The sequence below is a fragment of the Grammomys surdaster genome, unplaced genomic scaffold (assembly GCF_004785775.1).
Source record: "Grammomys surdaster isolate TR1022 unplaced genomic scaffold, NIH_TR_1.0 62, whole genome shotgun sequence".
NCBI classification, from domain to species: Eukaryota; Metazoa; Chordata; class Mammalia; order Rodentia; family Muridae; genus Grammomys; species Grammomys surdaster.
This window is the reverse complement of record NW_021604564.1, coordinates 28,873,396-28,945,484: the sequence shown is the minus strand read 5'-3', so window position 1 is coordinate 28,945,484 and position 72,089 is coordinate 28,873,396. Positions and strand designations below refer to the sequence as shown.

Sequence of the window (72,089 nt, the reverse complement as noted above, 5' to 3'; positions counted from 1 at the left end):
AGTCAAGGGTTTGTGTAATATTTAATACCTGTTATGCTGTTGATTTCTGAGCACAAATCACAAACAGATTGAGATGTCAATTTTTGTTTGTTTCTTCCATTTGCATTTAGCAGCATGTCAAATGCCTTATTAGTTTCAGTTTCCCCATAGTTCATATTCAAATAATGTCACGTGACACGGTTTTGCTGATACACACCATCTGTAATTGATTAGTCTTTTACTCTCTACTAGCTTGTTTGTCTACACCAGTTCTCATATTGTTGGTTTAAACTAAACATTCGCAACCTTACTATCCTGTCACTCTTGCTTACACACCTTCGTTCCCTTTATCCTAACTTTCCAAATAATTTTCTTTCCAACCAAATGTAATCTTCCCATTATTTTGATTCGTATGCTTCTTTACCCCCATGATTGATAAGATTTTCCGATTTCAATTACAGTGTTCTTATTTTACATAAAATTTCTACCTACATCCAGCTTTGCTTTTCTCATTTACTTGTGCTTAAGTATACTCTGGTCCAGAAATAAGGTAAGATAACTGCAGGTCTTCACATATTTTATCCCTCCTCCAAATCCATGCCTAGCAAGGTAACAGAATGCCTACTGCAGTCTCCCCTTCTTCTTGACTCTTGTCTCCATGAATAACTTAGACCTCTACCCATGCCTCTCCACAAACATCTCTCTATCCCAGCCCCTAAATACAGCAGGAATTTCCTGGAAATCCACAGGCCAACCTGGCCAGAAAAGCAAATAGGCTAACTGCATATAACCACCTATCCTTCTCTCTTCCAAATTTAATCTCCCAGTCTTACCTCCATGTCTATAGCAGAATACTTACTGTGATTTCCAACTTCACTCAGGCCCTCAACTCCAGGGTCACAAATATCTTCTGCTCCAACATTCTAGCATTCATCTTCTTACTGATGCTTCCAATCCAGCAGGCTTTCTCTGAAAACCCACCAATATCCAAGCCAGACAGAGACTCAAATAAGACAGCAAAGCAAGTATGCAAGTTTATATCGTTAGTGTCTCTCCTCTCATCCTTATCCAACCTGCTCGACTTTCCCTCAGCTCTTTAGTAGACAATCTCTTGGATCATCTCCTCATGTTTCCATTGCCAAGGGGGCTAAACAGAGCCTGGTGAAATGCCCTGCTCTCCCCAACCCTACAAACTCCATCAGACTCCCCTTCAAGTCTTCAAGAAATAAGTCCATGCTTATTTCTAACTGTCATCTAAAGAAGACTTTGAAAGAATGGTATAGAATGATATTTTATAGGCTCTAAGAAAGCTATATGTCAGTTCAGACTACCAACCAAGCAAAACTGTTAATCACATTAGAAGGGGAAAAAAAGACATTCCACAATAAAAATCAAATTGAAACAACATCTATCTACAAATTCAGCCCACACAAACTGTTAGAATAAAAACTCCCAACCAAAAGGCTAACCACACTCCAGAAAATACAAGAAATAAGTAATCTCAGTCATCAAATAAAAAGAGGGAAAACACACACACCACATCACAATATAACAAAATAAATATAAATCAATAAACATTGTGCATTGATATCTCTCACACTAAAAATCTTAATTTTTCAATTTAAAGACATAGAGTAACACAATGGAAAAAAAACAGTATCTGTCCTTCTGCTGCATTCACAAAATATACTTAATATCAAGGATAGATATCACTTAAATGGAACTATGAAGAAAAGTATACCAACCAAATGAATCTAAGAAAAAAGTTGGCATACCCATTTTAGTATCTGACAAATAGAATTCAGATCAAACCTAGTCAGAAGAGATAAAGACAGAAAATAAACTTTGAAAGAGCTGAAGGGATTTGCAACCCCATAGGAAGAACAATAGTACCAATCAACCAGACACCCCCCAGATCCCCCTAGGACTAAACCACCAACCAAAGGGTACACATGAAGGGACCCATGGCTCCAGCTAAATATGTAGCAGAAGATTGTGTAGCAGGATATTTTTCCCACAAGATGGGAGGAGCTAAAGTGGCTGGGGTAGGGAGAGGAAGAGGAGGAGTAAGGAGAGGGAGGGGAGAAGGAAGAGGAGGAGCTAGGAGAAGGAGAGACCAGAGAGAAGGGAACATAGAAGTGGATGTGCGCATTATCTCTAGCAATCAAAAGTAGTTGGTATATCTCGGTTGGGTACTGGGATACACCTCTAACTGTATGGACATATTGTTATTGAGCATTACCAAACATATAAAGCCTTTGATATAAAGCCTCTAAGCATTAGAGTCTCATTCCTACTGGGTCCACGTGAATGGCAGGATGGTCTGTACTCAGCCATGCATTGTGGAGACAGTGTGGTAGATTGGCAGAGCCATCTCTCACACTGATGCCTTGAGGGAGGTAGGGCTGGTGTTTCTGGTCACCTGAGCAGATGGCCTGAGCTGATCAGAGGCAGTATGCCACCTCTGCTCCTAGCCACAGTACTAGGCTTGTCAGAGACATGGCTGATGATTAAGAAAAGCCAGATTGAATGGTCCCATTTTAAATATCTTCCATTATGAAGTGGAGACCAACATCTGGCACGAATTCACTAGAAATTTAAGTCTATTTCACCTGAGAGTAAAAGTTGTATTTAAAAAAAAAAGAAAAGAAAGAAAGAAAGTGAGTGAGTGAGTAAGCACTGAGGTAAGTCATGTGACTCCTAGCTCAGGAACCCTGAACAAAAAACTACAGCTGAGCTCCCCTGCTGTGGGGAAACACAGGTTGCTTAATGTTAGGAAAAGAAGAAAGTAGTTGACTCTAGAGTAGAGAGTACAGTGTCTGTGAATTAAAATTGAGATTATTTGTTTTTAAGATAGACTTAGAAACAGTCTTTTCTGATTCATGTGGGGATTATCACCTGTGGTTTGGAACTTAGGTAAGAAAAATTGTCACTGGCTCTAGAATAAAGAGAATAGTGTATAAGTGGAAGTTGATCTGGAATAGAGAGCCAAACAGATAGATGGTATAAATAAAAAACTGTTCTAGGCAGAGGGCTGAACAGAAAGATAGTGTAAATCAGGTGTATTCAGATGGTATAAAGTTATATTGCCTCACAGAAGACTCAGGTACTGTCTAACGTGTCCCCCATGGGAATTCTGGATTCATTCCCTGCTTGACAAAATAGGGAAGGCATAAAGAATAGGCACATACAATATTTTAGTTATTAAATTGATTTTATTTTCAAGATGGGTGTGATTTTCAGTTTTGTGGTTATATTTTTCCTCTGGGAAAGAGGTCAAGATAAAGGTTTTTCAGGTTACTGGCTCAAGGAAATGCTGTTTTGGGAAAAAGGTTATGTCTGTATGTTTTCAGGAGAGATGACTGAGGTATTTTCTGGTTATTGGCTCAAAGATATTCTATTTTGGGAAAAGGGTTTTGCCTGTGTGTTTTCAGAAGAAAAGATTAAGATAGTTCTACCTCTTAGAACTATATGGATTAGACATGACACAGGCAGGCCTCCAGAAGACCAGATTCCAGAATTCAAACAAAAATTATCTTGATACTAAAATTTGTTTTGAGAATTATATATTGCAGAAATACACAGCCTTGCTGTATCTACTCATCAAGCAAGCTGAGCAGACCTGCTCAAACCTCTGATATCCTGAAATTTCAGCTGGATGCAGTGAAGACACAGATCTCAGAGGCATATCAGTTTACCCTTCCCCCGCCCCTCTTCTAATATCTCAACACCCATAATCAGCTTGAAGAAGTTAATGAAGAATTGGCGCACCTATTCCTTGGGCTTGGGAACTGAAGTGGTTAATATTGGGCTCTCTTTCTAGAGAAACGTAGTGGTTTTATTGGAACAGGGAGGAATAGCTAGAATTGATTACATAGCCATAACCTATTGGTAGAAATCTATATAATTGTTATTAAGATGAAGTTATGATTTTTTAAATGGTACAAAATTTACTTTGATTTCAAATTCTAGTGTTTTATTGGTATTTTTTTTCTATTAAGTCAAAATTGGTGGGTACAAGGCTTAGACCCAGTCCTTCTATAATATTTTTTATCTGATCTGAAATGGTTAGCCTGGAGGTTAAAAGCCTATAGCAAATTCATGACTTTGAGTTTACTGTTAGGATGTTTTCTAGGTTTTAATTAGATATAGCTGAGAGGAGTTAATGGACAACAGTCCAGATTGGTTTACATAGACAGTCAGTTTTTAAAAACATCAGAAGTCCATAGAATTGACTTTACAAACCTTCCTATATAAATGTTCATTTTGATTAGAGACCTGTTTGCCCTTGACATCTTCCCTGTCTGTCTTGGATTCTAAGAAGAAATTGAACATCTTTGGAGTTACTCCAGTTGTGGTGAGACAACCACTAGGCAAGAATTGCCTCGTTTCATTTACAGATGATATTCTGTCCAGAAGAAGGACACACTTGTGGAATAGTCAGCTGATTATATCTGCCAAGACAGAGTGATCAGCCCTTAAAAATTCTATGTTAATAGGTCTGTCAGATGATCGTGGACCAGAAGGCTAAAGACCAAATGTTCCAATGTTTTGTAGTATAGGGACTGTCCAGGTAATCAGTGGTCTCTATAAATTGGCTAAGTTTTAGAAGTCACGCTTTGTGCTCCCCGTAATTTCAGTTAATTCAGACATTCTGGATTTCTGATGGAGTTGAAGACTTCTACTCTCATAGCCAATCCAGGATATTTACTTTGAGAGAGCACATTTGAGAAAATGGTTTTCAGATGACATTCATTCTAAAGCCAGAACCTAAGCCAGGTTCAGAACTAAGTCTTTTAGTTAGGAGAGATGACAGAGGTTCTGTTTAGTTAACAAAAATGATGAACTGGGTATTAGGTCTATGTTGTTCCTTACTGATACAGATTGGTGTAGTTGTACTCTAATTGTATTTTGAAGGAAAGGATTTTTGTTTTGTTTTGTTTTGTTTTTTGTTTTGTTTTTTAACAGGAATGGTGCTATGTAATGGGATATGTTTCCCACAAGTTGGGAGGAGCTAAGGTAGGAGGAATAAGGAGAGGAAGAGGAGGAGTAAGGAGAGGAATGGGGAAGTAAGAGGATGAGCTAGGAGATCGAGACAAGAGAGAGGAACATGGAAGCAGATATGTGCATATCTCTAGCAGTCAAAAGTATTTGGTATATCTAGGCTGGGCACTGGGTTACACATCTAATTGTATGAGCATATTGTTGTTGAGCATTACAAAACATATAAAGCCTTTGATTAATCTTTAAGCCTTAGAGTCTCATTTTCTTGCTGGGCCAATGTGGATGGCATGATGGTCTGGGCACTGTCCAGCCTTGTGGAGACAGTATAGAAGATTGGCAGAGCCATCTCCCACACTGATGTCTTGTGGGTGGCAGGCTGGTGTCTCTCACCACCTGAGTGGACAGCCTGAACTGAGCAGCAGCAGTATGGCCTCCACCACTCCTGGCAGCATGCTTAGACTAGTCAGGAACATGGCAGCTGATTAGGAAAAGCCAGATTGAATTCAGCCATTTTTAAATATCTCCTGCAACAGGATTGCCTTATCTGTCATCAATGGGATGGGAGGCTGTTGGTCCTGTGATGGCTCCATGTCTCAGTGTAGAGGAATGCCAAGGTGGTGAGGTGCTAGTATGTGGGTGAGTGGGAGAGCACACTCATAGAAGCAGGGAGAGGGAATATTGGGTGGGAGTTTGCAGAGGGAAAACCAGGAAAGGGGATAACATTTGAAATGTAAATGAATGAAATATCAAATTTTAAAAAAGAGAGAAAAAAGGAAGAAAAATAAACAGATCTCATATTAGTAACTCACCAGAACACCTGAAAGTTCTAGAACAAAACGAAGAAAACACAACCAAAAGGAGTAGATAGTAAGTAATAATCAGTCTCATGTCTGAAATCAATAAAATAGAAATAATAAAAAATAAATATATTGAATTCTTAGCTAAAGAAATAACAAAATGTAAGAAAATCAAATGGGTTCAAATTTTATTTCATTATTAGTCCTTAAAAGCTTATTTGTAGCCAGGCAGTTGTGGTGCACACCTTTAATCCCAGCATTTGGGAGGCAGAGGTAGGCATATTTCTAAGTTCAAGGCCAACCTGGTCTACAGAGTGAGTTCCAGGACAGCCAGGGCTACACAGAGAAATCCTGTCTCAAAAAACAAAACAAAAAAAAAAGAAAAGAAAGAGAGAGAGAGAGAGAGAGAGAGAGAGAGAGAGAGAGAGCTTGTTTGTTTTCTAATAAGAGATAAAAAGGGGGTGGATATGGAGGAAAAGGGAGGAAGGAAGGAACTAGGAATAGTAGAGGGAGGGTAAACGTTATTATTTATGTCTTATATGAAAAAAATATTTTCAATAAAACCAAAAAAGGTTAGGTAAACGCTTGACAAAAATGATAGTCATTAACAAGAATTACATATTTTGCAACTTTATTAATAACTCTTACCAGATATAATAAAGCAGGATTATTTAAACAATGGTTTTTGTGGTCCAGCCTCTGAAATCTCGTTTTTATGTTTGTTAAATAACTCAGCTCCTATGTAGTCTTCTATATTTTATAATAGGAATGATAACATCTGCATTGGAGTCTCACTCACCACATTATACCCATTGCACACAGTGTTTGGTTTTAACTGACTTATTTCAGAAGGATTCCTACAGTTGCTGGGTTACTGTCCTTCCTCCTCTTCACTTTTCATATAGAATTAGTATTTTAAATGATAAGGCTGAAACTTAAGGGTCTAGGAGGGCTGTAAGCAGAATCAAGCAATAACAGCAAGACTGTGGCACACAGAATGATTCCCTCAGTGCATCCTATTCTTCAGATAGCACAACATACTCAAAGATGGATGGGAAAGAATGGCCTGTGCTTTCCTTACTACCATCTATTTAGCCAATATTAAAATTAAGTACCTTTTCTACTGCTTCTCTTTAGGCTGCACCTTTCCTTGTTGTCAGATCTTGCCCCCTGCTGAAGCAAGACAAACAATTATAGCATAGATATAATTGACATGTTTGACATTTTATGATATTTATATTCTTCTTGAAAATATCTGTAATCATATACTTGTGCGTATTTTTTATTTTTCTTTGAGATCAAACTATACACAGAATCTTGTAGTTTTCTGTTTAAAATAGTAATATTTAACAAAGCAAGTCTCATTAATTTAAAACTAAAACGTCAGACCAGTTTGATGCTGTTGCAATTTAGCATGCTCAATGTGAGAAAGGCAGTGCCTAAAGTAAGTAGACATAACAAACAGAGACAAATACAGAAATGAGTCCCTTAAATTAGAAACACTGAATGGATTAGCTGGTACATCACTTCTTACTAAAACTGTGTCTTTCTCATATAGTCATTTTTAGGAAATCAATATTACTATGTCTGATATAAATGTGATCATATGTATGCTAGGCAGAAAAACTAGATTACCCAGCACTATGTAGACTTTATTACAGGAAAGATATGGATCCTCTATTACAGTATGTTTTTGGTATAATCACAATAAATACTTGAGTGATACAGAATAATCTAGAAACTCTTTATTTAAAAAATTCAAACAACTAAGCAATATATGTTTTGCCTGTGAAGTATAAAATCGTTCAGCACAAGCAACAATTTAAAAAGTCACTGATGGGGAAAGTGCTAAGGATAAGTAAGTGTGAGTGCTTTGTCCCAAATAGACAACTTTAATGCCACCTCAAGCCAAGACTCAGAATCTAAATTCAATAAGATGGATGAGGAATGTAAGAACCAGAGTATAGGGCTAAGTGCTTTGAAATGCTGTGTTCCTGGCATGATACAGTTACTGCACTCATGAACTCATAGAAAATATGATTATTTTGCAAAAGACTTGTACAAGGTCATGAAGCCAAAGTTCTGCTGTGGAGGGACTGGATGCTTTTGCAGCCCCAGTTTATACTGAGAAATTACCAACAATTGATATCTTCTGGAAGAATGACCATCATTCTTCTTTTGAAATTCAGTCTCTACATAGGTTAGTCATGCTCCAGTGGAGTGCTCCATGTTCATAGACTTATGAGCAGCACTAATTGAACATAGTATGTTATCTAAAGGGATAACATGGATACATGAAATTGGGAGCATAACATTTTGAGGGGGTGTACAGAGATTGCAGGAGTAGAGAGATCTGCCAGTAGATATGAAAATATTTCCCTGTACACATCTAAAAATTTCTCAGGAAATTTAAACAAAATGATATAATAATGGTAAAGATTTTGAATCAGTAAGAAAAATAACTGTACATGATGCTGATAAAGACTATCTCTTCCTATATTTTCTAATCCTAAAATGCTGCTGACTTCTTAGTCTCATTACTACTTACTTAATATAGAAGGCAACTATGGATATCTTGTACAAACTTGTAGAATATTAAATGGGCAAATATTTTAAATACTGGGATCTAGCCATCTAGTTATAGATCCCAGTATTTTAGGATCTATAACTCTCTAGCATAAAGAGAGTCATAAAGTGTCTGTAAAATAATATAGTTGTTTAAGAAAAATAAATTTGTATGTCATAATCTGGCAGGAGAAATCATTAGACTTAAGACAGAAAGTGTGGTCATGTATGTCAATATGTTTGCTCTAAATATGAAATTGTCTATGGACACTGAAGAGATGTGAGTCAGCTTTGGTTTTAGCTGAAATTTATGCTTCTTGTTTTGCCTATGCATTCTGAGAACTCATGATAAAAATCCTTGGAAGTACAACTGGCCAAGCTATGGCTATTCTAGACTGTGTTTTAAAGATACCATACTCAGAGTACTTTCACCTCATTCAGTGCTATTATGATAGCACAGAAATATTTTAATTCTAATAATATGTGTACTCTTTCCTGTATTTTTTTAGGAATTTCACATATGCATATAACATATTTTGATCAAACTTACCCCAACTTTCTGCCCTATCACTTCACACCTTTTCCTTTCCAACTTCATATGCTTTTTATTGAAGACCACTGAGTTCACTTAGAGGTCCCTGTATGTACTCAGATGTAGTGCCATATTTTGAAGCATGGGTAATTGCTCAGGGACCACCTCCATAAACAACTGACTCTTCATCTCTCCAGAGCAATTCAATATCAATATCAGTTCAGCTAAGGGTGAAACTTCATATCCCCTTCCCCCAAGATTACTAGGTTTTGAATGGCTTGATCTTGTGCATGTATTGCTCATACAGTCACATTTGTGCAATGACTCTATCAGGAAAATAATGTTTGCCTTCAGTGTCATCTACCAGCTCAGACTCTAGTAGGCATTTCAACCACACTTTTGCAATGACTTCTGGGACTTGGAAGAAAGGATGTGATATAGATTTCTTATTTAGGGCAGAGCAATTCACAGTCTACTGTTTGTTGAACATCAATTTTGTGGTTCTCCGCGTTATTCACTATTTACCAAACAAATGAATAAATAAATAAATAAATAAATGCTACTCGGATTAGTGTTAAGACATACAGTTATATTTATAAAATAAAAAACTTAGGGAGGAGTTTTATACTATGTCCATTTATCAACATAACAATAACAGTATTTCCAATAAGGCCTGTGATTTAGCATGGTATATGTTCTTGGTCAAATTAGTGGTACCAAGCATAAGTTCTGGCTGGTTGAGGAAGTTCCTGGCAGAAAGTTGCTGTTTACTTTCATAATGTTTATGGCACTACTTTACCAGTGGACATATCTTGCAAGGCCATTTGTTATTTTAGCTTGGAGGTTTAACAGCTAGATAAGATTATCCTTTAGCAGCATAAATAGTACCTTCCAGCTCCACCTTCCAGCATGAAAGCTAGCTAGTATGTACAGGGCTTACAGGACAGTACCCACTTGGTTTCCCTATGTCCTATGAGTCAAGGATAGTGAGGCTTCAGTTATAGGGTCTTATTATCAAGTTCTGGATGGTATTCAAAATCATTGATAGTAACCTATAGTGTTTGGGTACCCAAAAGATCCTATTGACATAAAACAAAATAAAACAAACTCTGGGCTTCTTGTTTGATAATCTGTCTATATGTATCTTATACATATATATATGTACATGTACATAAATACATATATAGGTGTGTGTGTGTGCTTTGCTTCCACAAAACTGCATTTGAACATTTGGACATTGCCTTTTAAAAGGTTCTTATTGTTGGTTAAATTTCTCTTTACTCCAACCTCTACCTGGCTCCTTTCATTTTTCACCCCATGTAACCCTTCCGATGACATTAATGTCTATTCTTTCTATATGCCTTTGGTGTTATCTTCCACACTCCCTTGATATACTACCATGGCTCCTACCTGGTTTTCTGACTTACATGGATGCACCAATTATAACACCCACATTTAAAGATTCAAAGCTAGATCTCACATATGAAAGAGAATATCTGGTAATTCCAGGTCCAAGTTCTTCATTCAGAGGCAGTTTTTCTAGTTCGAGTCATTAACATGCACGTTTCTTGATCATTTTATCTTTTCATCTGTATAAAATGCCATTTTACATATGAACTACATTTTTCTTATCCATTGATCAGTTGATGGACATCTGGATTGCTTCCATTTCCTGTCCATTCTAAAGAAGATCAAAATTAGCACGAGCATGAATGTGCAAGCATCTCTGTGCTACAAATAGAGGCCTTTGGTTACATACCTAAGAGTGATATGGCTGGATCATGTGTTAAATCTATCTGTATATATATATGTGTGTGTGTGTGTGTGTATATATACACACACACACACATATATATATACAGATAGATTCTGCAGTAGCTGCATCCATTCAATGTCTCACCAGCAGTTAATAAGTGTCTGCCTTTGTCCTCATTCTCACCATCATTCATTATTATTAAATTTTTTTATATTAGCAACCTTGGCTATAAAGTGAAAGCTCAACATTGTTTTAGTTTTCATTTCCTTGAGGGCTAAGGATACTGAAGATGTTCTTGAATATTTATACATATCTTACTATTACTTTAATCATTGTATTGATACTTTGCTTGCTATATTGACTGTCATATATAATTTTGCAAAAAAAAAAAAAAAAAGGCGAGCATGCGCCTGTCACCCACTGGGAATTTACCCATTAGCTGTGTACCCATTATTGGAAATGAAGTGCTTATTTCCTTATATATTTATATTTAGAATATTTGGTTGTTTATTTGGTTATTTTGTTTTTAATTGGTTCTGGGACTTTTATGTTGGTTTTCATATTTGCTGCTCTATTATAAACTCCTGTCATCATATATAAGAGTTAACTTTTCTAAAATTTTGCTTTAACAAGTGTCTTTTTTAAATTGATATTTCTCTACTATATTTTAACAACATAGAGATTTACTTTACAAAGCACAATTTCTTTGGCTTAACATTTTTTACTAATTATTTCATTTTTTATTGGAAGTTTTATTTACATTTCATATGTTGTCACCTTACCCCATCCCCCACCCACCCAGTAACCCCCTATCACCTCACCCCCATCCTTCTTCTCTGCAGATGTAACCCCTACTTACTCCTCTACTCCCACCTCTCCACCCTCAAATTCCCACCACCTGGGGCGTCCAGTCTTCATGCAGTCAAGGATCTCTTCTTCCACCTATGCCCAGCAGGGCCCTCCACTCTTAGGTATTCAGCTGAAGCCCAGCTAAGTGCTCACAAGCTGGTGGTTTAGACCCTGGGAGCTGTGGTTGGTTGGTATTGTTGCTCTCATCATGGGGCCACAAAACCTTTCAGCTCCTTCAGTCCTCACTCTAACTCCTCCATTGAGAACCTCAAGATCAGTTCAATGGCTAGTTGTGAGCATCTGCCTCTGAATATGTCAGACTCTTGAAGACCTCTGAGGAGACATCCATATCAAGCTCTTATCAGCATGCACTTCCTGACTTCCACATCAGCATCTACCTTTGGTGACTGCACATGGGATGGATACTCAGGTGGAATGGTCTTCAGATGGCCACTCCTTCAGTTTCTGTCCCTCACTTTGTCTTCATATTTGCTCCCTTGAGTATTTTTTTTTTTTTTTTTTGGTTTTTCGAGACAGGGTTTCTCTGTGTAGCCCTGGCTGTCCTGGAACTCCCTCTGTAGACCAGGCTGGCCTCGAACTCAGAAATCCGCCTGCCTCTGCCTCCCAAGTGCTGGGATTAAAGGCATGCGCCACCACTGCCCGGCTCCCTTGAGTATTTTGTTGCACCTTCTAAGAAGGAATGAATCACCCCCACTTGGTCTTCCTTCTTCATGAGCTTCATGTGGCCTGTGAGTTGCATCCTGGGCATTTCAAGGTTCTGGGCTAATATCCAATAATCAGTGAGTGAATACCTTTTGTGTTCTTTTGTGATTGGCTTACTTCATTCAGGATGGTAATTTCTAGTGCCATCCATTTACCTAGGAAACTCTCCAATTCATTGTTTTTAATAGCTGAGTAATACTCCATTGTGTAAATATACCACATTTTTTAAATCCATTCCTCAGTTGAAGGACATCTGGGTTCTTTCCAGCTCCTGGTTATTATAAATAAGGCTGCTGTGAACATAGTTGAGCATATGTCCTTGTTATATGTTCGAGCATCTTCTGCATATATGCCTAGGAGTGGAATAGCTGGATCCTCAGGTAATGCTATGTCCAATTTTCTGAGGAACCGCCAGACTGATTTCCAAGTGATTGCACCATCTTGCAGACCCGTCAACAATGGTGGAGTGTTCCTCTTCCTCCACACCCTCACCAGCATCTACTATCAACTGAGTTTTAAATCTTAGCCATTCTGACTGGTGTGAGATGGAATCTCAGGGTTGCTTTGATTTGCATTTCCCTGACAACTAAGGATGCTGAACATTTCTTTAGGTGCTTCTCAGCAATTCGAGTTTCCTCCCTTGAAAATTCTTTGTTAAGGTCTATACCCCATTTTTTAATAGGCTAATTTGGTTGTCTGAAGTCTAATTTCTTGAGTTCTTTGTGTATATTGGATATTAGCCCTCTATCAGATGTAGGATTGGTAAAGATCTTTTCCCAATTTGTCGGTTGTCGTTTTGTTCTACTGACAGTGTCCTTTGCCGTACAGAAAATTTGCAATTTTATGAAATCCCATTTGTCAATTCTTGATCTTAGAGCATATGCCATTGGAGTTCTGTTCAGGAACTTTTCCCCTGTGCCCAAGTATTCAAAGCTCTTCCCCACCTTCTCTTCTATTAGTTTCAGTGTATCTGGTTTTATGTGGAGGTCCTTTATCCACTTAGATTTGAGATTTGTACCAGGAGATAAGAATGGATCAATTTTCATTCTTCTACATGTTGTCCTCCAGTTGAACTAGCACCATTTGTTGAAAATGCTGTCCTTTTTCCACTGGACAGTTTTAGCTCCTTTGTCAAAGATCAAGTGACAATAGGAGTGTGGGTTCATTTCTGGGTCTTCAATTCTGCTCCATTGATCTTCCTGCCTGTCTATGTACTAATACCAGGTAGTTTTTATCACTATTGCTCTGTAGTACAGCTTGAGGTCAGGGATGATGAATCCTGCAGAAGTTGTTTTATTGTTGAGAATAGTTTTCGCTATTCTGGGTTTTTTGTTATTCCATACGAATTTGAGAATTTCCTTCTCTAACTCTGTGAAGAATTGATTTGGGATTTTAATGGGAATTGCATTGAATCTGTAGATTTCTTTTGGCAAGATGGCCATTTTATTATATTAATCCTGCCAATCCATGAGCATGGCAGATCTTTCCATCTTCTGAGATCTTCTTCGATTTCTTTCTTCAGGGACTTGAAATTCTTGTCATACAGGTCTATCATTTGCTTGGTTAGATTCACACCAAGGTATCTTATATTATTTGCATCTATTGTAAAGGGTGTCATTTCTCTAATTTCTTTTTCAGTCTGTTTATCTTTCATGTAGAGGAAGGCTACTGATTTGTTTGAGTTGATTTTATAACCAGCCACTTTGCTGAAGTTGCTTATCAGGTTTAGGAGTTCTCTCGTGGAAGTTTGGGGGTCACTTAAGTATAATATCATATTATCTGCAAATAGTGATATTTTGATTCTTCCTTTCCTATTTGTATCACTTTGACTTCTTTTTGTTGTCTAATTGCTCTGGCTAGGAATTCCAATATGATATTGAATAGGTACGGGGAGAGTGGCCAGCCTTTTCTAGTCCCTGATCTTAGTGGGATTGCTTCAAGTTTCTCTCCATTTAGTTTGATGTTGGCTACTTGTTTGCTGTAAATTGCTTTTACTATGTTTAGGTAGTGGCCTTGAATTCCTGATCTTTCCAAGACTTTTATTATGAAGGGATGTTGAATTTTGTTAAATGCTTTCTCAGCATCTAGTGAGATGATCATGTGGTTTTCTTCTTTGAGTTTGTTTATATAGTGGATTACATTGATGGATTTCCGAATATTGAACCATCCCTGCATTCCTGGGATAAAACCTACTTGATCATGATGGATGATTGTTTTAATGTGTTCTTGGATACGGTTTGCTAGAATTAAATTGAGTATTTTTGCATCAATGTTCATAAGGGAGATTGGTCTGAAGTTCTCCTTGTCGGGTCTTTGTGGGTTTGGGTATGAGTGTAATTATAGCTTCATAGAACGAATTGGGTAGTGTTCCTTCTGTTTCTATTTTGTGGAATAGTTTGAAGAGAATTGGTATTAGGTCTTCCTTGAATGTCCGATATTATTCAGTACAAAAACCATCTGGTCCTGGGCTTTTTTTAGTAGGGAGACTTTTAATGTCTGCTTCTATTTCTTTTGGGGTTATGGGACTGTTTAGATGGTTTATCTGGTCCTGATTTAACATTGGTAACTGGTATTTTCTAGAAAATTGTCCATTTCATCCAAATATTCCAATTTTGTTGAGTATAGGCTTTTGTAGTAGGATCTGATGTTTTTTTTTTTTGATTTCCTCGTTTTCTCTTGTTATGTCTCCCTTTTCAGTTCTGATTTTATTAATTTGGATACTGTCTCTATGCCCTCTGGTTAATCTGGCTAACAGTTTATCTATCTTGTTGATTTTCTCAAAGAACCAGCTCCAGGTTTTTTGATATTTTGTATTGTTCTTTCTGTTTGTATTTGGTTGATTTCAGCTCTGAGTTTGATTATTTCCTGCCTTCTACTCCTCCTGGGTGTATTTGCTTCTTTTTGTTCTAGAGCTTTTAGTTGTGCAGTCAAGTTGTTAGTGTGTGCACTCTCCAGTTTCTTGTTGTAGGCACTTAGAGCTATGAGTTTTCCTGTTAGCACTGCCTTCATGGAGTCCCACAAGTTTCGGTATGATGTGTCCTCATTTTCATTGAATTCTAAAAAGTCTTTAATTTCTTTCTTTATTTCTTCCTTGACCAAGTCATCATTGAGTAGAGAGTTGTTCAGTTTCCATGTGCACGTGTGTTTTCCATTGGTTTTGTCAGCATTAAAGACCCTTCTTAGTCCGTGGTGATCTGATAAGATGCAAGGGATTATTTCAATCTTTTTGTATCTGTAGAGGCCTCTTTTGTGACCAATTATATGGTCTATTTTTGAGAAGGTACCATGAGGTGCTGAGAAAAAGGTATACTCTTTTGTTTTATGATGAAACGTTCTATAGATGTCTGTTAAGTCCATTTGGTTCATAACTTCTGTTCAAAGTGTCTCTGTTTAGTTTCTGTTTCCATGATCTGTCCATTGCTGACAGTGGGGTGTTGAAATCCCCCACTATTATTGTGTGAGGGGTAATGTGTGTTTTGAGCTTTAGTAAAGTTTCTTTTATGTATGTAGGTCCCCTTGCATTTGGAGCATAGATGTTTAGAATTGAGAGTTCACCTTGGTATATTTTTCCTTTGATGTGTATGAAGTGTCTTTCCTTGTCTTTTTTGGATAATTGTGGATGAAAGTCGATTTTATTTGATATTAGAATGGCTACTCCAGCTTGTTTCTTGGGACCATTGGCTTGGAAAATTGTTTTCCACCCTTTTATTCTGAGGTAGTGTCTGTCTTTGTCACTGAGGTGCGTTTCTTGTATGCAGCAAAATTCTGGGTCTTGTTTGTGTATCCAGTCTGATACTCTGCATCTTTTTATTGGGGAATTGAGACCACTGATGTTAAGAGATATTAAAGAAAAATGATTGTGGCTTCCTGTTATTTTTGTTATTAGAGGTAGAATTATGTTTGTATAGTTATCTTCTTTTGGGGTTGTTGGAAGATTACTTCCTTGCTTTTTCTAGGTTGTTGTTTCCCTCCTTGTGTTGGCGTTTTCCATCCATTATCCTTTGAAGTGCTGGATTTGTGGGAAGATATTGTGCAAATTTGGTTTTGTCATGGAATATCTTGGTTTCACCATCTATAGTGATTGAGAGTTTTGCTGGGTATAGTAATCTGGGCCGGCAATTGTGTTCTCTTATGGTCTGTATGATGTCAGTCCAGGCTCTTCTGGCTTTTATAGTCTCTGGTGAGAAGTCTGGTGTAATTTTTATAGGTCTGCCTTTATATGTTACTTGATCTTTTTCCCTTACTGCTTTTAGTATTTTTTCTTTGTTTTGTGCATCTGATGTTTTGATTATTATGTGACAGCAGGTATTTCTTTTCTGGTCAAGTCTATTTGGTGTTCTCTAGGCTTCTTGTATATTTATGGGCATCTTGTTCTTTAGGTTAGGGAAGTTTTCCTCAATAATTTTGTTGAAGATATTTACTGTCCCTTTAAGTTGGGAAGCTTCATTCTCATCTATACCTATTATTCTTAGGTTTGGTCTTCTCATTGTGTCCTGGATTTCCTGGATGTTTTGACTTAGGACTTTTTTGCTTTTTGCATTTTCTTTGACAACTGTGTCAATATTTTCCATAGTATCTTCTGCATTTGAGATTCTCTCTTTTATCTTTTTTATTCTGTTGGTGATGCATGCGTCTATGACTCCTGATCTCTTTCTTAGGTTTTCTATCTCCATGGTTGTCTCCCTTTGAGCTTTCTTTATTGTTTCTATTTCCATTTTCAGATCCTGAATGTTTTTGTTTAATTCCTTCTTTGTGTTTTCTTGCAGTTCTTTAAGTGATTTCTATGATTCTTCTTTCAGGGCTTCTACCTGTTTACTTGTACTCTCCTGTATTTCTTTAAGGGAGTTACTTATGTCCTTCTTATAATCCTCTATCATCATCATGAGAAGTGATTTTAATTGTGAATTCTGCTTTTCCGCTGTGATGGGGTGTCCTGAGCTTTCTATATTCAAAGAACTGGGTACTGATGATGCCAAGAAACTTTGGTTTCTGTTACTTATGTTCTTGAGCTTGCCTTTCACCATCTGGTTAATTCTAGTGTTACCTGCCCTCACTGTGTAAGACTGGAGTCTGTATTTCCAGTTATCTTGCTTGTGGCAGAGCTCCTCAGAGTCCAGATGTTTCCGTGGTCTTATGATCCCAATCTCCTGAGTGGAAGAACTCCTGGGACTCAGGCCACCTGTTGGATCTGGAAATCCTTCTGCTCTGCGTGCAGTGGTTCCTCTAGGATGGCTCAGGATATGATGTCTCCCAAGTGCAAACCACCTTGGTGTCTGCTGCTCTGAGTGCAGTGGCTCCTCTGCTGCTATGAGTGCAGTGGGTCCTCTAGGATGGCTCAGGATTAAGTATCTCCACAGGAGCAGACCAATTCTGTGTCTGCCCCAGCCCAAAAGTCATGTTGTTTTTAAAGACATTGTTTTAAATCTTCTAAAGATCTTGCTTTTCATATCATATGACTTCTCTGAACTTATTGAACCTACTCTTTTTTCTCTTCAGGTCTTGAGATGGGAAATGGTTTTTCCATACCAAAAAAAAAAAAAATGAAAAAAAAAATAAAGAACGAAAACATATGAAAACAGTGACATTTTAACTTTTTTTAGTCTACTTGAATTTCTTCTACTTTTTTGATTAATTTCTCAAGTTAGTACTTCTACTGATATGTTGAATAAAAATAGTTAAAGGTGGCATAGTTGGTTTTTTCTTGTTTTAACACTTTTATTAGCTCTGAGGTTATGAAACATGATTTTTGTGGACACTTTGGAGCCAAAGGTGTTCAATGAACAATTGAATATACAGTTTTAGAACTAGAATGAGATATGCTGAAGTACTATAAGATGAGAATTTCTGAAACATTATAGCTATGAGACTTGTGATAATTACCAGCAATCTATAGAAGAAAAGAGAGTTTAGAAACAATCGCTCAATCATAGAAACCTGATACAGAGTGTCTTCAGAAAGCACTGTGGCCATTTAATGAAAAAAGAGAGAGTGTCAGAGAAACGGAAAAAAAAAAAGACCTGAGTCCTGATATGCACTAAAGGTAAAGCATTCAAGTGTTGAAAGTACAATAGAATCTAATGATTCTGAAAGGTCAACCATGGTAAAGACCTGGAAATGTCTGTGAGATTTAGAGATACAGCAGCAACTGACAGCTTAATTAAACCTAATCTTCCAATAACACTTTTGTAAGCCAATATTAAATCTTGACACAGATAGTGGGAGTAGAAGAAACAAAAAATGGAAATCATAAAACATTAATTTAAAGAGTTTGCATACTGATCAAATATGTTAGTTGTAGATGATGTGAATCTCAAGGCTGCTGGGGTGTGAAGGCATTACAGATCAAAGCCATCAGTGTGTGAAGTCCAGTGTAAAATCCATCTTTGCTCTATTAAAGTTTCTTATTTTATAAACCAAGTAATAAATATGTACATTGTCTATGTGGATTCTTGAAAGTGAAGTTATGAATTAAACTTTAATTATTCGTATGTAAATTATTTCCCCATAATATTTCCTCATACTCTTTATCCATGTTATGTAAACAACATTAAATCTTTGCTTGAGATATCAATGTCAGTTATACCTAATTCTACTCCTAATGTTTTAACATCATGGCTCATAGATTCTGTGATAATTACATTAAATTTAATAAAACAACATAATAAGAATAAATGGTTGCAGTAGTGTAGGGAAACGCCACTTTGTAATTTATGGACCTTATTTCAAAGCTTATAAAGTTGTTTGTATTAAGTAAAAATGCTTCTGACAAAAATAATTTATAACTTTACCAAAATGCTTAGGCAAACATGATCTGTAAAAGAGAGTATTTTATCTCATAGTACTAGCAGAAGTTAATACACAACAATAATGATGAATAAACTTGAAAACTAGCCTTTATTTAAGTATAAATTATGATGCTAATAAAATTTTATTGTTGAGGTTGAGTAATCAAATCACCAGCAGCAACAGGCAGATAATTTTATGAGTCTGTATCTTTCTTAAGAGTAAATTTCTTAATGCTTAAGGATATTTTAATTTCACTCATTTAGTAGATAATTTTTGAAACGTGGGGCTAGATATGTTCAAATATCTGACTTCCCCAGTCGGTTTTTGTATATGGATTTGTGTCTTCCCTGTGTACTTAGGCAGATTACCTTGAGCAAAAGAGTCCAAGCATGCACTTGACTCATGAAGTTACATGCCATAAGGTTCCCTTTTGTTCTGCATACTTCATGGGAGAAGTATGCTTGAAGTGATTTATATAACTAATATTTTTTGGAAACGCATCCGAGTCTTGCCCTAAGTATGCTTCACTTATCCTGAAATGACCAAAATCCCATACCAGGAACTGGCCCTAAGTCAAGGACAGCAGAAAGAATGCTCACCTCACTCCATAAAGTGAATTGATTTGAGTCACTTGATTTCAAGATGGCCTGTATTGGTTCAAAATCTTTTCAAAACTCTTTTCCTAGAAATGCACCCTTTTTTGTCAAGGTAGTTCATAAGCACAGCTATACTAACATCTCCAAGGTTTGTTTCTTTTCCCCATTGGTTAATGGAATATGTGATATCAATAATGAGTTCCTTCATCCTAATTGAATTTCCCAAAAGTGGGAAATCATGAACCAGAAAAATCAAGAGATGCTTGACCCTTGGCCCTGAATGATATGCAGAAAGATGTATGAGCTATGATAGGCAATCCTGATATCATCCTCTGGGATGCAGAGTTGTCTCAGCATTGATATCACTTGTGCCTATAGTGTGTCTAATCCTAGGCTTTCAGGCTAGTTGTAGACTTAGAAAATTATTATTGTACTATCATTGAGGTCTTGATGTGTATTTTCTTTTCTGTGATGTTTATTTTCTTTTAGAGGAGGATGTGGCATCTTGAAAGGAAGTACTTATGGTCACTTTACCCAGAGACTTCAGGAGCATTGCTGAGGGTTAAGCCTGGAAGGGCAACTGCTGGTCAATGAAAGAAACACTCAGATTTTAAGTGAAAAGTGGGGAGAGAATTGTCCTCCTCACACTGCAGAGCAGCAGAGGAAGAAGGGATGAGGAAATGCAGAGAAGCTGGATGCATTGAGATAAGGACAAATGGTAGGAATCAGAGAGTGTGGTTAAACAGTGCAGAATGTGTATGCTTGTCAGTTCTTGCAGAGGCACAGCACACATTGAGTCTGGTAGAGCAACTTGTCTAAAAAACGTTTTAGCTGAAATTTCAGGTAAAGATTTTTCAACTCTAAAGCAAACAGAAAATCAGTGTCTATCAATTATACGGCTCTCTAATCAGCTATTTTTCACTATATATCTGAGGTATGTGTGTAATAGAACTTCTGCCCAGAAAATATCTCTGTAAAATCTTTATACACACGCTGAAGCTATATTACAACAGATTTTCTTCCTGCCATATATTCTGTTCTCCCTACTGTTATTGCTTTTTTTCTGTTTTCTTGATCACTTGAAGTTGGAATCATCCAGCACTCGTACCAGGGCATCTTATCCCTTCTGGTAATATATCTTTCTCTTTAGAATAATGCATTGTTCTAAATCTCATTAGACAGTTGATAATTTGACTAGATATTGTGTGGGAATGCATAAGGGTATTCTGGTTCATGGCTCGGCAGGTGCCTAGAACCTCGAGAGTCTGTGTGAGAACCGGCAGGAGTTCGGCGCACCCCCAAAAACCAGGGTCATGAAAAGCAATCTAGTCTCCATAAGACTACATTATTCTGTCACATAGGCCATTACAGCCCCTCCCAAAGTGCACAGGTTGAGGGTATGACTATAGGCCTCAGGCCCTAGAGAGATTTACATACTAATGAAGATCAGAGGGCGGAGCAAATTAAGCATGCTTCCCCACATCCTCCCCAGATCCTCCCCCAATCCTCCCCCTTTCTCCCTCCCTATATAACTCGGGACTGCCCTGAGTTTTACAGGGGTACAACCAGATCCATCTACCATCCGCCATGACAATAAACCCTTTTGGAACCAAGGAATTCCTCCTGTCATTGGGGTCTGCCGCTGCCAAAGCTTCTAGTCTGCTGGAACATTCGACGTTCCTCCTGCATATGGGACCCAAAGTGTGAAAACCTCTGGGACTCCACCACTGCGGCCCTAGATTTTTTTTTTCCCAACAATATTGGTAGTAAGTTCTTAATTCTAACAGGTAATACAAAAACTTTAAATACACTCTGTTTCTTATCAGTTCTTAAAATATATCAGCTATCGATGAGCATCTTATCAACATTTTTAAAATTAAAGCCCTATTTTCTTTCTAACTGTATTCATCCCCTGTGAGGGGTTTCTCGGTAATACTGATACCATACCCTATTGCTCAGAAAAACAAAAAACAAGCAAACAAACAAACAAAAATCACATCAATAGTTCTTTCTTTGCATAAATATGCTATGTAAAATCTATTAATCCCCCACAGTGACATTCTCATTACCATCCCCCACCTAAAGCCATCAATTTCTCTCTCTGGGTATAATATAACATCTCAGTGTCATTTCCCAGTGAGTACACAGATACTCACCAAGGCTGTCCATATTTTTTTTCTACAAAATTTAAACCATAAGTTTATAGCATACCTCTAAAACCTCCTCATTTTTCCCATAATTTTCACTGTACTTAAAAGATAAACCCCTGTGGTTGACATGCTAGGATGATATGAATAATGTGCATTACCCCAAATAGGGATGATAATGTCCCTTTCACTGATGACAGACCGAATATGTACACCACCAAAGTCTAAAGTGGTGACCATGGATTTGTATTAACAGTATTGGGTTATTGGAAATGACTCAAATGAAATGACTGGATTACCTACAGCCCACTTCAGCATGTGTGATGGTCAGAAAACCAGGGTACCTGAAGCAAGTTGCACAGCCTCCTGGCAGCTCAGCAGGTTGGTGGATATCCTTTCTTGGTGGCTCAATTGGTCTTAGTCTGTTCTAGAAAAGTTGGCCAGTCTCTGTTTCTTCTATGCTACACACACACACACACACACACACACACACACACACACAGGCACACAGGCACACACAGCTTTTTTCCCGAGATTTTACAGTCTGAGAGTCTCTGAAGCTCTACTGGTCTATGAGTAGCTCTGAGAGTCTTTACTGCTTGCTCCTGTGAAGAGAGACACCTAGTGAATCTGGCCATTTTCACTGATTTCTGGAAGGTGTTTTGAGTTGTGTCTTTTCTTAAAAGAATGCTCCTCAAGGTTAAAGAGTTTTAACCTTTAAAACTCCCTCTATTGTTTCACTTCCTTGTAAACTTCTGGTTCTAAAATATTGTGTTGTTTCACTTTCTCTTTACAACATATTTCTCTTTCTTCCTCTCTCTCTCTCTCTCTCTCATTCTCTTTTTTGCTTTTGTAGATTGACTTTCATTAGATTTCAAATGTTATCCACTTTTCTGGAAGTTTCCCTCCTTCAGTCCCTATTGTGGAACCTGGACCTCAGACTAATGATTGGCTGTGAACATCCACATCTGCACTGGTGCTAGAGGAGTAGAAAGGGATTGCAACTCCATAGGAAGAACAATGTCACCTGGCCAGACTACCCAGTGCACCCACAAACTAGATCACCAACCAAGGAGTGTACATGGAGGGAATCATAGCTCCAGATACATATGTAACAGAGGAGGATTTTGGCAGACATCAGTGGGAAGGGAGGCCCTTGTCTCTGTTGAGATTTTATGCCCCAGGGTAGGGGAATGATGGAGCAATGGGGCAGGAATTGGTGGGTAGGTGGGGGAGCACCCTCAGAGGCAAAAGGGAGGGAGGAGAGGGCATATGGGTTGGGGGGAGTTGTGGAGCGGTAACCAGGAAAGAACATACCACTTGAGATGTAAACAATAAACAACATGAATATTAAAAAAGAAAGAAAAAGAAAAAAAGAAGTTTTCCTGCAAGATAAATTTAGTCTCAGCACACAAAACTGCTGGATAACAAATCCTAATATCTCTCTCTCTCTCTCTCTCTCTCTCTCTCTCTCTCTCTCTCTCTCTCTCTCTCTCCTGATCTTACTGATTTTCTCAAAGAATTGAATCTATGTTTCATAGTATTGTGCTTCTCTTTGCTTTGTTTCTTTTTTTTATTTTTTTCATCTCTGTGTCAGCTACTCATTTGGACTGTGATTTCTTTCTTTTTTTTTCTAGAGTTTTCAGATGTGCTTTTAAGGTATATATGTGTCTAAAGGTATATTTACTCTCTATGAAATAAATGTATTCTCTCTCTCACACACACACACACATGCACACACACACACACATATATTCACACACACACACATAAATGCACAGACACACACACATATACGTCATATACATATACGTATATATGTACTTTTTTATATTTATTTATTTTTTATATTCCAATAGTTAAGCAGCTCCTGGTATACTCTCCAACAGTTCTTCATCCCATTCTTTCTGACCCCTATCCCCATGAGGATGTCCCCTCAATGTCAGGCATCCCTATTCTCTGTGGCCTCAAGTCTCACTAGGGTTAGGGGTGTCTTCTCCCACTGTAGCCACACAAGGCAGCCTTTCCTGTATATATGTTTGGGCCTTGGTCCAGCCTATGTGTGCTGCCAGGTTGGTGACTTAGAGTCTGAGAGATCTCAGGAGTCAGGGTTAGTTGAGACTGCTGGTCTTCCTATGGAGTCACCTTCCTCCTCAGCTTTTTCCAGCCTTTCTCTAATTCAATCACTGGGGTCCCCAGTTTCAGTCCAATGGTTGGTCTAAATGTCTGCTTCTGTCTCATTCAAGTACTTGTTGAGTCTTTCAGAGGAAAGCCATGCTAGGCTCCTGTCTGTGAACACACCATAGCATCAGTAATAGTATCAAGCCTTGGAGTCTCCCGATGAGATGGATCCCAATTTGGGCCTGCCACTGGACCTCTTTTCCCTCAGTCTTTTCTCCATTTTTGTTCATGCAGTTCTTTTAGAAATGAACAAAACTAGTTCAGAGTTTTTGACTGTGGGATGGCAGCCATATCACTCCATTCAATGCCCTGTCTTTCTACTGGAGATGGACTCTACAAGTTCCCTCTCCCGAATGTTGAGCATTTCATCTAAGGTCCCTCCCTTTGAGTCCTGAGAGTCTTTCACTGCTAAGGTCTCTAGTACTTTCTAGATGGTGCCCCCTCCTCTCACCCCGCCTAAGGTTTTATGTTTCCATTCATTCTGCTGCCCCTCAGGGCTTCTCTCCAGTTACATCCCCCATACCTGACCCTGTTCCCTTTTCCCCTTCCCCTCCCCTGTCCTATCCAGGTACCTCCTTTCTTCTACTTCTGTGACTGCTTTCTTTCCCCTTCCAAGTGGGATTTAGACATCCTCACTAGAACCCTTCTGCTTACTAACTTTCTTGAGTTCTTTGAATTGTATGCTAAGTATTCTGAACACTTTTTGGCTAATATTGACTTATTAGTGAGTATATACCATGCATGTCCTTTTTGGTCTGAGTTACCTCATTCAGGATGATATTTTCTATGTTCATCTATTTGCCTACAAAACTCATGCTGTCCTCACACTTAAGAGCTGAATGATATTTCATTGTACTTTTAGTGGAATAAAGGTACACTTCCCAGCGCACTGCTCTCAGAGAACTGGACCCTTCTACTTCAGTTAACAATTAATAAAATGCCCACATACATGCTCACAGTCCAATGTCTAAAGGATTATAACTGTGTCTCTGTTAGGACATTTTGGTGCTATGTTTTTCTCATGAGAATAAAAGGCTAGGTATCAATCTGGGCTTGATGTGGAACACATATATGTAAAATATATAGCTTTGTAGAATCTAAGTGAACCTAACTACTACAGGTTACATTTTGCTTGCATCTGTCTACTTGATGGTTGGTCATTTAATATTAACTTATGAAGTTACTGCTTAGTTCCACCTGATGATTTCCTTGTAACATGGCTTTGGTTGTTAAGAGTGCTGAGGCTTTCATTATAGAAAGCAACTCGGATGTCAGTGCTGTCCAGCAAGTATTAAATGTTAAATATGTGCTACAGCTCCCTGGCTGTCTATTCTAAAATAAATCCTTGAAGATTTTCCAATTTTGGACTCAAATTTTCACTAGAGAACAGTGACAATTATATATTAATGAAAAAAGTAAAATAAGAAAAAAGGGAAGTAAGTAAATACAAATATTAATACAAAATTTTGATCCTAACATCCCAATTTTTTATAATTTAAAATTATTTTAATTTGTGTGCACATGTGTGTGTGCACCTGTGTATAGTATGTAGGTCTTGGTACCTGCTCTGGACAGCAAGGGAGTTGGATTTCTTGGAACTGGGATTACTGTTGGTTATGATATGTGATGTGCTTGGGGTTGAATACTGCTTCTCGGTAGCAGTGGCAAAATTTTACCTGTCTCTCCAGATCCACGTCCAAAGTTTTTACACGTTTGATGTTGGAAGAATTAATGACCTAAAACAACAGTTGGTTAAAGCAAAAGCACAGCAACAAAACGTCAGGTTTATTGTAACATCGGATAAATAAGTATGTTGCGCTGAAGATATAGAATGTGGTAAATTTGCATTGGGTGACAAAAGGTCAATGTGTTTTCAAAGCATTTTAAGCAGTATGTAAACCTTTAGTGACCATTTCAGTGAGTCTTATAGAACATAGCAATGCTACCTTTGGCACCAGTAAAACTCCAGAAACTTAAGCTCTTCACACTTTTCTTGTTGGTTTTGCTTTGTTTTATTTTCAACTAAGTTTTTGGCTCAGCCCTCAAAATAAATAGCATGAGTGACTACTCTTTGCCTTCCAGAAGCATAGAATAAGCACAAGCAGGGAGAGAGAATGAAGGAACGAGGGAAGAAGTAGAAAGAGAGAGAGATTGTTCAAGATTTAAAGTTTATTTGGTTTTTGATCATTTGTTGTAGTTAAAATTGTTATGTTAAGAATATGCACTACTGACACAGCAAGATGAGCATCTCTATAGATCAGGCAGGACCACTCAAGCTGCTGCTTTGTGCTTGGGGCCACCATGAACACTATATATTGCCAGATTGTCCACTGCAGAATTTCAAATGGCAGTAGAAAGCTGAAAAACCATCTAGCTGGCTTTACCATGCCACAATAGATGGTACCAGTTTGGTATGAAGTATGGATTTGACTGGACATATATCTATATACCAGATATTGAGGCTGGCAGTTCTTTTTTTCATATCATGAAATCTAGCCCACTTTTATAGAACTGTTTCCTTAAAATGATTGCAGAGTCATAAAGAATTTTTGTTCACTAGGAAAGCACTTGTTTGCATGAACACTTGTTTGCTTGTTCACAATTTAAGAGACACAGGTCACATGCAAGCAGCATACACAATTTTTTTTATATATTTGATCACCTAAAAAACATCCTTATAAACAAAAGAGCTACTAAATACAACTGGAAATTTGTAACGGAGACCATCCTTGGCCTTTAAAAATCTGAAACATGTTCTGCTTGTCCTTGTAGAAAGAGAATAAACTCCTAATAGGCTCTAGATCTATATAGGAGTTCTGACCTATGCTTCCACTTACAGTGTATTTTAGTAAAATGTTTCAAGAGAACAGGAAGGCTATTTTTCTCTTCCTGTGACGTTTTGGCAATTCTATATAGCCATAATAGATGCAATTTTTTCCTATTAACACACTGATCTGTCAAATTACCATGATTTATAAAATTAGAGGCTTTTAACTTGATATTATGTCTGTAGCGCTTTCTCTCACTTTGAGCCTAATTTCCATGGCACATTTTGTTTTAACTTTACAAAATGAATGTTGATTCCTTGTCTGCGCAAAGACTAGTGTATACATATATCTTAATTTGATTAATTTAAGACCTTATTTTGTCACAAAGAGACCAAATAGATACCCCCAAACTTGAATAGTTCTGGGGAAATGCTGAATTTTTATTTAAGTCTTCAGGTGACAAGCTCTGATGGATGGTCTGACAAGGTCCCTTAGTTTAGCCTTGCTCTGCCAGGCAAGTGGCTGTGGCACCGGGCTGCACATTTAGTTATCAGCATCTAACAGCCTAAAGCAGCAATATGAAAGTCATTTGTTTGCACTTCTGACAAGAGCACTCCATTGTGTAGCTTATTCAACTAAGCAAAACTTTATAAAAAGTTGTTAAAAACCTTGTTGTCACCAATAAAATGTTCTTTTCCTGTGATGAACAAACCTAATAATGAGAGGATATCTCAAACATGGTATCAGTTGAAATCTAAGCAAGTAGCTCACTAAACACTGCTCAAGTAATTAGTGTTGATTTCTTTTGTTGTTGTTACACTGCCATCAAATCCTTCTTAAGTAACATTTTTCCTTCATCACAGAAATTGCTCATTTAAAGAATTATTACTCTCTCTCTTATCGTGCATTGAAGGCTGTCATCCCCTACTGCTGTCAGGGGATGTATATTCCACCAGGAAGGTATCTAATTTTAGCAGTCATAGCTAAAAATGATGTTACTGTTAGTTGTCAGGGAAGTGATCATTAAAGAGTCTATTTTCTCTTTGATGAAAGCAATTCAGATCAACTTTTCAAGGCACTTAGAGTTGCTGTGAATATTCCCCCATTTTTCACCTCATTTTTTTAGACTCTCTTATCAATGTCACCTGCTATGAATATAGTTCATATAAAAATATTTTCTTGTGCACTTTTCCCAAGTATATTATTATTTAAGTCAATTATGTTTTAAAGGCATTTGTAACAGTTTATAATTTGAAAAATATTGTGGTTGAAAGGATATCCAATTTTCCTCTTCTTTTACCTTCGAAGTTTATGCGTTTTGTGCATAAAACTAGATATAAAATACTGTAAGCTTTCATATTCTTAATACCTACTGAATGTAAGTTTTTACTTCATTTCTGTGAGGGATAAATGGAAAATACTTTTTTTCTCGTATCTCATAAAGTTATTCTTCAACATTCTTAAGATCAGTTAGTATAAAATAAAGGAAGAGTTTTACCTGGCCATTAATTTATACTCACAAGTTTTAATCGTAGCATCACAATAAATGATATATATATATTCATTAACATTCTGATTTATAATATTTTATGAAAATAAACATATCATACTTTAAACCAACAAAAATTAATCAATTGTGGATATTCTTTCAGACATAGAATGTGAAAAAGAATGTCCTTGACTACTGAAAGCCAAAAATTATATTAAAAGTGGGGCTCTGCAGATCTGGTTTTCCTATTGCACATTGACGAGCTTCATTATTAATTACCTCAGCACATTAGGAACAGAACAGTAAACTTTGTTTTAACTTGTTTTCCCTGAGCTTCCCTTGGTATTCTACTGCAGGAGAATGTCTCTGTATCACCTTCAGTACACAACAGCTTCTTTCTTGGGGGATGAACTCTAAAGGAATGGTTATGACCCAAAGATTACATTCATGATTTGCCAAGATTTGGTTATATGTGAGAAGCTACTTCACAGAGAACATAGGATAGATTCAGCCCAATATTTGGTTATGGTGTCCCTGAGGCTCCTGACACAATGTGAGCTTTATCATCCAAGGCAGTGTAACATTCATTGAGATGTGCAAGTGGAAGCTCTGCTCATTTTCCTACACAGCAGTGGTTCTCAATCTGCAGGACATTCACAGGGGTCACCTACAAACATCAGAAATGATAGATATTTACATTATGATCCTTATCAGTAGCAAAACTATAGTTAGGAAGTAACAACAAAAATAACTTTATGGGTGAGGGTCATCACAACTTGAAGTTGTACTAAAGGGTTGTAGCATTAGGAATGTTGAGAACCACTGTACTACAGGCTCAGGTACAGCCTGATGTTAGGATGCATCCTATTTGCAGCATAATATCACTATTTACTCATGTACCTTGCAGTCCATGTGCCATGTTATAAAAGATTGCAATTCTATTTGCTAGAGAAGTCAATAAGTCTCTAGGATCTAAAGGCTTAAGAGGCTTAGTAATTTTCCAGGATATACATGGCTCCTCCCCATGGTCATACGAGTAATAAACTGTTTCTGTGGAGAAAAGACAACTAAGTTGTCAGAGGTTGGACAGCTAGAGCCAGAGATATAGTTGTCATGGCTTTTGAGCTTGATTCTTACTTCTTTAACTGATGCTAACACACTCATTGCTTCACCAAGATCAACTCTGAAGGATGTTTTCTACTTTCTACTCTAGCTAACAGCTGTCTAGATCAAGTAAATACTTGTTTGTCTTTCTCTAGAAAAAGTAAGAGTATGGATTATCTATAAATTGCCATGGAACTTCCTGTAGCTCATATTCCGTTGTCATGTACTGAAAACTCACTTCCTGTTTTTGACTCATCTCCAACCTTTGGAAAGACTGGTGTGGCAAAAAGCTAAGTAGGTAAAGGCACCTAAAAGAACATTTAAAGCATTCAGTTTGATACCTGGGATCCTATGAGATAGAAGAAGATAATCAGCTCCCAAGAGTAGTCTACCAACCCTACAAGAATAGAGATACACACACACACACACACACACACACACACTTAAAATAAATTCTTTTTACAATATGAAGTAAATGAAAGCAAAAAGAAATTGCTGATGCAAATACAGAAGTGAAAATCCTCTTTGCAGGAGATCTGTGTAAGTTTACACATCAAGAGAATATTAAGGAAGCCAAATACTCAGGGGATAGACAGCACAGAAGACTCATCAGAAGGTGCAACTGCTTCTAATTTAGTGTTTGCCGTATAAACACGTGATGAGGAGGGAGGAGGAAGATCAAGTTCAGAACTCCACACATGTAATTCCATTTCAACTACTTCATCATAAAGCCAGGCACATGGAGGTACTGGTGGGGAAGCTGTTTGTTGATATTTTGCTGCTTTCCCTTAAGCAAACAATTGAGACTATTGTAAGCTAAAAAATGTTCTTGCTTTCCAGATATTGCATAAAACAATGGCTCCCAGTGTAGCTATCTTGGCAGGAATGAAGTTGTTCTTAAGAGACATTTCTGCTATCCCCATTTTGTCTATCAGACTATTGAAACCAAAGATCTTATGGGGTTGGAATTTTTCAAGATCCTCATTCTAAGGGAAGGAAAAGACAGTAGCCTGGTGTTAATCAGAGAAGACACTTCATTACCAGAAAGAGACTCCACAAATTCTGATAAGTCATCAGGCCATCTTGCAACAGAGACTAGAACATGGAACTGATGATAGACAGAGCCTCTTCTTGACTACAATTGCTTAGATATTAACTCCTCCTGCTTTCTATTGAGAACCAACCTCCTCCCAAGAACCAGGTGAGATATTTAGGTCCAGGTGAGAGAGAGTGTTTCTTTTTCCAAAATGTGGCTGCATTCATAACTACATTTTTTTGTTGCTTCTCCTTATTAATGGGTCGCCCTATTGGGCCTACTAGCAGTGTTAGTACTGTAAAGGCCTGGACTCTGACTATTACACTTACCGAAACACCAAACAGAATAGGATGAAGATTTTATCCCTTGTTACTGCTTATGATGGTTAGAATCTCATATTCTTTTGCTGCCTGCCCTCAGATCTTATTCAGTCCTGGAAAGGAGTTGGCCAGATCTTCAAACCTCACTTCTTGGAACACATCACAGTTGTCTCTTTCTTCACACAGATCACTCAGTTATAAAATGCCAATATGTTTTCAGCTTGCAGCTTTAGGAGTCACCTTGCTCTGCAGTGTTAAAGGCATCAAGAGTCTCCACCTTACAGAGAAACTTGGAGCACTACTGGTGTTTCTAGGGCTTGCCTCAGAAGTGTAAAGCATTTTATCTACCCCATTGTAGAAAAATTCATACCTTCCTAGATGAATTGCTAGGTCTCATTTTTACAAGAGAATGTGTCAGACGAGTATTATTAAAATCATTCACACAAGCAGGAGAAATAAATCTCATTACACTATAATGCTATTAACATTATGGCTAGCAGATTTTTGAAGAATACTTTGGGTTGAAGGGTGGAACAGGGTACATAGTGAATAGCATAACAGAAATTGAGGTTACAGATCTGTGTAATAAAGGTTAAAAACATCATATATAAGTGAAAGTTTTAGGCCAGATACATTGATTTTAGAGGAGTAGAAAGAACATCTTTTAAGGAGAAATGTTTCATTTCTGTTTGTGTGTGTGTGTGTCTGTGTGTGGTCACTTGCAAGTATGTACATGCGTGTTTGTGTGCACTTGTGTGTGAGTTTGCGTGTATGTGTACTTATAGTGGATATAGCTAATTACATGGCATGACTGTGTGCATATTTGTATATAGGCATGGCTTTGTATGTACAAATACATGAGAAAGGTAAAAGTTCACGTCCCATATGTATCATTTATTGTTTTCCATTTCTTTTTTTTTTAGTCTTTAATTATGGTTTTTAATTGAGTTTTTTACTAAAATTCTTTTCTTTGGGAAATCCATGCATAGATCCAATAAAACATAATATCATTTTTACTACTTTCTAACTCCCCTTAATCCCAAATTTTTTATCCACTCCTAATTTCATTCCCTCTCTCTCTCTCTCTCTCTCTCTCTCTCTCTCTCTCTCTCTCTCCCTCTCTCACCCTCACCCTCCCTCCCTCACACACTCCCTCCTCTCTTATTTCTTAAATTAACTCACTAAGACCAGTTGGTGCTTTATCCATGTGTGTGTGTGTGCGCACACGTGTGTGTGTGCGTGTGCATGTGTGTGTGTGTGTGCATGTCTGTTTGTGAGTGTGTGTGTTTGTGTGTGTGCTTATGCTCATCAATTGTCACATGGAGCTACCACAGGCCACTGATTAAGAAGAGTGAATATCCCTACTCCAGCAGCTGTCACTTTTCAGTAGCTCTTTAGTAAGTTGGAGCCTGACGATCATCTTCATCATCAGCATCATTTTGCCTGGATTGATCTTGTGTGTGTCTAGATCAGGTAATCTCAGGTGCCATGAGTTCATGAATGCAATAGCTGCTATAAGTCCAGGAGTTTGCTGTACATAACACTCCTTTCTCTCGTTGAGCTTATATATTCTTTGTGCTTCTTCACCTATGATGTTCCATGTGCCTTTGAGTGGGGTTTGAGAAAGGTTGAACAAAATGTTCCATTAACTGCTGAGAAGTAAATCAGTCATTCTCAGCACTGAAACCAGTAATGCATCTTAATGTTAGCTAAAGCACACTGGGCAGGTGGGTTAGGGGCGTGGGTCTCCAACTAAGGTCAAGAGCAGCCCAGGTTTATTGATATAAACATAAATATTCAGAAGGGAATTTGGACTTAAGACTATTGAGTAAAGTAACAGTAATAGATTCTAGCTTAGGGCTTGTGGCCTCCCAAACCACAGGATTTCAGTGTGATTCAGGAAATTCCTTCACTTGAAATGACCTAACCATAAGTAGAAAGGAATTAGTTATCATATAACAACCCTCCACTATTGTACCAGTAGGATCCCCCTTACTTGGCAGGTTTGTCGTGTAGCTTGAAGGATCAGCACTACAGAAGATCATTAATGTCTTCTCTTCAAAGCAGTCTACATAGCATATTCAGGCTCCATGAAAGCTTGCTAGCCAGAGGGGAGGAAGTTTCTTGGTCTGTTAAAAATAGATTTCTTTATGTCTTTTAGCCAAAGTGAATGGTGTCTTCAGCAATAAGGTATTTGCCAGGTAGTAATGTTGAGGTACCAAAGGCAAGGGCAATGGCAATGATTTTTGCTGTTCTGAGACTTCCGTAAAATATAACCTGTGTATTACTGTCTGTTTACAAACATGAACTCAGTCATGCCATCCCAAATTTTATTTTTTGGTTATCTTTTGAAAATACCTTTCTAACTACTAGGTTACCATAAGGTGTGTTCATAATATAGTCTTAGTTCTGGTAAATACACTAATTCCTCTACTACAGCCCATCCTCACTTGATTGTTTAACTGTCAATATCACTCCCCTTTTGAATCACTATATTCTACTCTTGCTACAAATATCCAGTATGCTTTAATTTGTAGGCACAGTTAACTCTGAATTAGACGCTGATAGAACAGGAAATAAGTCCAAGAATCAACATATAGAGTCTCGAGAAACTAAGAAACGTCAACTAAGGGAAGTTAACAAGTAAGATAGAGAGCTCATGCACATACACACATGTTTACACTAACACACACACAAACACACACTGGGAGGAAATCTTTGCCAGTTGCTCTTACAGATGATTAAGGTCTAAATTATTCTCCTTTATCTTTTAAGACAAGGTTTCTCACTAAGCCTGAAGTTCACAAATATAACCAGACTTTATGGCTCTTCAGTGTGCTTCAGGTTGCTACCTGTCTTTGGCTACACTCATGGGTATGCCTGTTTTTTTTACATGTGTTTTACAGATACAAACATAAGTTGTTGTTCTTCTACATTGGGAAATTTACTCTCTCAGCCATTGCCTCAGTTCAAGAGATGATGATCTACTTATTAAATTGAAGAAATCCATTAGAATGTAATGATAGTTATGTGTAAGGATCAGATTGTTGATTCTAGATAGAGACTTTCAAAGCTTTATCAGGCAGAAAGGATGCTGTCTTTGTGTTCCACTTCTGGGATGTAATAGCCTCTGAAATAATTCTTAGTTTAGGGTTTTAAATTAAATATTTACAGTTGTGACCCCAACACTTCATAAAGGAAGATTGCTTCATAAAGGAAAAAAATCATTAACTAAAAATCTCACAAAAGCAATCTTATGGACAATTTCCTTATATTAACAGTCAAAATCTCTTTAATAAGTATACTTACTAATTGAAGTAATATCTTGGAATTTCTTTTCTGCTTCAGACAGTGTGAAAAAAATTACTTCTTGTAAAAGAAAACAAAAATCAAAAAACGAAAAAAAATCTATGGTCAAAGTCTGATTAGAGTTTACACAGTTTTGGTGTCTCTGTGTGTACATGTATGTGTGAAAGTGAGACAGAGGGACAAGAGACAAAGAGAGACCCAATTAATTTTACTTTTATTAAAGAAATTTCACTGTTTTAATGAATGAGGAACCATCGCTATGTAAGCTGGTTTAGTATGCATCAACCATCACTATATTACATGATTAACTATATGGATGTCTGCAAAGAGAAATCTAAGAAATGATTTTGAAAAAAAAAGGAGTACGTATTTTTTTTTCATAGAACACGAGGAAGAATGGAGCACATTTACAAGCTCGCTTTACAGCCTTCATCATTAATCTCAAGATTTATAAAGACACTTCAAAGGTCCAATAACCAAGTGGTAACTTAGGACCATTTAAAGATGAACTAGAGTAACGATATTCATGGCTCAGCAATGTTTTTTTAATGGTTTATTGGAACATAAATATAAAAATAAACACTAAATTTTCAGAGGCAGTGTGATTTCTCAGTTAGTTTTAACAATTACAGTGTTAATGTAGTTAGAGACATGTTTAAAGCAAGATAGTTTTAAATCAATGGCTTAAGTGAATTTGGGAAGACGCCTGAGTGGTTAAGACCACTTGCTGCTCTTCTAGAGGGTCAGGATTTGATTTCCAGCAATCACATGAGAGCTCACAACTGATTGTAACTCCAGTTCCAGTGCATCAGATAGCCTCTTCTGCTCTTTGCGGACATGGAATACACAGGGTGAATAAATATACATGGAGATAAAATATTTATATCCATAAAAAATATTTCAAAAGACAAATTATTACCTATGAAACTAACACACTATAAATACAAAGAATACTCAATTCAGAATAATTTATGTGTTTAAGATATAACATACTATTGGCATAAATACCTTTCAGATATCTTAATAAGAACCTCAATTTAAGGATAGTTAGATATACTAGTAGTATAGAAAACACATACATAAAATTATTATTACATAAAAGTATGTGGTTTTATATATACCAATAAAATTTAAATAATTATTAGACTTTTGAAACTATATAACTAATAATTTAGTCATTGATTAAAATAAAATCAGGAAATACAACTTTTATATTGTCTTTCCATAGCTTGAATAAAATGAAAACTCAATATAATAAATATATTTTAAAAATTACATTAAACTAACCATGTGTATGTACATTTGGGGTTGGCTATCTTATGGAAATGGTGAGGCTGAGATGTAGCTTTTGAGTAGAGCACTCTAGTAGTTCCCCGTTCTCCAAGCACAAGATAATACTACATTTAAATCTCCTCAGATCTATCTCATTGACAGACATATTCACTTCTTTTCATCTGCTCATTTAAATCACTTTAAATGACTGTTAGTTTATGTAATACAACTTTTGGAGTTTAATGCCTAAGAGCTACCTCTTCTTCCTAGCTATATATTAAACTACCCTCGTTTTCCTATCTGTCTTAGAGACTACGGAGATCTAAATCATCCTGTACCACTGAAGGTTCAATATCAGACAAGCAGACCTTTTGGGACTCACAGGAAACCAAGCCACCCTTTGAATTATACGGTATAACTGAAAAACTCAAGAAATTATGGGGAATAAATTTCATAGGAAACAATAACATATCCATTCATAAAAGCCTAGTGACAGTTATGACACAAGAGTAAATAAGTTAAAGTAATGACTATTAAATGCAAAAATTCTGGAAGTAAATAATTCTGAACTTTAATATCCCTTGACATTCTGGAAATGGTGCTGGAGTGTCACAGGATTCAGCTCTGCCTCCTGTGAAATCTTTTATTTATCATGTCCACTCTGAATAAGATACCCACCCATCAGTCACTCAACAACCACCTCTGATACCAGACAGACCTTCTCAGTGTGACTGACTGTGGTTGGGTAGCTCTGATGATGCTGTGTAGTGTCACCCATGATGACAGTGGTGATTCAGGGAATGTGAATGTGACACAGATAAGCCACAAAGTGACCCTATAAGTGAGAAGGTTCCAGTTACCCCAATCATTAAACAAAATTAAGAAAAAAAATCAAACAAACAAACAATCATGCTGAGCTCACTAAAATCTGTTCTACAACTTGAATCTTCCCATCTGGAAAATGATGAGAAAGGAAAAGGAACTTGCAAGTAATTTGCTGCCATTCCTCTAGAATGTTGTGAGCATTATGTGATGCCACAGTGTATGGTAAGTGGTTAACATTCCAAGAGACATTTAATCCATGCTCATGTGTTCAAAATAGAGAAAAGTATCAAATACACATGAATGTCTATAGTTTTATTTATTTTCCAGGGGAGAGTGTGAACACAGTCCCCCATTACCATAAATTATGCAGCCGTGTTTCCTGCTTGTGGGGAAACCCCTGAGTGAGTACATCCAGAGTGAATTGGATAAACTTTGCCTTGGAAAACTACCTTCGTGGTGATCCTAATTTCACCCATGCCAGGTAAATACATGTTCAGAGTTTCAGAGAAACATTTTTAGTTGTACAGTATAAACCCTGAGGAGTGTTGAGAGTACAAAGGTCTCTACCCTCACAGATAGCACTAGGGAAACCAGAAATGTTACACAAATATTGTTGTCTCTTTTTTTTTTTTTTTTAATTTTTTTATTGGATGTTTTATTTACATTTCATATGTTGTCCCCTTACCCCATCCCCCACCCACCCAGGAACCCCCAATCCCCTCACACCTCCTCCTTCTTCTTTGTGGATGTAACCTCTATCTACCCCCCCACTCCCACCTCCCCACCCTCAAAACTCCCACCCCCTGGGGCGTCCAGCCTTCATGAGGTCAAGGATCTCATCTTCCACCTGTGCCCAGCAGGGCCCTTCACTCTTATATATTCAGCTAAGGCCCTGGATCCCTCCATAAGTGCTCCCAGGCTGGTGGTTTAGACCCTGGGAGCTGTGGTTGGTTGGTATTGTTGCTCTCCTCATGGGGCCACAAATCCTTTCAGCTCCTTCAGTCTTCACTCTAACTCCTCCATTGAGAACCCCATGATCACTTCAATGGCTAGTTGTGAGCATCTGCCTCTGAATATGTCAGACTCTTGAAGACCTCTGAGGAGACATCCATATCAGGCTTGAGATGTATCACCTGTTTTCCACCTAGAAGGCTGGAAATGAGAAGAGCTAATAGCATATTGACCCTGTACTATCTGTAGGGCCAATTCCTACCTAGTTCTCCTGGGCTCACACATACAGAACAGCAGATACCTTATAATCTAGATGACTCCTATGCTATCTGAAGGACTAGGCCACATCTTACTTCTCCAGAATCTATGCTTATCCAGATCTTTTTTCCTAGAACTTCATCTTGATCATTGTTTCTTATACAAAAGAACCCATCTCTATGGGAGTGTCACATGGGCTTCACTAATGGAGTAGAACCCAATTGGCCTCAGTGCTATCTATAGGTCCAGGTCACACCTGACTCTCCCAGACTTTGATAAATCTCAATCATTCTTAGATCCTATCTTGAACACTGTTTCTCAGTCAATCTATAGAATCCATCTTTATGAAGAGGTTGCATGTACTTTGCAAGTAATTTAAATACAGTCATTTCTTAAGCTTTATCATGAACACATGATTGAGGTAATTGTAAACATGGAACTTTTTGTCCAAAATTGTACTATTCTAAAGTAGGCCAAAAATAAACTTTCTTGTATCAGACCCTTGAAGTTTAAACTAACACTGATTATCAAGTCAATTTGGATAATATTTTTCTTGGACCATAAAGACTGTTACTCTGCAGGTGCTGGAGTTTTCAGAAACTTTCCATAGAAGATGACTGATATTAAAAGAACTAGAAAGCTATGTATATATAATACATATATGTGAACATTTTACCATATGTATAGTATATAATATGAAACATGATATATGATATACAATATATGATATATAATGCATAATATTTAATAAATATATATAATGTATTATATATGATATATATGTAAGATAAAATATAAGATATGATATATGGTATATGATATAATTAATACATAGTTCATGATATATAATATAATATACAATATATAATATATAATTTATGATATAATAATGTATAACATATTAATATATGTTAAAAAGTTACACTGAAAGTTTTCAATTATACTGATCACAATACGTCATAGCATGAAATTGTAGAAGAGTATAATAGATAGATCAGAAATAATAAAGAAAATTTTCTTTTTACTTTACAATATTTTAATATATTGAACTATTGTCTGTATTGTTTTCCTTTATTATTGTGACTTGTGTGCATACATATAAACACAACATACTGAGTTCTCTTAGTTTTGCTGTTTTGTATATTTGTTTAATATTGACAATTTCATATTGGATAATCAATTAGATAACTCATCCATGCAAGAGACTAGGTGTCACTTTCCACATTTATAAATTGCCTGCAGCTATGCATCTAGAGTTGTGAGACCAAGAGATTTTCCCAGTAGTATTTGCAGGCCAACTGGTGTTGTCATAGGTCAGGCTTTGTCAGCTATGTTGTTGAGACTCCATGGAAATAGGGGAGCATAAAAGTTAGAGGAAGGGGAACAATTGAAAGATGGAGCTAGATGTTAAAATACATAACAATATATTAAGCTGATTAAGAAATTATATAAATAAAATCATAAAGCCAAGATTAATTAATTTTTCTCATTTATTCTTTAATAAACTGAAATCTTACTGATTTCAAAATTCTATCACTAACAGGGAAGTTTTTGGCAATTCCTGGGAGAAGGCAAGCTTAATTTTCCTAACAGTATGTCACCTGCCAAACTGATTATGTTGTAGTGGTGGGCCACACATTTGAAAGTATTTGGGCAACACAATTGTTATTGATGGGGAAAGAAGGACATAAAATTGGATGGATAGTAAAGGAGGGTGGACCTGAGAACTGAGGAGTGAATATAATCAAAACCCAAGAAATTTCCAAAGAACTAATGAAATGTTTAAAATATTTAAAAAAGAGTTCATAGATTCTGAACATTGTGAATGACAGTTATGGTCGAGATACATAGGTTTCTCTGTCTTTTAGTGTGATAATTAGAAATACATACCATGATTATAATACAAGTTTATTTGGAAGGATTATGAAAAGAATACAAAGAATTCATGAATTATAACTTTTACACAATGTCTGATAAACTGTTTTTTGTAACTTGCTACGTGAGTGCTTTCTTCATATATATTTCCATCCTACAAACTGTCTATAGATTTTCTGAAACTCTCCAGCCATGGTAGAATGCATCCAGAAAAAGTTCTCTTGAACATTAAGGCTAAATATTAAGGGAAAAGTTCCTTTTATAAAAACTCTTTCATTTTTGTTTCTACTTGATAAATTAATGACAGACTGAAAGGACAGGAGGTCAGAGCAGAAGGACAACAGCTACTTAGAAAAAGATTACACAGAGGATTAAGAATACTACCTAGAAAACATCTAAAATGTCAAAAGAACTAAAACATATAGTACTTTATGTGTACAGACAGACATAGAAATCAAGAACTGATGAATTGAACTGTAGAGCATAATGATTTCCTGATATGAGAAAACAAAAACATTTTCTTTAAGTTTTATAATTCATTTTCTTAGTTTTAATTGCTGCAAAGTATATGTATTATAAAATGTTCAATTTTAATCATTTTTGGTATTGTTTTTATTTTGAGATTGTAATTTAATTATAACATTTTTTTTGTTCTCATTCCTCCCTCAAAACCTTTGTAAATACCCCTCCGCACAATCCTTCAAATAGATGGCCTCTTCTTTCATGGATTGTTAATACATGTATATATATATGCATATATATATGTATGTATGTATGTATTTTAAAGAAATATATATTTCCTATGTATAGCATGTTGAATCCATACAGTGTTACTTTGATGTGTGTGTTCAGGGATGATCATTTGGCATGGGACAATAAATTGTTGGGCTCATGACTGAGGAAGACATTTTTTCCTACTCTCAGCTTTTCTTAGGTGCCTGTACTTTTCTGTGTACAATTGAGGCCTTATGGACTTTTAAGAAACATTAATCTTAAATTTTATCAACATTTTCAGTTGACAAATGAGTCATTTCACCTGAAATATCATTGATATAATGATATACACACACACATGCACACACACACACACACACACACACATATAATCTCAAGAGGTTATTTTCTTCTAAAGTTTTAAAGACTAAGGCTGATATTAGTGGAGGTTTGATGCCCCAGCATAGGGGATGCTGGACTGGTGGGGTGGGAGAGTGGGAGTGGGTGGGGGAGCACCCTAATCCAGGCAAAGGGGAAGAGAGAAGGCAGATGTGGGATGGGCGGGGTTGGTGGAGGGATAACAGGGAAGTGGAATATCGTTTGAGATGTAAACAAATGATATTATTAATAATATTTAAGAATAGTGTTGTTTTGTAGATTCATCTGTCTTAATAATACTGGAAACAGATTGTTTGCCCTTGATGGTATCAATAGTCTTATATAAAACTCTTTCGGGCTTTTCTTGTGGTCAGGTTCATCTTGAGGTTGTTATCCTTATATAAATTGTCACTTTTCATTTTTTTAATTCTCATATTCTAATTAATTCTAAAGAACCTGAATTCAGTTCATGTATTGATGCCCATACTGTTCTGTACATTTTCTTCTGGTTTTGTTTATGTGTTTTTGGTTTTCAGTGTTGTAAATATTCTAAGTGAACCCAAGCTTATTCTAAATAACACCGTGAAAGCACTCTATTGTCTTTTAAAAGTGATAATACAACTACAAGTTAAGAGGTTGGGATATCATTTAAGAAATGTGATTGCTAAATTTTCAGAAATTCTAGTATCAGTTGATGAAAGATGACCATACTTTTACCATAATTGGCATCCAAATCTGTTCACTTTTTACAATGAATTTTGATGGCTCAATCATTAATTCTGATCACTACTAATCAAATAGAGATAATGGGATTAAGTGGAATTTGCTCAGGAAGCCATGCTTGCCTCTGCATAGATGACAGAAGTTTCCCATTAAGACCTATAACTGAGCATGGTTTGGGAACTTTGTAAACAAACATCTCTGTTTGTGATGACTTTTAGGTATTTGCATCTTTGGTTTACTAATAGATCATAGCAATCTTTAACCAAAAACTGAAATGGCAATGAGGATAAGCTTGTACTCCTTTGTATTATGTTCTATTTGAAGAATGGTAGAAGTATTAGGATGAATGGACTATGCTGACTCCCACACATGATATGTCTATTTCTTCCTTCTATAGTCAGCAGCTATAATGTTTCTACAGGTATTCAAAGAGCAGTAAGCCCATTAACTATATATCATGGATTGTGGGCATAAGGGATGCTCACAATGTACTGTCTTTCTTCAAGGATTTATATTCATTAAACAGAAGATAGAATATCAGGCTCAAGGAGTCATTCCCTGGATATCACGTATCAGAAAACAACATTGTGGAGTAACTTCATTTATTCTGCAGGTAGCTGGGTTTAAACTCACGTAGCCAGGCCTGGTTTGCTGAAGGCATTTGCCTGATGACACATCTCTTTTGTCACAATAGTCTACTATTATTTCCTATAATTTCAGAACCCTTAAAATGGAAAAAGGTCTTCAAAATTAAGAATAAGTATAATTTTAAATGACAAATGATTATGCACAATTGAAGAAAATATTTAAAAGACAGAGTTTTCTTCTCTGATAGTAAGCAATCTTATCTTTGTACCACACCAGCCCATAGAGAACATACTGCTACTTAAATAATCAAAAGATTAGCCCATAGCACATAGAATGCTGAAAAGATGACGTGAATACACAGGGCAGGTCATATGTAGATTATCAACTTTGGATTTAGTGTTTTATAACTTCACTAGGAATGCATGTTACAAGAAGGTACTAATGTTTTCTTTTCATTTTTTTAGTTATATTTCTATTCACTTACAAAACATGATTTAAACCAGATAGGAGGAAAATCATTGCAGATATTAGAAACATAAGAGTTAACATTCTTTGTAATTTACATTTACATTCTAGCAATTGCCCCCCTGCCAATGTACTCCACAGTTCCTCATCACATTTCCCCTCTCCTTTGCCTTCAAAAGGGTGCTCCTTGATTGCCCAACCCCGGGTATACACATTACTTGAAGGCTCAAGTCTCTCTAGGATTAGGCATCTTCTCCTATTTAAGCCAGACCAGGCAGTCTTCTGCTGTATATGTGATTGAGGGCCTAAGAGCATCTCATATATGCTCCGTAGTTGAGGGATCAGTCTCTGAGATGTCCCAAGGATCCAGGTTAGTTGAGACTGCTGGTCTTACTATGGGGTCATCCTCTTTCAATTCTTCCCATAATTCAACCATAGAGGTCGCCGACTACAGTCCAATGGTTGAATGAAAGTATCTGCATCTGTCTCAGTCAACTATTGGTAGGACCTCTCAGAAAGCATCCAACCTAACCTCCTATGTGTAAACACATCATAGCATCAGCAATAGTGTTAGGCCTTGGTGCCTCCCTTTGAGATGGATCCCAAGATGGGCCTGTCACTGGACAGCCTTTCCTTCAGTCTCTTTTTCATTTATCTCCCTGCAATTCTTTTAGACATGAAAAATTCTCGATCAGAAATTTTGACTGTGGTTTAGTAACCCTGTTTCTCCACTTGGAGGCCTATCTATCTACTGTTGGTGGACTCTTCAAATTCGATCTGCCCACTGTTGAACATTTTAGCCAAGGTCACCCCCATCCAGTACTGAGAGTCTCTCACCTCTTAGGTCTCTGGAAATTTCTAGAGGGTCGCCAACCTCCCTCAAGAGAAACTACATATTTCCAATCATTCTTCTGGCCCTCATCGAGCTAAATGGAGAGAAACTTGAAGCAATCCCACTAAGATCAGGGACTAGACAAGGCTGCCCACTCTCCCTCTACCTATTCAATATAGTACTGGAAGTCCTAGCCATCTTGCCAAAAGCAATCTACAGATTCAATGCAATCCCCATTAAAATCACAACTCAATTCTTCACAGACTTAGAAAAGGAAATTCTCAAATTCATATGGAATAACAAAAAACCCAGGATAGCGAAAACTATACTCAACAATAAAAGAACTTCTGGAGGAATCACCATCCCTGACCTCAAGCTGTACTACAGAGCAATAGTGATAAAAACTACCTGGTATTGGTACAGAGACAGGCAGGAAGATCAATGGAATAGAATTGAAGACCCAGAAATGAACCCACACTCCTATGGTCACTTGATCTTTGACAAAGGAGCTAAAACTGTCCAGTGGAAAAAGGACAGCATTTTCAACAAATGGTGCTGGTTCAACTGAAGGACAACATGTAGAAGAATGAAAATTGATCCATTCTTTCCCCTTGTACAAAGCTCAAGTCTAAGTGGATAAAGGACCTCCACATAAAACCAGATACACTGAAACTAATAGAAGAGAAGGTGGGGAAGAGCCTCAAATACTTGGGCACAGGGGAAAAGTTCCTGAACAGAACTCCAATGGCATATGCTCTAAGATCAAGAATTGACAATTGGGACTTCATAAAATTGCAAAGTTTCTGTAAGGCAAAGCACACTGTCAATAGGACAAAACGACAACCAATAAATTGGGAAAAGATCTTTACCAATCCTTCATCTGATAGAGGGCTAATATCCAATATATACAAAGAACTCAAGAAAGTAGACTCCAGACAACCAAATTACCCTATTAAAAAATGGGGTATAGAGCTTAACAAAGAATTTTCAAGGGAAGAAACTCTAATGGCCGAGAAGCACCTAAAGAAATGTTCAGCATCCTTAGTAGTCAAGGAAATGCAAATCAAAACAACCCTGAGATTCCATCTCACACCAGTCAGAATGGCTAAGATTAAAAACTCAGGTGATAGTAGATGCTGGCGAGAGTGTGCAGAAAGAGGAACACTCCTCCATTGTTGGTGGGACTGCAAGATGGTGCAACCACTTTTGAAATCAGTCTGGCGGTTCCTCAGAAAATTGGACATAGCATTACCTGAGGACCCAGCTATACCACTCCTAGGCATATACCCAGAAGATGCTCGAACATATAACAAGGACATATGCTCAACTATGTTCATAGCAGCCTTGGTTATAATAGCCAGGAGCTGGAAAGAACACAGATATCCTTCAACTGAGGAATGGATTAAAAAAATGTGGTATATTTACACAATGGAGTATTACTCAGCTATTAAAAACAATGAATTCAAGAGGTTCCTAGGTAAATGGATGGAACTAGAAATTATCATCCTGAGTGAGGTAAGCCAATCACAAAAGAACACACATGGTATTCACTCACTGATTATTGGATATTAGCCCAGAATCTTGAAATGCCCAAGATGCAACTCACAGGCCACATGAAGCCCATAAAGAAGGAAGACCAAGTGGGGGTGATTCAGTCCTTCTTAGAAGGAGCAACAAAATACTCAAGGGAGCAAATATGGAGACAAAATGAGGGACAGAAACTGAAGGAGGGGCCGTCTCAAGACCACTCCACCTGAGTATCTATCCCATGTGGAATCACCAAAGGTAGATGCTGATGTGGAAGTCAGGAACTGCATGCTGATAAGAGACTGATATGGATATCTCCTCAGAGGTCTTCAAGAGTCTGACATACTCAGAGGTAGATGCTCATAACTAGCCATTGAACTGATCATGGGGTTCTCAATAGAGGAGTTAGAGTGAAGACTGAAGGAGAGCTGAAAGGATTTGAGGCACCATGAGGAGAGCAACAATACCAACCAACCACAGCTCCCTGGGTCTAAACCACCAGCCTGGGAGCACTTAGGGAGGGATCCAGCGCTTCAGTTGAATATGTAAGAGTGGAGGGCCCTGCTGGGCATAGGTGGAAGAAGAGAACCTTGACTGCATGAAGGCTGGCCCCAGGGGGTGGGAATTTTGAGGGTGGGGAGGTGGGAGTGGGGGGGTAGATAGAGGTTACATCCACAGAGAAGAAGGAGGAGGGGTGAGGGGATTGGGGGTTCCTGGGTGGGTGGTGGATGGGGTAAGGGGACAACATAGGAAATGTAAATAAAACATCCAATAAAAAAAAAAATAATGGGAGATTTCAACACCTCACTCTCACCAATGAACAAGTCTTGAAACAGAAAATAAACAGAGAAACAGGGGAATTAACAAAAGCTATGAACCAAATGTATTTTATAAATATCTATAGAACACTTCACATCAAAAGAAGAAAGCATACCTTCTTCTCAGCACCTTATGGAACCTTCTCCAAAACTGACCATATATTGGGACATAAAATGAGCCTCCGCAGATAGAAGAAGATTGAAATAATCCTGTACATTCTATCAGAACACCATGGACTAAAGGTGTTAGTTATCTAATTAAACTATTTTATAATTTGCTAAGTTATATCTGTAGTCTCTTATAGACAAATTTCTGTCATGATTAGGACAAGATGAAGGGCCAGGACTTCAAGAATATTGACAGGCTACTCTAGCTATAACTATTTGCAAATTCAGTCTCCTGGCTTCATCAACATGTGCTATAAATCCATTTGGACTGAAATTCTATTTATAGAGAAGTATAAACATATGAAAAGCAAACATTTTAAAATATTTAATACAGTCAAAAATCTTCTGGAGCTCTTTGATGCTTCTATATTGAATACACATAACATTATTTACTTATTATATAATTGTATATGTACAACATTAAGACGTGTGTGTGTGTGTGTGTGTGTGTGTGTGTATTCCCAATACTCTTCTAGCATACCTGAAAAGTACAATAAAGTTGGTGTCATTACTTAATGGTATAATAAAATAAATGTAATGGGAAGATAATGACGGATTGATAAAAGGGAAGGAGAACTCCAACTCTTCTGTCTCCTGATAGTTGATTCTTAAACTGATTTCTCTGGAGTCCATTTGCCAGTTGTGTGAGCTGAATCTCATATTACTTCTCACATATTCATATTCTATGAACCTCATTTGGTTCATAGTTTCTGCTAGTTTCCCTGTTTCTCTGTTTAGTTTCTGTTTCAAGATGTGTTCATTGGTGAGAGTGAGGTGTTGAAATCTCCCACTATTAATCATAAACAGATTCTCTCCGAGTGATGGAGTGATAGCTATTATCCACACACTGACCCTGTCTTTTACTAACTCTTTCTGCTCCTTGTCAGATGGCAAAATAGCTTATGAATTATATTCTTAGGCAACAAAACTCAACTCTCTTGGCAAAAATAAATAAATAAAGTAAATAAACACTTTCTCTTGAGATGTCATGAATGTAGGTGAGTCTTGATCTCATTGGAAACCATTGTTCATATATTTTTTCCCTTTTTTAAATCAACTATATGTCCATGGATGGGAGGCCCAAGTAGGAGGGTTGCAATGATGTGAAATAATTACTGGTACTTCTAAATTAAAAATTACTGATTCTGATAAAAGTAACACTAATTTTCCTTGATTATCACATTTGAAATTCCTCTCCTATGGCAAGCTTAGTTAATTTGCATTTCAATTAAATATGTTATTACTATGAACCTCTATTTTAAACAAGATAGAGTAGAGTCACTTCAAGTTATTGTCTAAATTAGTAAGTACTGAAGTTACATGTCCCGCAAACTTGAGATGGCTTAGTTGACATTTTCTTTTATTTTTTGATATGAAATTAAGTTCATTAATCAGAAATCAACACTGGATCCAATTTTTGTCTTTCCTGATGTGGTAATGATTGCTTAGATGGTACTTTGCAATGTCAGATAGTGGGCATAATTATTGCACTCATCAAGCCTTATGATCAGAAAATAACCAATTCCACAGTGTCTTGAAGAGGTTATGTGTGATTCTAATTAGTTCAAGATCATACAATATGTTTTAAACTTGAGTTTTTAATACTAAGTATATATCTTTTGGAATCATTAAATAGTAGTTACATATTTTTGATTGATTTAATGGTATCTTTATCTACTTTTAATTCATAAATATCTCTATCTCTCATAAAATAATGGTTTTAGAGACTTTGATTATGTTAATAGTTTGTATAATCCCATCTCATTTCAGTGAATTTCAAATACAGTATTATTCTCAATATCCTATATAAGAATTGCAGTTAATAATGTCTGTACTTTAGACATGATAATTCATGCCAGTGACCACAATACTTGAATGATGTAAGCAGGTGTATACAGTTCAAAGTTGGCCTCAACTCTATCAAACATAAACTTCATGTGATAATCTACAAAATCCATGCTTGGTTCCTCAAATGTAAAATATGAAGGACAATAAACTTTAGATGCAAAAACAACAAGAATTCAAAAATAATTTGAAAGTATATATAAGATAGTAAATATTTCACCTGTGGAAATACACAACGTAAAATTATGACACTTAAGCCAAACTTTTATAACTTTTAATACTCTTAAGCCAGATTAATCCATTTCTGTTCTATTCCATGTGACAGAGAGCCAATTTCTTTAGCACAAGGAAAGTATCAGCTTTGATCCTCACATACGAAAGGCTCTGAGACATAAGATACAAATGTTCAATCAACACCACCTTCAGAGAAGAAGCTGAAAAAAAGAAGAAAGAAACGTGTCCTGGATGTACCAAAAAGAAGCCAGAATAGGGGAGGCGGGAATTCCTGAAGAGTACGCATGGTTCTGTATTTAAAGTGTGAGTGGAGACTTTTCAGTACTTTTCACAGTAGATGAAGGCCTCGAGGGATGAAAGTTCTGATCTCAACTCTGTAGGAGATACAGTCACATCCTCTCAGCCTTGACTTGCTGATCTCTGGGAGACATGTCAGCAGACAAAGAGAAAAATAGGTGCTGATGTACTGTTATTGAAATATGAATATCAGGAGTTCAGCATGATACTTTCAGCTACTACAACAAAAGGAAGGAAAAGGTTAAGGGATAAAGTGGAGAGGTGTTAGTATCAAGTGAAAGATTGAAAAGGGAAACACACTAGGCAAAAAGGTTTTATGTTCTTAAAAGCAGGTAAAAAAATAAAGTATGTTATTTTGCTTGAGATTTCTGTACCAGTTTGGTTCTTGTCATTTGGGGGCTTTTGAACACTATGGCTCTGAAAATGTATGCCCCTGCCTCAGCAGGCTATTTGAAGTTGGTGTTATTTGAAGCTAGGTTTAGTACTGTTAACATGACTAATATACCTTTCAAATTATAGCATAGTATCTATATTCAGAAACTTTGTGATACTTTTTTTCCTTTAAATAACTAAGGGAGAAGTAAATCATCTTCCACTGTTTTAGTAGCCAATGTAATATAACACATGAGACATTCAAACAGAAAGGATATTCTAATGTCAACTGAGAGAACAGTAAGACACTTCCATAGTGCTGTCTCTGGCTGTTATATTGTTATACCAGCAGCATGTTTTCCAGCTTTTAAGAGTAGCACAAAGGCTTTGCTTGATATTTAGGACAAAGAATTAGAATTTCAATGAACATATTGAATGTTTATTTACAGAAAACATAATAGAAATGCCTCTTTAGTAAACATATCTTTATATAATTTAAGAAGAGAATGGTGATATACTTCAACAACTTTAATGTTGAAATTCTGATAGCTATAAAACTTTCAAAGATAATTATGCGATGTGATTTCAAGCATAATTCCTATTTAGAAGGTAAAATTTGGAGCTTTGGAGATATTCTTTTCATCTTCATTGTTTCTACTCTAATTTTGACCTTAAGACCAAAGTCAGTTCAGATTGTACAAAGGCACAATTATCAGAAGAATCAGTCCCTTACAGTCACATACTGAGTACAAATGTATAACTATACAAGAGTGTGCTGCAGAAGCAAGGTGACTCAATGCCTTATAATTCAAATAAGCTGGTCTTATGAAAGAATCTTTACTTGCTGACTCATCTTTTGTGCCCAACGATAGTTTTGTTTAGTGGTAGAAACCAAAATTATACTGTATGCATTACTCTACTCAGGACTATGTTTCTTACAACTAATTTTTTGACAATAAAGGAAAAAGTAAAATATGTATTTTTTACTTATCTAACTATATTAGAAATTTTATTTTGTATTAATCTCTAGTAACTGATAATAGATGCACAAGAAAACTGATCTCTGTCACAATACCTGCTTAAAATAAAACACTAGAAATATGACTTTTCTTCACTTTAGTAGTTTGTGATACAGGTTCTTTGCTAAATTATTTTTCTTATAATGTAGAAGAGTATAAAAATCTACTGTAGGCATAGATGACATATTTTACCCCTTCTCATGTTCATTTATGACATACATCTTATTTCATATGTCAAACTATGGGTTATTTAGAACATGGTTTGTTGTAATGTGAAAACTTTTATCAGAGAACAGAAAAATGATAGACAACTGAGTCAGGCATTCCAATTATATCACCAAAGTATTACAGCGACTACCTGTTTGGAGTCCCGCATTACACCTGTGAAAACTGTTTCCTTGAATGTGTATGCAGTGAATACATATATGTAAAAGTATATATCTTATTTTTAGAATAAAATACTATAGGGTGGCATCGAGTTTTCCCAATAGAAGATAAACCTTCACACTTTTCTATAATTCAGGGTAAACCTACCAGATAAAATAAGCTGCATTGTCCCGCTTTTGAGACTCTGATTAACACCCCCACCCTCATCAGTCTCCTCTCCCTTGCAGAGTGTATTCTGATCATATATTGGCCCAATGTACAATGGTACATTGCTTTTTGTTTATTCATCTCTTAGGGAGGTAACTAATTTCACCTGTGTAAGCAGCACTTCAAATTTCACTTTGTCACAATCGTCTTGTTTCATACTTCATCGGTGTGACCCTTAGCACTTCCCCGGCCCCCTTCCAGCAGGCCAGTGGCTATGGGCAGCACACTTACAGCACAGGTTATGATGATTTGACCCAGGGGACAGCGGCAGGAGACTACACCAAGGGTGGCTATGGTGGATCATCTCAGGCACCAAACAAGTCGACTGGTTCTGGGCCTGGCAAAGGGGTGTCAGTATCTTCAGGCACTGGTTTACCTGATATGACTGGGTCTGTCTACAACAAGACACAGACTTTTGACAAGCAGGGATTTCATGCAGGGACTCCTCCACCTTTCAGCCTGCCTTCGGCCTTGGGCTCCACTGGGCCCCTGGACCCTGGAGCGGCCCCTGGCTACGCACCTGCCCCATTCCTGCACATCATGCCGGCCCACCAGCAGCCCCACTCCCAGCTGCTGCACCACCACCTACCGCAGGATGCCCCGAGTGGCTCTGGTCAGCGCAGCCAGCCCAGCTCCCTGCAGCCCAAGTCTCAAGCCTCCAAACCCACCTACGGCAACTCTCCATACTGGACAAACTAGACCCTGAAAAGGAGAGGGTGGGCTCCTTGGGCAGGGTGTACTCTGGGCAGGAGAGAACACATGGAGCGCATTTCTGGGAGCCCGGTGCCCTTCCTAGGATTCTGAGACATAACTGTCAGCCTCTGTGGGAAGCCTGCCTCCCAGCCCCACTGTTGTATGTAATGTATTTATGTATGTATTTGTAAATGTGTAGAAGCCTGGAGGAGCTGGGCTGTGGCTACGGGTAGCATACAGGTGTGCTCTCCCGTCTGGACACCTTTACTATAGCCAAGCAGGCCCCACCCCAACCCTCTGCCTTCAGACCTTCCATGTGGCCCCAGCTCAGTGGGCTGCTGGGTGTGTCACTGAAGGACTGGTGGTTTGGGGCTGGGTCAGTACCAATGAAGAATCACGACTTATCTCATTCCCTGTGAACCATTATGTTTTTCCCTCTGTAATTACTTCATACTTGTTTTTGAAAAATTAAAAAAAAAAAAAAAAAAAAAAAAAAAAAGAAAGCGCTTTCTCACCATGTCTGACCTGTCAGCCTCTGTTGAGCTGTCTTCACAGCCTCCACCTTTTACATCCAGAAATTTACTCCTTTTTTATTGTTGTTATTTCCTTACCCAGTTAAATATCAAGAAAGCAGGAACATGTGTAATTTATATACACAAATATTTTTCCCTTTTTTTTCATTTGTTACTGGGTACTTTATTTATTTACATTTCAGATGTCATCCCCTTTCCTCATTTCCCCTCCATAGAATCCCCCCGTCCCATTCCCCCTCCTCCTTTTTGCTTTTATACTGTTTTAATTACATGTAAATATTAAGGTCAGTTCTGGGTTGAGGAACTAGTAATGCAATAGATGCTAATAGTTAAGGAACAAGCATGACAATAAACACAAATATTCAAAGAAAAAGCAAGGCAATGAACAAAGTTCTGTGGACACTCCTGTGATCACTGTTTCTTTCTTTTTTTTTTTATGGTGAAAAAAAAAGTGTATATTTAGATTTAGTCATCTGGACTCAGTTTAGATGATCCCAATCTTGTTGGCAACATCCAGAGCATCATAATCAGGAGCCAAGCGGACATATGCCTTCTTCTCTCCATCAGGCCTTATCAAGGTATTGACTTTGGCCACATCAATGTCATAGAGTTTCTTCACGGCCTGTTTGATCTGGTGCTTGTTGGCCTTGACATCCACAATGAACACAAGTGTGTTGTTGTCCTCTATTTTCTTCATGGCTGACTCAGTGGTCAGTGGGAATTTGATGATAGCATAGTGGTCAAGCTTGTTTCTCCTTGGTGCACTTTTCCGAGGATATTTTGGCTGCCTCCGGAGCCGCAGTGTCTTGGGCCGCCGGAAGGTGGGTGACGTTCGGATCTTCTTCTTTTTGTGGCTGTGGACGCCTTTCAGCACTGCCTTCTTAGCTTTCAAGGCCTTCGCTTTGGCTTCGGCTTTGGGAGGGGAAGGAGCTTCCTTCTTCGCTTTCGGCGACTGTTTCTAAGGGCTTATCAGGGTGACCAAAATATCTGAGCCAAGTTCCCTGTCCTAGCCCAACGTCATTTTCATACCTGAAGCCTACCTCCTTGTTCTAGCCTAAGATTTAGATTCCTACCTGAAATTACTTCTTTGTCCTAGCCTAATGTCAAAGTCCTGCCTGAAGCTCACTTCCTTGTCCTTGGCCAATGTCATATTCCTGCCAAGCAGTCTATTTCCTTATCATTGGCTCATGTCTGATTCTTGCCAAGCAGCCCCAAAAGTTCTCTGCTACTCCCCCTTTTTTTATTTCATAAACAAGTTTGAGCAGATCTTAGGTTGTTCTGATAAGAATGCCTTCCCTACATTTCGTGGAATATGCATTATCAAAAGCAATGCACTTTTGCGTTAGTTTGGTAAGGCTCTGTGCAGAATCTTACTCATCCTTGGCTTGACAGCCAGTTAATTTAATAACTGTCTAGGGGTCCATTTTCAGTTTCAAGCCATGTACTTTGGCTGCCAGCATGTTGATGTTGTTAAAGACAAGCTTTAACAGGATGGGCAGGAATAAAAACACATTTTGACTTGATAGGTAAGAGTTAAGAATTTGTTGATTCAAATTATTTATAACAAATACCTTGTAAATAAAATTATGTTGTAAATTTAATGTCAATGAACAGTGGATAATTATTAATATTGTTCATTTACTACTTTCTGAATTTTAAGAAATACTGTGATCCAAAGATGAGACAGTTACTTTTAAACTATCAAATATTAACTATTGTACATTCTTTAACACCTACTTAGACTTCCTATTAATTGTAATTCTTAAGCAAACTTAGATGTTGTTCACTAATAATATGTAAAGTATGTATCTTATAATAAAGACAGTAATAGTCATTAAAATGTAAGTCTATTGCATTTTTATTAACATCATATTTCCAAATTAGCCCATCAGAATGCATATGTAATCTTGCTAGGTTGTTGCTTGTTTGCTTGATAGGTTCAATACTTGTGTATTAGAAACAAAGTCTTGCTCAACAGCAATGGCTATATTCAAACTCTAGAACCTTATGAATCATGTCTCTATCAACTCCAGTTCAAAGACATTTTGTTTGTTTACTTGACGTATGATGATTGAGTGTGATCAACATGTAGACAGATGCCAACCTGTATATTTGACATCAATCCTAATTAAAAACAAAATGTTCTAAGGAAAGTGAGGTAAATAGCTTCTGAAACTATTGACTTCTTTATTTATATTATGATGTTTTTGTTGTTGTTGTTGTTGTTCTTGAAGCAGATTTAGTTCCCTGACCAAGACCAGTACAAGACTAAAAATTCCAATATAGATAGGAGATGTGCTTTTTAGGCCCCACCCTTTAAAAAGAAGCTGTGATAGTTGGTAGCTGGTGGTGAAGTTAGAGTCAATTTTCATTGATGCTGTTTTCTGCTCTAGTATACAGCTTTATATTCAAGTGTACTTTATATTCTATCTAAAACTTTTATAAAGTTGTATTTGACACTGTGTGATATTTTTTCACCATTATTTTTAATTATAAACTGTGAGAGACTTAAAGAATCTAATGGGTAGGTCCTCATCTGTTTCTTATTAGATGGAGAGAAAAAATGTCTTGCTTTTGTTGATAAATGACATCCTTTAATAAATTAATTGCTTTAAACATGCTAACTAAATTATTTTGTTGGAAAAAAGTCAGTTCTGCAAATAGCTATCTTTAATGCTTCATGACCTGTGGTTGTTATCTTATAAATTATGTCCCATCCAAACATCACATCAGCAGTCATTTATTCTACAGGTTACAAATGATTTGTTATGCAATGACATTAATTTTGATCAGAGAAACTTGCAATTTGTGCTTCCCTACAAGTGAGTGATTTATAAAACCCGTTCTTTTTATTTTTATTAATTGCATTTGTCTGTAGGTGGCTTAAACAGGGAAACAATATGTACCTCTTATGTCCTTGATACCTCTTTTAATGCCACAACCACTACCCCATAAATCTTTCTCACATGTTACTGTCTATTCTTGTTGTGACTCACTGAGATTACCAAGTGTGGGTCCAAGTATCACTTGGAGCCTGGTAGGCTCTATGGGATGTAAAACCATGTGAGAGAGTTTGGTAAGGCAAAGCAGGTTGAGACCCAGAGACTCGGTGGACACACACCTGAGGCTTAGGTGAATCCCTGCCAGACTGCTGACTTTGGAACACGTGCCATGCTTCTCATATAAAAGAGATGTTACCTGTGGTCACATAGTCCCCAAAACAGAATACTCCATGCTATGAAATATGTAGAGGCCCTGATAGCTTAGCCTATAAGCTTCCCTTCCCAGACATTCCTCCATTCTGAGAAGTGGGATGTGGTTTATGCATCCATTTTCTACCAGAACAATAAACTGTTTAGAACAATGAACTGTCTCATTTCACCAAGATCCGCCTTTGAGAGCCATGGAGAAGGCTTTCACCTACAGAGCCACATCCTAATCTCCATTAGAGGGTCTATCTGCGCTCCCAGCTACAGCAGCCACCAAGCCTGCTACTGTCGAGCTAAGGACAATCATCTCCACCGGAACTAACCTAAGTTCCCCCTTTTCCCCTAAATCCAGGCTATATGCTCTCCTCAGCTTGTAGGGCACTAACTCTGTTTTCTGCTCTTCCGTGACTCCCAGTGAAGCCTGGATGTCCAATAGTCTGAGAAGCTGCTGACCCAGGCCTGGTCGCAGGCCTGGGGATCCCTGAGCCAGCTCAGGCTTTTCCTAATATCCTTCCAGATTCTCCAGCAAGGAATTTTAAAATGAGACTTGGGGTGAGGGTGCATAACATGAGAGAAATAAGGAGTTTGTTGGTACATAGGGTCTATACACATGATGTCTCGGAGATGAATAACGTGAGGCTTCATCTGAGATTTGGGCTTATGTAACATCCTAGTAGAAAAATGATACACTATTAGACAAATGATAAGAACAGGGAAGGGAATTTTAGTTTTCTAAAGGGGAAAAATCACAGGCCATGGAAGGGTTAGTGAGTAGATTCCTCAATATAGACATTGGATTACTAAGATCTAGTCTCCAAGTCTGCAGTGATTAATGCTTGTTTCCCAGATAGAAGAGCAGGAATGCTTTGACAACTTATGTCCTGCTTTTAGGCAAATGAGTGAAGGGCAGAGAACTTGGAACATCCATTACTTCCATTGTCTTCAGTTGAAAAGTAATCTTTATGTCAAATGGCATACACTGTACTGGTGTGTCATACCACCCACACTCCAAATACTTTGGCAGCAATAATGAACAAATTTAAAGAGAAATAGACTTTAAGTATGACATCAAAATGAAATGGAAAAAAGCTGAGCACATTCTGAGTTTTTCAATTCTGACATATCTGAAAAATTTCTGATTCTTCTGTTGTACTTATTAACATTACAGCCATATAAAGTGACTTTCTTTCGATAAAGAATAGAGATATTTGTACATATGTACATACTGAGTGATTGTAACAGTAAAAATGCTTTCATTATGCTATTTTGCTGAGGTTTGGTCTTGCTAGCTATCATAATGCTAAGTGCAGGCCCCTAAGACCTGGAGGCTGCACATAGACCTAAGTGACTTTCTTATCCTGCATCTAAGTTATTTCTGATTGGTGAAGAAAGATGCAATAGACAGTAGCTAGGCAAAAGAGACTTAGAATAAGTTTAGGATTTCTGTGTTTAGGGTCAGAGGAGAACCATTTGGATGGAGAGAAGAAAGTGAGGGAGAGAGGAAAGCCACCATAGCATAGGAGAAGTCATGAAAACATGTCCCCAATTGCTGATCAATTATAATTAAGAGAAGTTCAGATGAAACACAGTTAATAAGTTAATAATAATATGGTGTTATCAATAGGAAAGTGGATTCTACAAGGATAGAGGATAGATATCATATTTATTTTCCAGGTAATAATTTTGAGAACAGCAAGTTTTGCTTGGACTAAACTACAGTATGATGATGTAGTTTAAGGTCTTAGAGTTTGTACCAGGGTGAGGTAGGGCCCAGTAGAAGAGATATTGGCAGTAGTAATTATTCATAGTTTGATGTTGTAATTCTATGGCTTGAAGAGTTTGGTGGGAATTTTCATTTGTCTGGCAGCTTTCCCAGCCACTAAATTCACTTCAGTGGTTTGCTAAAGGACAGCAGTCTCTTTTTACCACAGATCACTCCATGAGCTATGTTTTGAGTTGATTGTATCTTACACTGAAATGCTGGCCAGCTTCCATTCCATTTGAATATCAGATCTGCTACTTTATAAATGAATACATTGAAAAGTATAAATAGCACAATTTGCTATTTGAATTAGAATGAACTCAGTTACTCCACAAATGAACTTCAGGGCACAAAAATACACATAAGAATTATAGTAAAATACAAATATCTCTTAGGAAGTTATTTCATGAAATGTTCAAATATTAAAATATTGGATAGATTTTCAGATATTTGAAATTAATACACAGACTGAATATATTGATCCATAACTATAACTGTACAATCTCACAAAAATAGAAGAATTTTAAAACTAGATGTGTTTTAAAGATAGTTTATAGGTATGATCTTAATATTTAGCTGTGGGTAACCCTAAATTAATCTCTACAATTTCATAGATCTCTATCCTCTCAAAATAATAATGTGAATATTAATACATGTTAAATATTATTAGATAAAATAAATATAATATATTTTGTATTTGTGTATTGCATAAAACATATAAATACATATTTCTCTCTTATAGTAGTTATTTTAAAATTTTCCAATATTGTTTTGAGTCTCAAGTGAAAGAGAGGACTGGAAGCCTACTATTGAACAGCGATCTGAAATTTAAGTATCCCCTAACCCTAACCCCTCAGTGTGATGATTTGTATAAGCTTGGCTCAGGAAGTAGCCCTGTTGGGAGTTGTGGCCTTGTTGGAGTAGGTTTGCCCTTGTGGGTGTGTGTTTTAATACCCTTGTCCTAGCTACCTGGGAGCCAGTATTTTGCTAGCCAACTTTAGATGAAAATGTTGAACTCTCAGCTCTGCATGCACCATGCCTGCTTGGACACTGTCGTATTTCCACCTTGATGATAATGGACTGAACCTCTAAATTTGTAAGCCAGCCTCAATTAAATACTGACCTTTATAGGAGTTGCCTTGGTTGTGGTGTCTTTTCACAGCAGTAAAACCCTAAGACTATCAGTAATTCCTGATGCATCCTGGAGCACAGACGCAGCCCTGGTCCTGTTGAGTAGAGAGCATGTGCACTTGTTTTTCATTAAGTTGAAGATCCACAAGGTGCATTTGGAGATGGTAGTTGAGCAAATAAGGAAGATGGAAACAAAAAAGACTTAGTAGGTCCAGTCCAACTAACGTAACGATAACTTAACAAAGTTAACTAACTAACTAACTAACTAATGTAAAATGTTATTGACATGAAATATTTTTAAATTATTTTTGGAATGTTCTTTATGAATTTACATCCTTAGCCCCTCCTTCCTGATCTATCCCTTCTGTGTCCTCCCCTAGTCTCTGTCAAATTCATAATTTCTTATTTATTATTTTAAAACACACACACACACACACACAAGATTATTAAGTCTAAATATTACTTGAATTTTGTGCATCAAATCTTCTAGATGTCCCAAAAATGATGGTGTTTCTTTCATCTGTATCAAAAAGGGAAAAGATTTTTAGAAAGTTTTGAAATGTCTGGATCTAGTAAAGTTGGCTTTTCATCATCCTGTAAAGACAGTGATCAGACAAACAGTAAACTGAGATGACACAAGGATTGTAAAAAATTTAAGTGAGAGGAACTCTAATGAGGAGCCATGCTATGGTACTATATTCACCATCTCTTCTCTGGCCCTAAAGTTGCTCTAATGCTTTTAGCATCAAAGTTTTGTTCTTCACTCAGAAATGTGCTGCGCTAAAAGAAAGTAGTCTTCGTGGAACAAAATAGCACATCATGATAATTAGAACTAAGAGATGATACTCAACTCTCTTTGTGTGGACTGAAATTTCCTGTAGGGGAAGAACTAAAATACTAATCAGTTGTTACTAAAATGTAACTATATTTGAAATTGAGGATACTGACAGCTATGTTCCACACAAATCCTCAAGTCCAGGCTGTTTTCAAATATTAAACTCTGATACTGGCAGTGACCTTTAGGTAAGTTATGAGGTTTTAGTATTTGCACTTTTTATTGTTGTGATCACATCACATATCTTACAAGAAGCACTTTGAGGGGGAAAGGCTACTTTGGCTCACAGGTTGAGAGGATGCTGTCTGTTGCAGTGCAAATAGAGTGTCAGGAGCCTGAGACATCTGGTCACATTGCATCTGAGGTCAAGAAGCAGAGATCAGTCAGGAAATGAAGCACGAATAGCAATCAAGGCAAGGCATCGATGACCCAATTTCTTCAGTAAGGCTTCATCTCTTAAAGGTTTTAGCACCTTCTCAAGATTCAGCCAGGGAACAACTTTCAAATACCTGAAACTAAGGTAGACATGTTAAGGCCTCTTCATATTCAAGCCTCAAGGTGGGTCTTCTCAGTCTGTGGGTTAAATCCTAATAAATATATTATCTTCATCTGCATCAATAATGCCAATTCATGTTTAAAATTCTATTTTCTTGTGCATGGCTGTTTTGAAGCCAGAGAGATAAGGCAGGAGTAATACCTACAGCACAACTGTGCTGGGGTAAATGGGTTGAGTGATTGAGAAAATACAAGACAGGATGGGAGACCTCTTAGTAACAGAGGAAGGCTGCTGGGAACAATCTGGTAGGGAAAGTAATTCGTGTGTCCTGTAGTGCCAAATTGGACAAAGTCACTGGACTTCTTTATACTGGTTCTTACTTATACTCTCCTTACCATAGAGACTGTAAGCAACGGCATCATTAGCTTAGTTTAACATCTCCTTATACCAGGAGCATCCTCCAAAACTAAAGAAACATCGGTTCCTTAGCAGATACTAATGCCTGTTGAATTCTGAGGACACATGTAAGATTAATCCTCTTTCAAGCAATATCACCCACATTTTTGTTTGTTTCAGGTTGTATTTTTCTTCATTTAGTTGATTTGACTTTTACTTTATGTGAGCATTGGGAAGGAGGGGGCATTTCAAGGCTGTGGCATTTAGTGCCCCAGTTTTCTGAAAGATCTTGCAACAATGCTATGACTCTCCTGGTTATTATGCTCCATATTAAACACAGTAGCTTGCTTTGATAGTACATAAGCATTTCTGAAATTTAAGAGCATCCCTGACACTCTCATTTCTATAGACATCACCTGTTTCCCAGAATTAAATTTCTAAATATTTGATCTTGGGATAGTTAATTTAATGGTTTAACTAGGACAGATAATGGTACTCAAATGTATGATTAGTGGTGGTACTGTGAAATACGCTTATAACATTAGCACTTATACCAATGAGCTCTCAGTGAAGCAGATTGTCCTCAGTAACTGTTGGTGGCCTTCACATATGCAGCCTTGATAATCATGAAGATTCAACTACACAGATGATATGAGAGTGTCAGACCTCTGGCTTCTTGAGAACAGCCTCAGATTTGCTGTGAGTCATTCACATGCTAGCCATTTTTGAATAGCGATAACATGTTCCTCATCTCAAGTTGATGGATTTCTGAAAATAACAAACTAAGCAATTTATATGTACTGTCAGTTTGGGGAGAGTATTTGATAGTCTTGGTAATAGGCTGGGCTGTGATTTGTAAGATTTGTAGAGTGTGATGGGGGAGTAACCAACCAATATTAAGACCCACTCCTTGACATGAAGTCTATCCCTGACATTGCTCAAATGGACAAGAACTTGAGACTGTATAGGCTAGCACCCTAGGAGAAAATTAAATACTACTATTCAGGAAGATGATTATAGCCAACATGGATCTGTGCCAGATAAGGTCCCAGCACTCAGAGAAAAACTGGAGAAAAGCCCACATCCTTAATCAAGAAGACATCTCCAGCTGATAATAACTCACAAATGAAAAATTAATTTTCTTCATCAGTGTATCTCTGGGCATGGAAAGCATTCTTAAATGTATGTTTCATGCCCAGTGTACATGGCCAACAGCAAATGAATTCAAGGACGTCTGCAGAGATTATTTGTCTCATAAGGTATAGTTGGGACATTTGTTTACTTGTTTGTTTGTTACACTTTAATTTATTCATATCTATTTATTTATTTATTAATTTTCACCTTACAGGTCTTTTGCCTATGTGTTATGGCTGAGGTTTTGTGTTTCTATGTGATTGCTATGTGAGTGAATGTGTATGTCTCTTCACCTGTATGTAATTTCTTGTGCTTTTACTCTGGCTCTTTTTCTACTGTTGTTTGTTGATTGTATTTGTATTATCTTATTTTATTGTTATTATTTTTAAGTCTGCTTATTTTATAGGACAGAGAAAAAGGAAATGGATTGAGATGGAAGAGACATGGGGAGAATCTAAAAGGAACTGGGGGAGGAAAAGCTCTAAATATACTATATAAAAAATATATAGGGAAATGACACCCTTCACAATAGTCACAAACAATATAAAATATCTTGGTGTGACTCTAACCAAACAAGTGAAAGATCTGTACTAAAAGAGCTTCAAGTCTCTGAAGAAAGAAGTTGAAGGAGAAAGACCTCAGAAGACGGAAAAATCTTCCATGCTCATGGATTGACTACTACAATGTTTCCTTCTATGCTTCCATGGGCTTCTCTAAGCTCTGAGAGGAGAACCTGATGGAGACTTCCAGTTTAGACTCTCTCTCTCCACATGTCAAGGTGTGACTATTTGTACCCATTCCCATCTGCTGCTGGAGGAAGTATTTCTGATGGCCACTGGATTGATCTTTGAGTAGAGCAGAATATCGTTAGGAACTATTTCATTTTACTTCAATGTGTTTGTTTATTTATGTTTGGTTCTATCCTAGGTCTTTGGGCTACCAGTCTCTGGTTTCTGGCCATCCAGGTAGTATAGGGAACAGGATCAATCTTATGGGGTAGGCCACAAGTTAAACCTGCCATTGCCTGACAACTCCCAAAAGATCTGTGAGAATTGTGGCAAGTTTTAATGTACTAGTCTTTTTTGGCAGTGATGAAATAACCTAAAATCGAAAAAAAATCACACTAAACAAACAAACCAAACACAACATATACAAAATACAAAAAAAAAAAGCAATTTGCGGGGAGAAAAAGATTTACTGTTTATTTATTTATTTGTTTGCTTATCTTTCCTTGTTTGTTTTGGTTTAAGGCTCCAGAGACCAAGAGTCCAATATGAAGAGGTGAGAAAAGATAATGTGGCAGATCACGTTGCTTCTTCACTAATGAAACAGAAAAAGCCCATGAACAGGGATGCACTTCCTTCAGCAAGTATCTACTATTTACTCCATGACATTCCAAATCAGTGCCACTATCTGGAGACCAATTGACTTAACAAAGAATAATTTACATTCCAAATTCAACTACCAGTAGTGTACTTGTAAAGGACATCAAAATAATTCCCTTTGAAGACCCACTGTTCATACAATGAGACACATTGTACCAATTAGCCAGTGAAAACCACATTCATTGTTTTCAACTATAACCCATAGTTGCATTAAATAGAAAGGCGAGTGTTAGCCAAAAAAAAAAAGGCAACAGGACACCATTGAATACAAACACAAATTTTAATGTGATAGGATTTGATCATCAACAACAGCAGTTCTCAAATCCAATCACTTTTAAAATCAATGAAGCAAATGGAAACAACTTTTCGCCAACTTCGCAATTTGTAGTGATGAACTGAGTCCAAAGTATGAGGAAAAGTCAGTGACAGATTGCAATTTTTATCTCTCTTCCTAAAATCACAGAGGAAAATAAAGCACAGTCCTCCAAAATAAGAAAGGTCCAGAATAAATGTGCAATGTTCTGAATAAGGAGAGATGTTGAAAGCAGAATCTTTCCAAGAATACTGACAAAAATAAGTGGCTTTGGGTTTTTAATTAAAATATTATTAAAATGAAATAGAGAGTGAGAACTTTGTTCAGTTTTTCACCTAAAATGCCTGCAAATACTAAATTTTTATGTGGTGTTCATTTAACTGCCATTCCTTTTTTTTTTTTTTTCAATAAGAAGTACTGTGCCTGGAAAAAATGCCGAAAAAATGTTTTTTAAAAGTTATGCCACCACATAATTTGAGATATATGCCTAAATTTAATTTGCTTTCAGACTATAAGAATATTTCAGTTCATTTGTAATCAGAAGTAACTGTAGCTCTTTACCTTTGCTTTGCTTCCACAAGAAGTCTAGTACATCATGAAACTATCCCTATGATTTGTAATAACCGAATATCTTCTATGCATGTAAACTTATATTGTTTTTATTGTTGTGGATGATGGTGTTTGTTTTTAATATGAATAGATACACAAAGCTGCTTTGGCAGCCCATATCATCTGTCACAGCAAATTCCAGCATGTTTCCTGATGTTGACAATACTACAAGAGAAGAAAATATGTTTCATGTATCATGTATTCATGACCTGATGCTGCAGAAGTTTTCCATCTCTGCAAAACTCTTTGCTAAAATAGATCTGACAGAATGAAAGGTGTCATGGTAACTCCTCCCCACTTCAACTCAACTTTCTTTTTTACTGCACAAAAAAAAATTGAGGATGTGTAGACACATAGGTAAATACTCTATTTGGAAGTCATATGAGATAGTGTTGGTGTTGAGTTACACACCTTACTGAATTAGACAACTGAAGAGTCAAAATTATGTTTTAAAAATAAAAAATGTATTATTTATTTCATTGAGTGGTCATGTGCTTTTGTGTGTGTATTGTATATGTGTATTGTAATGTGAATCTCTTTGGAGGATGTCAGATGTCTTGATCTTTCTACCTTTTCTTTACTCTCCCAGAGTTTGATTGGCAGCCAGAAAGCTGAATCCACTCTCTAGAGTTTGGGGCTTACAAATGAAAGTGAAAATATCCAAATTTTTGCATGAGTGCTAGGGATTTAAAACAGGTCTCACAGAACAGGTGCTCTTATGCAATGAGACAAGTCTTCATCACCCTGAGTAACTTATTTTTGATAATGTTGTCACATCTACCACCCTATTGTTAAAGAATGTGTTTTCAGAGAGTGACACATATAAAAATCAACAAATACTGAATCATGCTAACCATGACATTTTTTAATCTGTGCCTGATCCAGCTATTACATCATAATTAACACATGAAAAGTAAATAATACTTTTAAACTCTGTATTTAAATTTTTAAGAATGCAATCAGACTTTTTTTTTTTTTTACAGATAATCTGATTTAACAACCTAGGTGGAAAATTGCTTAGAATCTCCTGTCTTTGATTTTTCTAAACATTTGAGTATGCCATTGAAGAGTTTTACAAATTATATGTAAGTGTGTACTATGTGTGCCTATGTGTATGCGCATGTGTGTTTGTCAGTGTGTGTGTGTCTGTGTGTGTGTGTGTGTGTGTGTGTATAGATATACATGGAGGTGTTAGCTGAGTGAATGTAAGTGTTAAGCTTTCTCTTAGTTAGGGTTTTACTACTGTGAACAGACACCATGACCACTGCATCTCTTATAAAGACAACATTTAATTGGGGCTGGCTTACATGTTCAGTGATTCAGTCCATTATCTCCAAGGCATAGCAGCATCCAGGCAGGTATGGTGCAGGTGGAGCTGAGAGATAAACATCTTCATCTGAAGACTGAAGTGAAAGACTGACTTCAAGGAAGCTAGGATGAGGGTATAAAACCCATGCCCACAGTGAGTAGAGGTTTGGGGTTGAGTGTACACTGCTAGTTGTGGCTGAAGTCCTAGGGATGCTTTATTTGCATGAGGAGGAATACGAGGTATTTCTGGACATGTTCTTATGGAAGAGAGGAAGTCAAACATGTAGTTTGGCCATCAGTTTCCCTAAAGTAGCAGAGGTGGGAATGGTAAAGTACTTGTTAAGTGAAGTAGGAAATGCAATATGACAGTATATATGTTTTAAACACAAAATAAGCAAATGTAAAGTAACTTAAAACTATTTCATCTACCAAATTTCTCTGTATCTTCTAGAAACCCTGAAATGTATTTTAATACTTGACATGAAAATACCTACTGCAGCGCTTCTATTGGTATACAATTTTATTGAACCTCTGGTTCCTGTAGACTCTCTAATTCTACTTTCCTTCCCTTTCATACATAATAATTCTATTAAGGGAATAGTAATTTATGAGACTGTCTCTGAGTATTCTGAAGCTCTTATGAGTCATACTATGCCTCAAAAATAAGTCTAGATCAAAGAAAATGAGCCAGAAACAATGCCAGACCAGTACATCTACATTTACTGTTTGGGTCAAGAAGCTACATGCAAAAGTGTAACTGATTGCAGTATTGGCAAGAGCTCCAGCTACATTCCTGATATTCCCACAGCCCTGTCTATCATGATAGATTCCTTTGTCATGATAAGAGCTATCACATTGACTCATCTTCCTTTCAAACACTGTTTTAAATTAATACAATGGGAATAAAACATGCAGTTCTTTAATATGCAGATAATTTCCTGGATTTACAAGTGACTTCTCTTAAAGCTTTTTGTAGAAATTTTATTGCCAAAAATGTACTTTCTTCCAATGGAAAACAGAGTCTTTAAAACAGTGTTTCTCAACTTTCCTAAGGCTGTGACCCTTTAATATAATTTTTCTTGTGGTGACTCTACCACTATAAAACTAGTTGTATTGCAACTTCATAACTGCAATTTAGCTACTGTTATGATTCATAATGTATATATGTATATTCTGATGGTCTTAAGGAATTTCTATGAAAAGAGTGTTTGACCTCCAAAGAGGTCATAACTCACAGGTTAAAAACCATTGCATTTAAAGAACTATTTTAAAGAATGCAATTTAGTAGAAAAGGAGATGATTTTGTCTCCTAGGAGTAGATTTGAAGCAATTAGTTTGATAATTTAACTGTATGTTTAAATATCTCAGCATGCCCACTTGGTACTGTACAGTGAAAACTGCCCATCTTTTTAAGTTGAGCTACAACCTAGAGACAAGTGTGAGTGTGTACATCATTAAATTCATAACTATTAACAGGGACAAAACTTCTATTACTACTTCAGAAAGGAGCAGTAGTGAAATTTACCATAACTGTCTTTAGTCACTTGTCAATAAAGGGATTTATAAAATATGTCTTGAATGCAATAAGTGTGGTGTAAATTTATATGCATTACTTCAACTGATGGCTCAGTGAGATAGAAGCCATCTTTCCATGTGGTATGCACTATTCTAGTTTCTTGGCTAACGTATTACACAGGAGCTATATGCTGGGCTAAAAAAACAACTTAGCAGGTTAAAAATGTTACTGTGTAAACCAAAGGTCCCCTATATTCCTTGTGTAGTTGACTTGGGAGAAAAAAAAAAAACACTCTACAAAAGTGTCCCCTGATCTCCAGTGCCAAAGTATAAGACACATGAAAGCACACAAACACATGCAAATGCACAAATCCCATAAAACAACAACAATAATCAAAATCAAATATTAAGCATTGTAATGCTATAAACAAAATAAAAGAGATTACATAGATTTTAAAATATATTACATAATCTCTGATTTGCTTGTAAAGGTGATTATCATAGCTCTCCATAACTGGTTATATAATTTAGTATTTCAGTCCATGAGAGGACTGATTCCATGTAATGAATTATTTTTAGTGAATAGAACATCTTAGCATCTTGTTGCCAAAGTGGTTGTAAAGATAACATACATTTCCAAGCTATCATCAATTGTGTATAACAAATATTATTTAGTAGTTTTTTTTGTTTCCAGTGAAGAAAGTTATGAAAGCCAATAAATATTTGATTGTTTAATTATCAGAGGAACTAATGCAAAGAGTCTGGGGTTATAAAAAATGTTTCATTGCTGATCAAAGAAATGTTTAAGAAATAGTCTCCCCTTGAAAAATGTTAAATACCATATCCAGAAGTGTAAGAAGCCTTTAGCTCAAGATAAGCTGGTGATGAGTGAGATGACTCCTGACAGAGCCAGCAAAATTTCAGAAAGCAAAATCAGTGCATTAAAGTCATACTTCAACATCTATTTGTATTATTCATAGTCCCCAATTTCTTTTATGGTTATATAGTTTAACTAGCATAGAGCTGTAATCTTATATTATATTTGGTCAATGGGCAGGGGAGTAACTTAGAGAAAATGTTCACAGCCATAGATCTTCTTACACACATAGTTAAAAGAAATATTTCTATTACCAATATGGTACACAACTAGGAGAAGAATCTAGATCATAGCAAGCTGTTAGATGGAAAAACATCTCCAGGGATTTCACTATTTCTCTACTCATGGAGACATAATTCAGAGTTGATAGTAATTGGAATCACTCAAGCTTTTATTTAGATATGATTCACCCATTAGCACTCTGAAAACCTAAATGGACTAAATGGGAGCTTATTCTTTCTTATCACTGATAGAACATGTGATCATATGATTTCCAGGGACTGAATCACAGTGTACAACATTCCAAGAAGAGACATTTTATGTGTTTTCATTTCCATTTCGAGTCAATACTGGAGTCTCTGAGGAACTTAGGGAAGTCTTCATCTATTCAAATTAAATTTAAATGTAACACATGAAACAAAAGTATACAAATCAGAGTGTTAAAGCTTACAATGCTAGCATTGCAGTATTATGTCATTCAAAACAATAAGAGAAAGCTGCCAGTAACCTTTGAGAGGCATGAGAAACATTAAGAAAAAAAAAATATATATATATATATATAAAAATCCATTCTTCAGTTGCCTCTCCTTCAGATCAATTAGACTCCTCAACCATAAAGGAAAGCTTCTCTTCCTCAACCCATCCTCCTGGCTCTCTCAGCCCTCTGGGTTAAGCCAAATTATGATGATCAACCTTCTATTCCAGGGGGACCTCCATTATCTCACCACCTCTCCTTCTCCTCCATCAGACCCTAGACTCTTGAACCATACTGGTTAGCTTCCCTTACTCTAGCCATCTTCCATGATCTCTGAGCTCTCTGGGCCAAGCCAAACTGCCCTGTACAGCTTGCCATCCCATGTGGTCATGCATTCTTCTGCCACCACTCCAGACACCTTCATATGACCTGAGGCACTTGAACAGTATAAAACTACAGGGTCCGGAAACGTACAGCACAAGGATATCCATTAGAGACTTGCCACCCTAGGAACATCAAGATTCACCCGCTCTCCCAATACCTTCTACAACAAGAACATTGGGAACCAAAATGATCCAGATGGCTAATGGCCCTCAAAAGAATACAATCAACAAGAGACAAGGCAATATAACACCTCCAAAGTACAGCTAACCCTATACAGCAAGCCCTGGATATTCTCATACAACAATAACACAAGAAAATGACCTTAAATCCAATTGTAAAAAATTAGAGTGGCCTTTAGAGAGGAAAGGAATAAATCCCTTAAATAAATACAGGGAAATACAATAAAAATATAGAAGGGGAAAAATAAATGTCTTAAATACATGCAGGAAAGTACAATTAAGCAGGTGAAAGAAAGAAAAAACTGTCCAAGACCTGAAAGTTAAAATAGAAGAAATAAGGAAAACACAACTGAGGAAATTCTAGATACGGAAAATATAGGGAAGAGAACTGATACAACAGATGCAAGGAAAACAAACATAATAATGGAGAATAAAGAGAAAAATCTCAGACATAGAAATAGATGTATCAGTCAAAGAAAATATTAAATCTTAAAATTTTCTGACACAAAACATCCAGAAAAATCTTGAGATGCCATGAAAAAAACCTAACCTAAGAAAAATAGGGATAAAAAAGGTGAAGATTTCCAACTTCAAGGACCAGAAAGTAGAACTTTCCACATTTCCCAGAAGCTATGTCACCAGCCCCATGTGAGACCTTTGAATCCTCAGATAAAAAATACACTCAGCCTTATTACTTTAGAATTTGACTAGAAATACAATTGCTGGGCACTGAATCTCCTACTGTAATTTCATCAGCTATCAGCTAGCTCCTGCCAACCTTCTAAGGCAGAGGCTATAGGACCTAGGTGCCCTGATACTTTATATCATGGTTGCCTTCTTCTCCTTCCAATGTATGGCACCATTTCTTAATGAAATGGACGATCAATTTTCTATACAGATTCCAAAAACCAGTGTTAACTCAAGATCAGATAAACTATTTAAACGGGCCCATAATACCTAAAGAAATAGAAGGAGTCATTTAAATTCTCTCAACCAAAAAAGCTCAGGGCAAGAAGGTTTTAGTGCAGAATTCTACCAGACTTTCAAACAAGACCTAATTCCAATACTCCTCAAACTATTACACAAAGTAGAAATAGACAAAACACTGTAAAACTCATTCTATGAGGCAACAGTCACCCTGATACCTAAACCACACAGAGTCAACAACAACAAAGAGAACTTCAGACCCATTTCTGTTTTAAACATTGATAATATAAATACTCAATAAAAACTCACAAGTCAAACCCAGGGATACAATAAAGATATCATTTATCAAGACCAAGTAGGCTTCATCCCACGGATGCAGAGATGGGTCAGTATACAAAAACTCCATCAACATCATCCACCATATAAGCAAACTGAAAGAATATATCTCAATAGATGCTGAAAAAGTCTTTGATAAAATTCAACACTCTTTCCTGATAAAGGGATTAGAGAAATCAAGAATACAGGACACTTACATAAAGATAATCAAAGCAATATACAGCAAAACAATAGCCAACATCAAACTAAATGAACAGAAACAAAAATCATTTCAATTAAAATCAGGAACAACACTAGGTTGTCCATTCTTTATCTATTAAATATAGTACTTGAAGTTCTAGCCAGAGCAATAGGGCCACTAAAGGTTATCAATTGAATACAAATTAAAAAAGAGTCAAAATATCTCTATTTGTAAATGATATGATTTACCCCATAAATTCTACCAAAGTACTCTTTATAGCCGATAAAGACCTATACCAAAATGGCTGGACAAAGAATTAACTCAATGAAATCAACAGCCCACCTTTATACAAATGAAATAGTGGCTAAGAAAGAAATACCACCATTCACGGTATAAAAATTACCTTAGTGTAACTCTAACTAAGCAAGTGAAAGATCTGTATGAAAAGAACTTCTAGTCCCTGAAGAAAGGAATTGAAGAAAATCTCAATAGATAGAAAAATTTCCCAGTCTCATAGATAGTTAGAATTGACATAGTCAAAATAGCCATCTTACCAAAAGCAACCTATATATTAAAAGGAACTCCATCAAAATTCTAACACAATTTTTTATAGACCTTGAAAGAGCAATTCTCAACTTCATACAGAAAAACAACAACAAAAACAACAAACCAGGGTAGTCGAAACAATGCTGAACAGTAAAAGAACATTGAGAGGAATTACTATCTCTGACTTCAAGCTGTAGTATAGGGGAATAGTGATAAAAACTGCATATTATTGGTACAGAGACACCTCAAACAATGGAATCAAATTGAAAACCCAGAAATAAACTCACATACCTATGGATATTTGATTTTTGAAAAAGAAACTAAAAACCATACAATGGAAAAATGAAAGTATCTTCAACAAATGGTGCTGGACTAATTGGATGTCTACATGCCAAAGAATGAAAACAGATCTGTACATATCACCCTAGACAAAACTCAACTTCAAGTTGGTCAAGGATCTCAACATAAAACTGGATACATTGACTCTCACACAAGAGAAAGTGGGAAATACTGTTCAACGCACTGGTAAAGGAGACAAGTTACTGAACAGAACACCAATGGCTCAGGTTCTAAGATCAACATTTGATAAATGGGACCTCATGAAACTACAAACTTCTCTAAGGCAAAGGATGCTATCAGTAGTATAAATCGGTAACCCAAAGATCTTCATCAACCCTACATGTGACTCAGGGCTAATATTCAAAATTTACAAAGAACTCAAGAAGTTAGACAGCAACAACACAAATAATTCAATTTAAAAATGGAATACAGAGCTACATGAAGAATTCTCAACAGAATAATCTTGAATAGCAGAGAAGCTCTAAACAGGTTAGCAGCCAAAGAACATGGCTTGAAACTGAAAATGGATCCCCAGACAGAGTTACTAATTTAACAGGCCTGCAAGCCAAGGATGGGTAAGATTTTGTACAGAGCCTTGCCAACCTAAGTCATAAGTTCATTGCTTCTGATAATGCATATTCCATGATGGGTAATGAAGGCATTCTTGTCAGAACAACCTAAGACAGGCTCAGTCTTATTTTAGAAATCAAAAAAGGGGGAGATGTGGAGAGCTTTTGGTGCTGCTTGTCAGGAAACTAACATTGGCCTAGGACAAGGAAGTGGGCTTCAGGAAGGAATCTGACATTAGGCTAGAACAAAGAAGTAATTTCAGGCAGGAATCTAAATATTAGGCTAGAACAAAGAAGTAAGCTTTAGGCTTGAAAATTAAATTGGGATAGGACTAAAAAAGTGGGCTCAGATATTTGGGTCATCCTGATAATTCCTTAGAAACAGTGATCATAGGAGTGAACACAGGGCTTTGTTCATTACCTTTCTTGTTCTTGAGTTTATTGTCTTGTTTGTTCCTTGACTATTTGCATCTATTATATTGCTAGTTTCTCAACCTAGAACCAACCTTAATACTTGCATGTAATTAAAATAATATAAAGCAAAAAAAGTTCTTAGTTATCAGGGAAATGTAAATAAAATAATCTCTGAGATTCAGAGTCATCAGAATAACTAGAGATGACAACTCTAGTGAAACCACATGCTGCCAAGGATTTGTAGCAAGGGCAACTCTTCATCATGGCTGCTGAGAGTGCAAATTTGTACAACTACTTTCAAAATCAATTTGGTGGTTTCTCAGAAAACTGGATATGGTTCTGCCTCAAGGTCCAGCAATACCACTCCTGAGCATATTCACACAAGACACTCCAACATTCCATAAAAAACTTGCTCCACTATGATCAAGCTTTATTTTTAATAGCCAGAAATTAGAAACAACTTAGATATACCTCAACTAAAGAATAAAGAATATATTGTACATCTCTACAATGTAATAATATTCAGCTATTAAAAACAAATATACCATGAATTTTACATGCCAGTGGATAAAAATTGAGAATATCATCTTGAGCAAGATAACCCAGTCCCAACAGGACATGCATAGTATTTACTTACTTTTAAGTAGATATTAACCATAAACTCAAGGTACCATGTTACACTCTGCATACCTAACAAAACTAAGCAAGAAGGAAGGCCCAACCAAGGAAGCTTTAATCAGAAATAATATAGTCAAAGAAGGCAGATGGAGGCAGGGAACTGAGAGAGGGTGAATGGGTTGTTCAAGGTCAGACGTTTGGAAAGAGGATAGATGGCAAGATTCCTATGAAAATTAATGGAAGTTTGCAATTGACAGGGGTAAGTGGGTCGGGGGGTCCTCTCCAAGATATAACAAAGGACTGGGATAAGGGAGGCACCCAAGAATCAGTAGGGGTGGTCTTAATTGTGACTCGGTATATTGAGATATGGAACCTGAAGTGGCTACCTCCTGTAGCCAGACAGGAACCCCAAAGGTGTTATAGAGATATAAACCCACACGTAAAACTTTCAACCAAAAAGATATCCTGTCTACTAGAAATGCAAGCATGGGGAATAGATCAGAGACTGTAGAAATGGCCAACGATTAGCAAGACCAACTTATGACACATCCAATGGGTAAGGACCAATCCCAAATAGTATTAATTATACTATGTTATGCTTACAGATAGGAGCATGTTGTCCTCAGAAAGACTCTACCCAATAGCTGACTCAGACAGTTACAGATACCTAGAGCCAAACAGTAGATGGAGCTTCAGGACTCTTATGGAAGAATAGTTAGAAGGATTGTGGTTTGTGAAGGATTACAGGAACTCCAAAAGAAGACAAACAGAGTCAACTAAACTGGAGTCTTTAGGCTCTCAGGTCTGAAACACCAACCAAAGAATATACACTGAGGTTGGTCCTAGGCCTCTCTGCTCATATGTAGCAAATGTGCAGCTTGGCTTTCATGTGGGTCCCAACAACTGGAATGAGGGCTATCACAAAAGCTGTTGTCTACACATAGGACATGTTCTACTGATGGGGCTACCTTATCTGTCCTCAGTGGGAAAGGAAACACCTAACCTCATGG

At 36.9% G+C, this 72,089-nt stretch overlaps 1 non-coding gene and 2 pseudogenes across 1 annotated transcript; 1 reads left to right on the top strand and 2 right to left on the bottom strand.

The window, feature by feature from the left end:
• Positions 1 to 36,362: 36,362 nt before the first annotated feature.
• Positions 36,363 to 36,527, bottom strand: LOC114619420. Its single transcript, XR_003711147.1, has one exon. It is a non-coding gene; the product is annotated as a U1 spliceosomal RNA (small nuclear RNA).
• An 11,171-nt stretch (positions 36,528 to 47,698) lies between these two features.
• LOC114616856 lies at positions 47,699 to 50,598 on the top strand (annotated as a pseudogene).
• Positions 50,599 to 51,347: 749 nt separating this feature from the next.
• On the bottom strand, positions 51,348 to 58,774 carry LOC114616850 (annotated as a pseudogene).
• Between the last annotated feature and the right edge of the window lie 13,315 nt (positions 58,775 to 72,089).